The sequence below is a fragment of the Peromyscus maniculatus genome, chromosome 5 (assembly GCF_049852395.1).
Source record: "Peromyscus maniculatus bairdii isolate BWxNUB_F1_BW_parent chromosome 5, HU_Pman_BW_mat_3.1, whole genome shotgun sequence".
NCBI lineage: Eukaryota > Metazoa > Chordata > Mammalia > Rodentia > Cricetidae > Peromyscus > Peromyscus maniculatus.
Window position 1 is genome coordinate 125444422 of NC_134856.1, and position 72089 is coordinate 125516510.

General features: G+C 45.2%; 2 long non-coding RNA genes across 7 annotated transcripts; both read right to left on the reverse strand.

Annotated features, from left to right (window-relative positions):
- Positions 1 to 4847: 4847 nt before the first annotated feature.
- On the reverse strand, positions 4848 to 18036 carry LOC143273482 (uncharacterized). Of its 3 annotated transcripts, none has more exons than XR_013051609.1 (4): positions 15185 to 18036; positions 14036 to 14092; positions 9181 to 9335; positions 4848 to 5954 (listed from the first exon to the last, which is right to left on the reverse strand). It is a non-coding gene; the product is annotated as an uncharacterized LOC143273482 (long non-coding RNA). The 3 variants fall into 3 exon arrangements; XR_013051608.1 differs by lacking the exon at positions 4848 to 5954 and adding an exon at positions 13338 to 13514 and having other exon boundaries at positions 8823 to 9335; XR_013051607.1 differs by lacking the exon at positions 4848 to 5954 and having other exon boundaries at positions 8823 to 9335.
- An 807-nt stretch (positions 18037 to 18843) lies between these two features.
- LOC143273483 (uncharacterized) lies at positions 18844 to 32751 on the reverse strand. Of its 4 annotated transcripts, XR_013051613.1 has the most exons (6): positions 32400 to 32749; positions 31180 to 31433; positions 29286 to 30081; positions 25139 to 25573; positions 20447 to 20635; positions 18844 to 19354 (listed from the first exon to the last, which is right to left on the reverse strand). It is a non-coding gene; the product is annotated as an uncharacterized LOC143273483 (long non-coding RNA). The 4 variants fall into 4 exon arrangements; XR_013051612.1 differs by lacking the exon at positions 18844 to 19354 and having other exon boundaries at positions 19749 to 20635; XR_013051611.1 differs by lacking the exons at positions 18844 to 19354; positions 20447 to 20635 and having other exon boundaries at positions 24995 to 25573; positions 32634 to 32751.
- Between the last annotated feature and the right edge of the window lie 39338 nt (positions 32752 to 72089).

Below are 72089 nucleotides of genomic sequence, written 5' to 3' on the forward strand. Positions count from 1 at the left end.
AAAAAATGTCTTGGGGATTAGTGAGGACTCAACAGGATCCCCAAACTTAGCTGCAAATTCTGTTCCCAAGAAGTTGATTTTTACATCAAGTAAAGGAAAAAGCTGATCATGGTGGCACATGCCTCTAATCTCAGCAATCAGGAGGCTGAGGCAGGAGGATGGTGAGTTCAAAGCCAGCCTAGGCTACAAAGCAAGATCCTATAAAACAAAACAACAAAAATTAAACCTAAGTTTATTTCAGTTTATCTTACAAATGACTCAATAGACAATATTTATATAATATTTATGGATTTTTCTTGTTTCATACTGATATCATAACCAAAAATTTGGATCCAAGATATCTCACTGCCTAATACATCTGCAGACTTTGTTTTCAAATTCATCTGAAAGTCTCAAATCTTTGACCATCAATTTCTAACAGAAATGTGAGTGTATCAATTAGCTCTCTGGCTGAGACAGGATACATTGAACCCCAAAATTCAAAGTTTGCCATACGATCATATATTTTTATGCTGTAAGTGCAGATTCTAGAATTATATTTAACCTGTTTCTTTCCTGTATTCCAATTTAATCAACTGATATGCTGTTATTGATAATGGAAATTCTTCTGATCCAACAACATAAAATCAAGTTTTTGAGGATTTTCTCCTCTGAGGGAAAGGGAAATTTCTTTATTTCTATCACCATTTTCCCAAAATTTTCTCTGACCATATGAAGACAATGCTACCCTAAAGGAGCCCCTCTGTTAACTTGGAAAAGGGTTGAGGTAGAGTTACATTAGAGAACATGAAAGGAATTTAAATTCATGATTTTTATTCTTAACACCATAGTCAAATAAATTGAACTAACCATCTCAGATATTATAAGAATGTAATCATGCATTTATTTGAGAGTTATTACCTTAATCTTTATTAAAATAACATATTCTAGATTCTAACAAGCTTTTACTGTATTGGCAAACAGAAAAGAATTATAGGCTTGGTCACAAATGTTTTGGTCCTGCAAGTAATTATTTCACTTAAAACACTCGATACCCCATCCCCCTTCTACCATGCAAGCTCTTCAGTCCTTCAGATAAAAGGCTTAGATGACCTGTTGGCTGTAGCCAGAATGCCTGCATATGTTCAATAATATATCGGTTTCATCAAGCACCTTACAATACGCACAGATGACAGTAAGTCATCTTGGGAACTTCCTGAACCCCAGCCAAGTTGTAGACAATAAAAGATCCTGCTTGTAAAAGTCAGCTATAAAAGTTAATTTCATACAGGTTCCCCGGAACACATGCTATGGTTCAGTTCCAAACAGATGTGATCTTGGAAAAGCAATGGAAAATGGCATGAAGCATTTTTGCTGATTTTCCATATCAAGAGATGCAAACATTTAGTGTTTTGTATAACCTTTGGTCATGAACACATTGCAGCAGGTATGAAATGTGAATTCTTCAGGCTTCCCTACTACCCCAGATACAGTTCCTTCCCATCAATAGTATTCCTCCTCACTAGAAAGATTATCCGTCATCTGTCGATCCAGAAATGCAAAGACTCAGAAAATCTTCACAGGGCAAAATAAGAGCATATTCCAGGGGCTGCTTTGGTAAGTGAATTATGTGTTTAAAGACAGGATCTTATGTAGCCCAGGTTGTACTTGAACTCCCTACATAGCTGAGGATGCCCTTGAACTCCTGAGTCGTCTTCTCCCTCTACAGCAGTGAGAGGCTTACAGGAGTGGTGAGGTCTCCTGCAGTGCTGAAGGGGTGAACCTAAGACATTGTTCCTGTCATACAAGTACTCAAGCCATTAAGCGCATCCCCAGCCCAAGACATGCTTGGAATAAGGTTTGTCTACATCTCCTCATCTGGTTTTGGCTGTAGATGTGTTAGCAGGTAGCTGCAAAGACCCCCACCCCCCAGCCTCTTCACTCATCCATGGATTAGAAGACAAGAAATTTTAGAGGAAAGGAGCTGTTGAACCATTAGCCAGATGAGCCAAGTAAGACATGTTGACTGCATGCTTGCCTGTTTATCAAATAAGTGTTGTCCTTGGTCACAAAGGCCACATGAACTTCCCTGCCAAAGTCCACTGTTCACCCGTAGTCCTTCCTAAGATCACCCGTGATTCTGAGCTCAAAGCATGTTTCCCCTCATTTTAAGCAATACCTAGGTTCCTGGGATGTCACACAGTTATGGAGCTTTGTGGTTTTTAGCTGTTCTCTGTGCACTGGCAGAGCTCCCATTGAGGGATCCCTGGAACTGATTTGCAGTAATTATCATCAGTCTCTCTGGCTTCTCTTTTGTTGCAAAGGGGGTTTTGGAAATGTGATAGACAGACCATCTTCACAAGTGCCCCGCTGAGTTCCAGTTCAAAGCACAGTCAGCGGTCAAGACATTGTAGGACAGTGAGGTGCCCAGGGCTGATTGAGAGCATCATTAGCATATTAATCATATACCTGAAATTAATTAAGGCCAACCTAGGGACTAAAGAGTGCCAGGCCAAACAGAATGTAGTGTGATGATGGTATGTGGTCGCTGTTTACACCATTGCATCTTCCACTAGCAAAACACTTCACAATGGCAACTGATGTCCCCTCCGCTATTTTAAATGAGTATCAGGGCAACCTCACACATCTGTGTCTGATTCTTACTCTGAGGAAACAAGTGCTATAGTTTGTGTCTTAAATGTCTCTCAAAGGCTCATGGGGTAACAAGTTGGTCCCCAAAGCCGTGGTGCTATTGGGATTTGACAAAAACTGTTTAGAGTTAAACCCTAGTGGAAGAAAGTTGGGTCACTAGGAAGGTACCCTTAAAGGGGACATTGAGGTCATAGCCTCACTTTTCTCAATCACTCACTTCCTGGCTCCCATGACCACTGTCATCATATGCTACCATACCACAGGCCTAAATCGATGCAGACAGTGATGCGGAACTGAAACCTTTCCTTTCCGTTTGGGTGTTTTGTCTCCGCAGCAGAAAGCTGACTAACACACAGAGGCCCAGTGACATTAGGTAATTACCTTAGTCCAACCCTGCTGCAACAACAAAATACCTTCAATGAAGTGATAAGTAATCTCAATGTATTCCCCACGGTCCTGTAGTCTATGGGAAGTCGAAAGTGAAGGTATCAAATGACCAAGTGTGGAGGAAGGGCTTCACTCCCCTTCCTGGGTCCTCATGGGGGCGGGTGTGTGTGGAAGGATTAAAAGGGGTAAATGTGTTTCCTCGTAGCTTTTTATAAGGTCCCTGATACCATGGTTGAGAATGGGGCATCACAGCCTAATCGACCCCCAATGACCTCATCCAGTCACGCTAGCACTTTAGGGTTTAAATTCGATGCGTAAGCAATAAAACCACAGCAGTGATAATCCCTAAAAGGACAAAGGAGACAAAGGCCATGATCCCAGAGGCATAGCCTTGGGATGGCAGGGCTTGGAAGCAGAGCTGGTGGTAGCTCCTGAGTCACCACCCACATCACGTCCTAGGACTGCACGGTGGAGGTATTCACACTGGAGACGGGACAAAGAAAGTCTGTCATCTTCGTCAATGACCAGCTGTGATCTTGGCAAGTCACTCTGCAGTTACACGCCCCCCCAACCCCAACACTTGTCATTTCTAAGAGTGAAGACGACAAGCCAGGCATGGTAGCTCATGCCTATAATCCCAGCATGCAGAGGCTGAGGTAGGAAGGTTGCCAGTTCAAGGCTAGTCTGGGCTACTTATCAAAACTCTGTCAATACAAAATAAAATAAATTAACAAAAAGGGAGGGGGGTTCTTAGGTCCATTCTTAATTTTACCTACTACAGGTACAAATGATGGGTTAAAACTGTATTTGTCAGCAAAAGGTACCAAAGATGGATTTTTCTAAAATTTGTCACAAGTATATTGACTGTATTTTCCAGAAATGGGCATATGTAGGCTGGGGATGTAGGTTAATTGGTAGAGTACTTGTCCAGCGTTCAGGAAGCTCTGGGTCCAATTCCCAGTATGGCATGAAAGCAGGTATGGTGGTACGTGCCTGTAATCCTAGCACTTGGGAGGTGAAGGCAGGGTTAGAAATGCAAGGTCATCTTTATCTATCTAAGGATCTAGAGGCCAACCTGTGGCTGCTGGAAATTTTGTAGAAAGAAGGGCCAGAGACAGGCAGGGAGAAGAAGAAAGAAGGGAAGGAAGAAAGGAGGGAGGGAGGGAAGAAATTGAATACATGTTTATCAAGTGGATGGGGTGAGCTCAGCACCAGAGGGCATTTGTCTTTGTAACAGGATAAAAGGTGGACAGAGCCCAGTGCGAGCCAGTCAGAGGGCAGGGGGTGTGAGCCAGTCAGAGGGCAGGGAGCAGAGCAGTAAGAAGCTTGCTCAGACTTTCCAGCTTCTGTAAAACTGCCAGTTAGTCTTTCTCCTGCCTCTTATATTATTGGTTGGTTTTCTCAGAACCAAGCGCGTGTGGTTTGGCTTTACCGACAGAGTTACAACCCAAACACCTGGGCTGTGGCTAGCCTTAAGCTTGCCAGGGGCCCTAAGCCTGCCTCTCAGGGTATCTACTCGGCACCAGCAGGGAAAGTGCCAGAGCAGAGCAGAAGTTCACCCTGGACACATTAGTGCCCTCCCTTCTCACCTCATGTTGATATCCAGGGCTCAGCAGGTCGGCATCCGCACTCTGTCAGAGTGTTGAAGATCCCAACTGTTTAAACTATAGTCTTTGGCACTGAATCGTAGTAAGGTTGCTACCCAGACTCTACAAGGGAACGACTCCTTTGCCTCCCAGCCCCCTGAAAAACCACAGGCCCATTGCTACAGCTCAGAGCAATCCCCCTGCCAGCATTGTTCATCACCAGAACAGACTAATTTACAAGTGTTTCGAGCTAACTTGTTTTGTTTACTTCAGTGGGTCAAGTCTTCGGAGAGAAACCAGGTATTACATAAGATGTGAACATGGCTCTTTTGTGGCAGGAACAGTCCCCCCTCCGGTTCCTCAGGCACAGCTTTCTACCTAGCAAGGTATAAATCACTGGTCTCTAACCCATATTACTTTCTAGAAGGTGTAGACGGCAGAGTTCAGCTCTGAGCACCCACATTGGGAGGTTCCCATTAATCTGTAACTCAGCTGCAGAGCATCTGAAGCCTTTGGCCTGCTCAGGCTCCTGTACTCACATACTCACATGCAGACATGCACACCTACATACAATTACAAATAATATAAGGAAATCCTCTTTTAAATATGTACTTGTATATGGGCAAAGTGGTTCAGGGGACAAAGACGCTTGCTGGCATAGCAAACAACCCGAGTTTGCTCCTGAGAATCCACATGGTGGAAGGAGAGAATCGACTCCCACGCGTTGTTCTGTGACCTCCACACATGTAAAACATTTTCAAATATACCCTTTCACCCAAAATTACTGCCTGAATCTCAGGACTTGGAAAATAAACCTTGAAGACATGACTGAAGAAAAGGCCAAACACTTTAGAAAATTATTACATGAAAAACAACATGGAAACTCTTTACATTACTTCTCCTGGGGAAGAGATGAACGAATGTCCATCCCGACAGAACAGAGTAAGGATTCTATCCATGTCCACCTTGGTGAGCTGATGCATTTATGGGGCTTGCTTACAGGAAGGTGGATGAGGAGTTACTGGCAGAGCTTGGGTGACCCTAAAACAGCTCCGTCACCACCGAGTCCTGCCCACCGTGTGTGATGAGCTCACGGAAGCTGCCTCATAGGGTCCTTTTCAGTTAAGCCCCACTTCCAATGCTCTGCAGCATCTCCCACAATCCTGATGGGAGCAGGTGGGAGAACTGGCTGGAATCCCAGATCTTGTGCCCTGCCCTTCTTTTTACTGGGGAGTGTCAACAGCTCCATAATTGTTACGACGGACTTCGCTGTCACCCTATTGGTCTCCTTCTTTCATGGCCCTGATGACTGGCTAATGTTATCTCTACTCCATGATGGTCAAGGGTACGCTAGAAAGAAAGAAAAAAAAATTACAAACAGACACTAACTTTTATAGTTTTATACGATTAGCAATTGTTCTTCCAAGCACCCAAGTTTATGTCAGGCCATTGAAAGTGGCTTAAGAGCAAACCGCCACTGGAGTAATAACAAGTCATGACACAACCAGACATCTGTGTAGCACTTGAGAGTCGGCCAAGCCCTTTCACGCCTATCACGCTTGTACCTCCCCCCAGCAAGGTCACGCTCATCATGCTTGTGCGGCCATGACCTTCCTATGCTCATTTCATAGATTAGTCACCATAACCAAAACGGCCATAGGAGATTTGTATCCTATTCCTCCAAATAAAAATCTAAATCTCTGTTATTCTTCCCCAAAGAAGTCTCCCCAGTGTCTGGCCTTTTGAGAATATGTAGTGGAGAATTGTCAATTCAGAGCCAGCTAGTTATCTCAGTGGATTAGCGGGCTCGCCGTGGATCCTGACCACCTGAATTCTATCCCTGGATCACATGTAAAGGTGGAAAGAGAGAGGTGACTCAAAGAAAGTCCTCTGACCTCCACATGTACCATGGCACGAGTCCCTCAACCCCACATAATAATTTTTTCTTTGGCTGTTACCTTTTTTGTTTGTTTGTTTTTGCTTTTCTCAAGACAGGGTTTCTCTGTGTGGCCCTGGCTGTCCTGGAACTCTCTTTGTAGACCAGGCTAGCCTCGAACTCACAGAGATCCACCTGCCTCTGCCTCCCAAGTGCTGGGATTAAAGGTGTGCACCACTGTCACCTGACCCAAATATTATTTTTTTTTTAATTTAAGGAATCACTAATTTTCAGAAATATCATATTTCTGGAACTGTTCATGAACTAATTTTTAATGAGTGAAGCATCATTGTGAAGCTCAAAAGACTAATAGTTCTTCTTGGGCTTTGAAAGCACACAGTGTTGTGTCCTTCCAATAATGTGCTCAGTAGAGGCTGGAGAGATGGCTCAATGGTTAGCAGCACATGCTGTTCTTACAGTGGACCAAAGTATGGTTCCCAGCACCCAAGTCAGGCAGCTCAGAGCCATCTGTAACTTCAGGAGACTCCAAACCACTGGCATCCTCGGGCACCTACACTAATATGCACATAGCTACACACAGACAAACACATGGATACATAATTAAAAATAGTAAAAACAAATCTTTTAAAAAATACTAATGTATTCAACAACCAACCATATTCACTCCAGTTCTCTGGGGTGAAAATTCTTTGGCTCTCCTATAGTCTGCCTCCGTCCATCATCTCACGACATCTGTCTCCAATATGCCTCCAAGGGAAGCGACAACAAGTTCTGGGTGTATATATAGCTGTGTGCTGTGAGAGGCGGTGAGGTCACAAGTGGTTTTCTAATAAGAGTGTGCAGGAGTCACTGCCCTGTTCGCTTGGCACATTTTGGAACCCGTCATTTCATAAACCACCAAGGAGCCACTGAGGGTTTCCCTCTGCAGGCCCAGCAAGGGGAAGACAGGCATGACCTTGACCTCGAGAGAAGGAAGACAGAGATTTTCTGGCAGTTAATTGTCTCCCCAGTTAGGATTGTAATCTTTGGTCACCCCTTGTTTTCACTCCTAGGTTCCTACCTGGCAAGTAATCAATCAGTTAAGTCAATGTCTGTTAGAAGGGAAGGAGGGAAGGAGGGAGAAGATGGGGAGGAGGGAAGGAGAGGAGAGGGAGGAGGGGAAGGAGAGGAGAGGGAGGAGGGGAAGGAGAGGAGAGAGAGGGGAGGAGAGGAGAGGGAGGAGGGAGAAGACGGGAGGAGGGAAGGAGAGGAGAGGGAGGAGGAGGGGGAGGAGGGGAAGGAGAGGAGAGGGAGGAGGAAGGGGAGGAGAGGAGAGGGGGAGTAGGGGAAGGAGAGGAGAGGGAGGAGGGGGAGGAGGGGAAGGAGAGGAGGGGGAGGAGGGGAAGGAGAGGAGAGGGAGGAGGGGAAGGAGAGGAGAGGGAGGGGAGGAGAGGGAGGAGAGGAGAGGGAGGAGGGGGAGAGGAAGGAGAGGAGAGGGAGGAGGAAGGGGAGGAGAGGAGAGGGAGGAGGGGAAGGAGAGGAGAGGGAGGAGGAGGGTGAGAGGAAGGGGAGGAGAGGAGAGGGAGGAGGGGAAGGAGAGGAGAGGGAGGAGGAGGGGGAGAGGAAGGAGAGGAGAGGGAGGAGGAAGGGGAGGAGAGGGAGGAGGGGGAGAAGGGGAAGGAGAGGAGAGGGAAGAGGAGGGGAAGGAGGAAAGAGAAGGAGGGAGAAGAGGAGGGAGGAGGGGGAAAGGAGAGGAGAGGGAGGAGGTGGAGGAGGGGAGAAGAGGAGGAGGGGAAGGAGAGGAGAGGGAGGAGGGGGAGGAGGGGAGAAGAGGAGGAGGGAGCTGGAGAAAAGGAACTGCAGAAAGAACAACAGGACTTGCTCTTCTAAGGCTGCCTCCAGGGAGGAACGGGTCCCCAGTGACCAGCTGTCAAAGTCAGTCCCTTCATCCTTCTCTTCTGGAAGTCAACACATCAGTTCAGAAGCAAATGTCTCCTTCTGCGTCACAAACAAGGCTATCTACTACTGGCAGGGAGAGCCATCACCATGGAGGAGGAAATCTCCCATCTCCCTCTGTGTCTAAACCCCTCCAGGTTCCCTCACGTGATCCAGAAGCCTGTTCAGCCTAGAGACTGCCACCCTGTTGGGGGTAGGGGGCTGTCCAGCTTCCCTGGAGTCTGTTCCTTCTGTCCTTCCTCCTGACATGCTGCTCTGGAACATGAGTCAGGCTCAACTCTCCACTTTCTTCTTTGCTCCAGAAGCCAAGGGACAGATGAGAAACTAATCCTGCTGCCTCTAGGTACCACATCTTCCAACCCTTGCCAGGTGAGTTATTGTTTCCAGTTTCCACTACACACACACACACACACACACACACACACACACACACACACACACACCCCTTCCTGACATTCTTAGTCTCCTCACACAGCTTGCATGGGGCTTAGGATATTGTGTTCTCTAGCTCCTCAGCTCCCTGGTGATCGCCTTCACTTCTGCCCATCCAGTTCTGCAGGGCCAGGCCCCTGGGAGGTGTATTCAGAGATGTCATTCTCTGATGTGGTCAGAATTGCTTCCTTCAGTTACCTATGAAAGACTACATACCCAGGTTAGGAACATTCATGACAGGGAATGCCTTAATAGAGTCACTCCACTTACTTACAGAATGTACCGGTTGGTTTTTGTCAGCTTGACACAAACCTAGACATATCTGGGAAGAAGAACTCTGATTGAGAAAATGTTTCCTTATGACTGGCCGGTAGGCAAGGCTGTAGAGCATTTTCTTGATTGATGACTCTTGTGGGGAGGGCCCAGCTCACTGTTGGTGGTGCCATCCGTGGTCAGGTCAGGCAGTCCTGGATGGTACAAGAAAACAGGCAATGAATAGGATATTCACAAGCCACAGTGGGCAAGCCAGTAAGCAATCCTCCCTCATGGTTTTTGCTTCAGTTCCTGCCTTGAGTTCCTGCCCTGACTTTCTTAGACGATGGACTGTGCCGTGGAAGAGGGAGTGAAAGACACCCTTCTCTCCCCAAGTTGCTTCCAGTCATGGTGGTTATCACAGCAACAGAAACGTAACTAAGACACAGGATCAACACTGGTCCCCTGTTTTGCAAAGCAGAGAGAGAGGATGAGCGGCGTCACTAAGCAACTTCTACAAACTAGAGCCTGCACAAGATGTCCCGTCACTACAACCTCCTTATTCTCAGGAGCAAACCTATAAAGGCAAGTGTTGGCGTAAGATTACCCACCTTCTCCCAGAAGAGAAAACTGAGATACAAAAGAGGTAAATACTTTAGTGGTGACCACGCTGCTGACCTACAGTGCAGTGGACACTGGGGACATGGAGTCTGTTAGTTCAGTTCTTGTAGACTTCCCTCCACTTGCCCAACATCCCACTCAAGTTCTTCATCTTTGCATATTGTATCAGCCTTTCTGGAACATCTAAGAGTACACTTGACAGTGTACTTTTTCTATCACCATTGAATTTATGAAGAACAAATATCTTTCATATTTAAAAAAAGCAAAAATGGCTGACCTGTGAAAATAAAAGATCCTTGATATTCACAGAATCATGGAAATTACAAAAGCAAACTATTTTATCAAAGTAAGCAAAAGTCCACCCATGCATAGTAGAAGTCTGGCTCCTCTCAAGATCTGTTTTGCAACTGATTCAGATTAAGGGAAGGCTCACAGAGAAACTTTAGCTTATGGACTCTATTAGAGGTTACTTACAAGTATGTGTTCTCCACATTTTTAATAATGGAACTCCAGGCATGTGAGACTACATTTTCCAGCTTCCCTTTCAGCCTGGATGTGACCCAGTTGCAGCCAATGGGATGTGAATAAAAGGTTCAATACCACTTTCAAGTCACTGTCCCATGGGAAAAATACCCGGTCACCTTTTCACGCTCTTCCTTCTTCATGCTGGCTGCATCTGCAGTGACTGTGTTGGACCCAGCCCAGCCTGCCTCACTTCTGGACTGTCACATAGAAGAATGTGAAACTTCTATCCTCTCTCCATTCAGGTATTTGGGGATTCTTCTGTTTTAATACCTCAGCCTGTGCCCTACCAAATACACAGGCTCAAGCTTTCCAATTGGGAGGATTGATAGCAGGGCACACACCTCAGCCATGAATTATTTAAGGCTTTTGTTCAATTCAGAGTTAACTACACATCAGTTGACTTAATAAACAGTTGATATTTCTGAACATCTGCTCCATTCAAGGAGCTGTACCTGGTACTGAGACATCTTATCTAACCCTCAAACCATGAAGATCAAACACACACACACAAACACACACACACACACACACACACACACACACACACACACACACACACAAAATGCCACAAACCAGCAGGCACACTGTTAACCCCCACACTGGTGGTCTCCATGGTGATCACTCAGACACACTTCATTCTTGATCTTCATCCATAACAATGCCCTGGCTCCAGGAACCTTCCAATTTGAGCCACGATTTGATGTCATTCAAATATGTTCTCCCTTGGTCAACTCACTTCCCTTTCACTTTAAATTTTCCAGTTATGAAATGGCCCTGATGGACCCATTCACATCTTTGGCCTTTTAAGACTTAGGCTCCCTGACAATTCCAACAGACATCCCTGTCTCTAGTCATGGAATTTATGGAAGAGTTCATGAAACAAAGCTAAAAAGCCCAAACACACTAAGGAAGTGCATTGATAAATATAGATTGATTCTAATTATATGGCATTGGTAAGAGAGTCTAGAATTGGTTCTTCAAATTAGTCAATTGGTTCATTGTTTGCTAAAGTGAAGCATAAAAATCTGCCTACAATAGGGGCCAACATTAAGGAAAACACACCCATGAAAAGGAGTTCCACCTATCATTTTGGATTAATTACATCTCCAAGCTAGTTAAGTTTCAAGACAGGGGAAATCCCCAAACGTATGTAGATTGAAGTAGTCTCAATAGCAGGGACCACATATAAGAGAGAGAGAGAGAGAGAGAGAGAGAGAGAGAGAGAGAGAGAGAGAGAGAGAGAGAGAGAGAGAGACTCTATGTTTAAATATGTAGTGTTCACTACCAGTCTAACTTAGAAACTGACTGTTGTTTGTGTTTGATGAGGTAACTCAAGCTGGCTTCAGACTCTTTAGGTAGCTGGAGCTGGTCTTGAACTGCTGACCCTCTGGCCTCCTCCTCTCAAGTGTTGGGATTATAGGCATGTGCCCCTATGCTCGGCAAAGATTTGTAATATTTTCGTGTGTGAAACAGGAACAGGGTACAGGATGTTTCCAAGTCCTTGATAAAGGACAGTGCCTAGCACACTACTTACCCCAGAGTGACAAATTATTAACTGTTGACTCACACAGAAACAAAATGCTGCCATTTGTTCTAGAGCAAAAATAAGAACCTAGGGCTAGGAATGCAGCTCAGTTAACAGAGTGCTTCCCTAGCATGCAGGAAGCCCTGGGCTCCATCCCCATCCACACATAAAAACCTATGGCAGTAGTGTCCACCTGTAAGTACAGCATCTGGGGAGTAGATGCAGAGAACTGGAAGTCCAAGGTCATCCTTGGCTGCATCCACTGCCTACATGAGATATTGTGCCAAGAAAGAAATGGGGAGAGGAGAGGAGGAAAAGGGAGGGAGGTGGAGAAAGAAACAGGGCAGAGAGTGATATGGAGGATACATAAAGACAATGCTTCCAGCTCAGAACACCCCCCCCCCTTCCCTTCAGAACAGATTTCAGAAATCAGCAAAGACACAACATGAAGTGAAGGGCATGTGTGGGAATGTTCTGAAACCAGGGATCCACAAGGATGTCAAGTCAGGAAAGAAAAATAATAATTCACTATGCTTTCCTGTGAGCAGGACAATGGAGAGGGTGCATCTTCACAGAGTCTCAGTGGATACATAAAGATCAGTCTCAGTCTAAGATGGGGAGTGATCCTCTGTGGTCAGGGTCAAGGAGACCTGTGCGGAAAATCTGTGAAGGACAGATAACTAGAGAGTATTGCAGAACAGGGGTAAATTGCATTAAAATTAGTGCATGATTTATATATGCCTATAATCTGCCAAAGAGCTATAGGCTTGGCCAGGATATTTCCATATGTTGTGGTAAATCATTTGGGAGGCCAACTGAGCATTTGTGGCATTTCAGAGATGCCAGCTTTGGCTAGGAGGCTGGCGGCTGCTGGGGGCAGTAACCTGCCTTGTGTGAAGAGAGAAATGGTGTCTAGCTCCAAGGGAGCAGATGGAAAGACCATGGGGCCTCCACATCTCCTCCCGTCTGCAGAGATGATGTTCTGGTATACCTGCGCTGGCACACGGACCAGACTGTTCCCTCTGCCCACGCAGCCAGCCTGGGTTGTCCCTTGGCTTTTTTGCTAACACAGAGAGGGACTGGGGCATCTAATTTTCACCAGTTCCCCCCTCACTGTTACAAAGCAGCTTAGTCACAGAGGAAGCATCCACCTCATCCCACAGAAGAACAAAGAATCCAAAGAGCTCCTGAGAGACAGAAAAGAAGGAAAACATGCCTTCCCTGAGTCCCTAACCTCTAGGCCATGGCTGGGTGCATAATAAGACGGGTTCTGTGATGCTTTCTCTCGAAAATCTTGTCTGTGAGGAAACGAGAGCCTTTCCAGAACCTATCCCCAGAGGACAAGGCTGCGCAGGAAACTCAGAACAGAGAAGTACGGTAAACAGTTCTCCTCTGGGTGCCCACCATCCTCATGGCATTCTCCAAGAGTCCCCGTCTTTGCTCAGCCATCCCTAAGTCCTCCCCTGTGTGAGAGAAACGAAAAAGGGTGACAGCATTGTCCCAGCACCCCGAAAACAAACCCAAGGAGAGCTGCAATGGCACCCACCCTGGTGACCAGATGGCTCCTCCTCAGTCAGCACTTCCTTGGGTGTCTGGACAAGCTCAGAGGCACCGGCAGGGAAAACACCTCGTGGTTGGCAAGTCACCAGCCTGGGCCTGGGCCTGGCCATCTGACCGGACAACGATACTAGCAGTGTGTGTGAGTCCTGGTTTCCCTGGACACCTAAAAAAAAAGCTCAGCTCAAGGCTGGCCATTTTCCCTCTATCCCCGGCTTTCACCACCAGGACAGCGTGAAATCTGAAAACCTGCGGTCAGCACAAGACAAACCAGAAGGCGAGAAGCCAGCACAAGATGTTTCCCCAGCAAGCCGCCTGGGGAGCGGGGCCTCGCCTTGCCCATGTGCTCGAGGTGTGGTGTCCAAAGTAAACCTTTTGAACTGGTTTTTTTGGAACCTCCAAAAAGACCCTGCACATCAAAGGGGATCCGATCCCCCGCGCTGCGCATGGCAGGCATTGTTAAGCATTTTGCATGAATCAGCCACCTTCTGAAAAAGAAAGGAAACGCAAAGCACATGGCCAGCCGTGGCCACAGCCGCGGCCCCAAGCACATGCGCAACACATGGCCTTGCCCAGCTCCGTAGATTCAAAGGGCCGCAGCCTCGGGAGCCTTTCTCTCGACTCCCACAGGCCGGGATACAATGGGGCCAGTTGTTGGAGATATCACACACCCTCCGACAGACCCACCTCTTAGGAGTCTGGGCAAACTCCGATTCCAGTCACAAGGGGATCCTGCTGGGCCACCTAAAAAAAAGAAAGAAAGAAAGTCAGGTTGATGCAGTCTGTGTTGAACAGAGAGGCCTGTGTGAGCCGTTGGCTCTGGGCCCAGAAAGCTACACTCCTGAGCAAGCTTCTGCATTGATGGCTTCCGCAGAGGACTCCAGACCCTGAGAAGACTAGTGGGTAGATTCCATGCCCTCAGACTTTCATCATCTACCTTCCTGGGTTTGTTTGGTTCCCTACAGATGGCTGTAGTGAGGGACAGAGCATACCCTACCCCCTCAGAGGTCACTGATGTCCCCACAGAGCCTAGATATTAAGGAGATTGTCTCCCCGCGGCCAACCTGTGAAGGAAGGCATCTCCAGGCCCTGACTAAACATCCATGCACCTGGTGAGAACGGCAGGCAGCTATTGTTGGAGGGCAGAGTGGAAGGAACCTGAGCTACTTTTCCCTCTCACTAACAACCTCCCCACAGGAGAAAAAGACCCGGCCCTGAGATTTTACTGGAGACAAATGGAACTGTTTGAAAGGGAGATGCTTTTCAAAAAAGCCATCCTCTCTGATGAGCAAAGTTCTAGGTTCAGGGAAAGAAAACGGTTTAAAAGCTGTGAATACAACTCAATTGGTAAGTTTTAATTAGCCGTTCAAAACTGCCCACATTCTGGGTTTCTAATTAATAGGCACGATTTCCGTTGAGTTCTACTTCAGTGAGAGCTATATAAAACCACTGAGTGGGTGACATCATTCCATTCAAAAAAGAACAAGAAGAAAAGAGAGGAATGCCGAGTTAGGAACGGAGAAAGCAAATGAACCGTTTCTCTTCTACACTTGTATAAATAAACATTGCTACCCACACCTCTTCCTGGGGTTTGTCAGTCCAAGACCAATCAACACCCTGCGTCAATTTAACACCTCCACTCCCTGAACCATGGGCCAGATAGTGTTTGTCCCAGTCAGACCATCCACAAATACTGGGGGATCAAGAAAAGAAAGTATTGGGGTGGGGACAAAGCCCTGGGTTCCACCCCCAAGTACACACGTAAGAGGGACATTAGACAGACACACAAGAGACAAAATCCTGAAGAATATTGTGTGGTATACATGATTTATTTACCCCTAGTCCTGAAAATGACGAGAAGGCGTCAAAGGGTTTCTTAGTCAGTGTTCTATTGCTGTGAAGAGACACCATGTCCACAGCAACTCTTAGAGAGAAAACATTTAATTGAGGTGGCTCGCTTACTGTTTCAGAGGTTCTGTCCATTATCATCATGGCAGAGAGCATGGCGGTGTGCAGGCAGACCTGGTGCTGGCTACATCTTGAGAAAAGACAACAGGAAGTGGGCTGTGACACTGGAGTAGCTTGAGCATAGGAAACCTCAAAGCCCAGCCCCACGGTGACACACTTCCTCAAACAAGGTGATATCTACTCCAACAAAGCCACCGCTCCTGATAGTGCCGTTCCTCATGAGCTCATGGGGGCCAATTACCTTCAGTCTACCACAAAGGGCTTCAACCAAAAAGAGACCTGAAAAAGAGAGAGAGAGAGAGAGAGGGAGGGAGATCCAGATTTGGGGGAAGAAGACATTTCTGGAAGCTTTATGAGTAGAGGACACAAGAGTAGCATGGTAATGGCTTAGAGGGCACATGACTCCAGCCTACAGGAGGCAGGCTGTTCTCCCTGGATGTGGACGGTGAGCAAAGAAGGCCTAGGGGATGCTGATTCTTGAAAGAGTGACACATGGTTTTGCATTGTCAGATGGAGCCACACCCAGTATGTGTCCTAGTGTTCTAGACCTCAGGCAGAGCTGCCCAGAAAGGTAATCTACTGGTCTGGGGTTTGCCACGGTCTCATGTGTGTACATATGCATGCACAATCACATTGCATGCACACATTTATATCCCCCCCATCCCCATCCTGCAACATTAGGACCCTCTTAGCAGAACACTTCCATGCTGGACAAAAACCTGATGCTGAAGATGCCACAGAAAGCAGCTCATGATGAGGAGACGGTGGTGACATTGATGAGGTAAGCCTATGCTATAGCAGACGCTGAGAACACATCCAGAGAGGGAGAAACACTCAAGCCTCGTTTCTCATCTACGCCCCATGGAGCTTAGGAGGAAACTTCAGTTCCCTCAGGAACCTCCAGGGAGCCCCTTAAAGAAGAAAAGACATTGAAAAGGAAACCTTCTAGAACACACCATGAGAGCCTTAGCACTTGCCCAGTTGCCTGATCAAGACCATCAACCATCTTCCAACATCCAGTGGTGGTCCCACCAGATGTCTATCTGTGAATCATGAACAAGATGACATCCTGGATCATCAATAGAGACTTATCTTGTTCTCTCCTTCCTGACAGATAGTTTTCTTATGGCTCTGGCTCCCCAAGAAGCCAAGCCATCCTCACCTTACTAAGTCATCATTGCAGTCAATCTTGCCTGGATCCAGTGGATCCATTTCTATCTGGTATACACTGGAATTTCCAGGTTAATATTAAATCTCCCCAACCCAAGGTTCTATGGTTAACTTAAACAAAAGAACCTTCGTGATCAACTTGATTCCCTACCCAACCTGCCTGGGAATGAAGTCTATCGTGCAGTCTCATTTTACCACTTGGCAAGAGCCCAGGTTGAATAAACAATTTCCATGAAACAATATAGCAAATTGCCTGTAAGACCTCAACCTTAAGGTAAGTGTTTCCAGTCAGGATGGTGAGGAATTCCTGCCACTGAAAGAAATAAGTTCCAGCCATCCCCATGAAGAGGGTACCTTGCCAACTAATAAGCTTCTTCTAGTTTGAAACAGTATGGCTGCCAGGCCAGCCTAGGGTGGGAAAAAGTAAGGGATTCACAAACTCCTTATTCCGGTAAGAGCCTATACTTCAAGGACAGCCATGAGCTGCAGAATGATCTTGGTCAATGGAAAAAGGCATCTGAGTTGATAGTCCCATAGATTCTGTCACCCAGCAACATCTTAGTTTGTGTGAGTGTACTCTGTGATGCTAACACCATATAACCTGACAATGCATTTCTCAGAAAGTTCCCACCATCCCTCGGTGTATCACTGCATGGTTGATCCTTGTTACCTGAGGCACTTCTGCTTGGTAAAGCCACCAACGTCATGAAATTAGCAGGTACCAAATCATCCATCCTAGAGAGCATGCAGGGCTGGGTTTCAGGGAGCATCTAATTATAACATTTTTGTCAATCAATACAAAATCTTGGTTTATGTTTAAAGGTAGCTTTATTTAAGAAACAGTGTGTTCAACAACTTTGTACTCCCTGCTAATACCTCTGAAGCTCTTGCTTGAAGGAAGCATGAACACAGTGACTCCCTCTTCTAGACACACTGCAGCCTTCTTGTGCCCAGCAGCCCATGACAGCATGTCGGCCCTGTGACTGGAGTGTTTTAAAAAGCAAAACTGCCCAATAAAAGCGCGCGCGCGCGCGCGCGCGCGCACACACACACACACACACACACACACACACACACACACACACACACTAAAATAAAAGGACATGGCACTAAATAAATGACAAAGAGAACTCCTGTTTGCAGAAGGAGAGCTGAAAGTGTCACTTTGTTCCACTTTAGCTGAGAACATGCTCATCCGGTAGCTCACATTGTGCTGAGCTCTGTGCATGTCCACACATGAACGTGGAGGCACTAACAGTACTGATCCATGGGCTGTAAATAAAAATTAGGAAGCAGCAAATTCATAAACATACAGTCTGCAAATGATAGGTGTGGAGGTAGGCTGAGCTGTAATTCTCTCCTGTAACATAGCAATTCTGTAAAAGAATCGGGCCAAACTGAGTGTGGTGGTTCGTCCCTGTCACCCCAGCCCTCCAGAAGAGGCAGCAAGAGAATCAGCATTTGAAAGTCATCCTTAGCTACATGAGTTTGAGGCCAGCCTGGGCTATGTGAGAGCCTGTCAAAAGAGAAGGAAGGAAGGAAGGAAGGAAGGAAGGAAGGAGGGAGGGAGGGAGGGAGGGAGGGAGGGAGGGAGGGAAGGGAGAGGCTGAAGAGATGGATCAGTGGTTGAGTACTGACTACTCTTCTAGACCTGGGTTCAATTCCCAAGCACCCATATGGCAATTTACAACTGTCTGTAACTCCAGTGGCTGGGGATTGGACACCATTACATATGCATGCAGCAAAACACCAATGTACACAGAATAAAAATAAACAAATTGTTAAAAAGAAAAAAAGAAAGAAAGAAATGAAGCCAAACTAGAGGCTCAAATATTTTGTCACTTATTAAGTCAGAGTGTCTTTGATGTCCCTGCCACTGCTTTCATTTTTGAGATGTTAGTCGTGTGTGTGTGTGTGTGTGTGTGTGTGTGTGTGTGTGTGTGTGTGTGTGTGTGTGCATGCATATAGGCACACAGGTTGGGTTGGAGGACAGCTTAGTGGGCTCAGTCCTCCTCCTCCGCCTGCACATGGTTCTGGAGATCAAGCTCAGGTTGCCAGGTTGTGCAGTGGGCACCTTTGCCCAGTGAGCCTCCACCAGCCTGAGGTGTTAGCATACTTAAAGGCTAAAATTAAATAGGAAATTGCCCAGCAAGGTGGTTAAAACTGCAGAATACTCTGTTTATAGTTGACACCGTAAGGCTCTTAACTACGACATGAGTAAACACGGCACCGTGGGTGTCACCATAAGGCGATGACAGGCAGTGTTCCAGTGAAGGCACGGAGTCTTGAGTTCTATGATGACAAATCGTTTTCCAAGCTTTCCATGGAAATGGGCAGAGGTGATGGAGAGAGCCCTCTTTTCGTTTTATTTCATTTCTTTTAATTTACATTGAAATGCATATATGGGTGTGGGCAAGCGGAGCTCTAAAGCCACCCACTTCCTCAGGACCTACCCCGTGGTTCTCTAGGGTGTAGCCTGAAGGAGTTTCTGTCTTAGGAAATGACTCTGGGAACACTTGTGGACAGACTTGACATTTGCTTCTGCTGATTCTCTTTGGCAAGCCCGGACTTTCTCGTCTCTGGTTTTCTCCCATGTCCCTAATCTGCCTAACTCATTTCAATGCACAACTCGAAACTGTGCAGGGAGGCACTCCAGAGACCGACGACAAACCTGAAGTGCAGGGCTACTGGACGTTTCAAAGTTGAGGAAAACACATGAATCCCAGCACCATCGGATGGGCCTTAGTCTACAAGCAGCTCAGCAGCTGTCCCGCCGACGTGCGGTATCGCCAGTTCCCAGTTCTGTCCTCAGGTAGTTCTACATTCCTTTCCACAGCGTCACATCTCTGCAAAGCCAGATTTCAGCAGCTGGGTGGTAGGAAATAAAAACCACCTTAGAAACAAGCCGATCAGGGAGGGGTGTCCAAACCCGATTCCAGTTTTCTTAAAGAACGGTTCCTCACCTTTCCGTTTCGTCACCTCAGAAATGTGTCCTCCCATCTTTCTAACCCCAGGGACCAGCAACTTGTTTTATGAAAGTTCCAGTATTAGTGAACCTGACAAAAATGAGGTGAGCTACGCCTGGCCAAGCTAGGCTGAGCCAGGAATACGAGAACTAGTTATTGACTCACTTATCCAGTGTAAACAGGGCTTCCCTGACTTGCTATCAGGCAGACGGGGGTTCTTTGTTTTGTTTTTAAAACCTCAGAAGTTTGGGATTTACATGACTTCAGAAGTTTTGAGGTTTTCATGTGTGTGTGTGTGTGTGTGTGTGTGTGTGTGTGTGTGTGTGTGTGTGTGTATGTGTGTGTGTGTGTGTCCAAATGGTTAACTCCATGCATACCATCACCGTTTACCCCAGCTTTCTGAAGGAACTGGGAAGGCTGGCTATATTAGATCAGTGGTTTCCCTGCTAAGGAGGAAGAGTCCATCATCCATTCTACACACCATCATCTCCAATAGCCAGGCATTCTCCCTTTACCTGCAGGTCCCACAACTTCAAGGATTAACTTGCAACCTTTATGTTCTTATCAATTCCTGCTGTTCCCTGGCATCTGGTTAATGCCTGCATAAGGGCTAATGAAGCTGAACCATTTACATATTTTTCTATCTTAGTTATGGTGAATAACGAGGGACCATACAGCATGCCCAGAGAAAGTACCGCACATGTACACACAAACATACACACACATATATACATGCATGGAAGGTTAAGTGTTCAAGGGCTTTGTCCAGGCCAGTAGTGAAATACCTGCTTTGGGACCACTACTGCTTCCCATACCCACCCTACGATGATTAATCTCGATTAGCAGCTTGGCTAGACTGACAGGAATCTAGAAAATGGATGTGTCTGTGAATGTCTCCAGGACAAATGGATGTATATCAACAAATAAGAATCAGCACAATCCGAAGGTGGGGCCTGGGAGGGACAAACAAGGGAGGAAACAGAAACTCACACACATGGGCAAGTTCTGCTCTTCCTGAGCATGTGACTTCCTGCTTCCGACAGGACAACAGACTCCACGTTCTTCCTCAGTCCTTTGCACCAGTGGTTTTGCAGCCTCAGCCTCGCCTGGGACACACCATTGGTCCCTCCAGCCTCTGGAGCTCCTTAGACTGAGCAGCCACTGGTTTCTTCAGCTCTCCAAACTGCAGGAGACCAGAGTGCGACTGGCCGACCTCTGGTCACATGAGCCACCAGAAGTCCCCATTTACGACTATAAGTATATGGATGGCCTCCTGATTCTGTTCCTCTATCAACCCCTAACAGGTAGAGTGGGTGGCTTAGTTACAGCTTCTGTTCTGTGATGAAACACCATGACCAAAAAGCAAGTTGGGGAGGATCAGGTTTATTTAGCTTACATTCCCACATTGCTGTTCATCATCTAAGGAAGTCAGGACAGGAACTCAAAGAGGACAGGATCCTGGAGGCAGGAGCTGATGCAGAGGCCACGGGGTTGGAGGGAAACGGTGCTGCTTACTGGCTTGCTCCCCTTGGCTTGCTCAGCCTGCTCTCTTATAGAATCTAGGACCACCTGCCTAGGGATGGCACCACCCACCATGGGCTGGGCCCTCCCCCATTGATCACCAATTGAGAAAATGCTTTACAGCTGTGTCTCATGGAGGCATTTCCTTAACTGAGGTCTCTTCCTCTCTGATGACTCTAGCCTGTGTCAAGTTGACACACAAACCAGCCAGTACGACTGATCCCTTGTCAACTTGACACACAAAACATATCACTATTAAGCCACAAACCTTCCTTTCTTATTCATCCCCAAAATCTCACATTAAAATCATAAATAACCCTAAAAATCCCAGTCTTTAAAATTCCAGTCTCTTTAAAATATCCAATCTCTTTTAAAAGTTCAAGTCTTTCACCCGTGGGCTCCTTTAAAAATCAAAATTAAATAACTTCTTCAAGAGGCACCATCACCTTCTGAAGCCAGCAAAACCAAACCCAACAGTATAAATAACTCACTGTCCAATTGTCCGGGATTCACTCACAGTCTTCTTGACTCCTGCAAAGAGCTTGGGTCGCTTCTCCAGCTCTGGCTGGCTCCACTCCACTGCTGCTGCTGTTCTTGGTGGTCATCCCATGGTCCCGGCATCTCCAAAATGCTGGGGTTCTGTGGTAAACTGGACTGCACTTGTACCAATAGCCTCTCCTAGGCTCTCTTCATGGTGCCAAGTCTCAGCTTCTCTGCATGACCCCTTCAGTCCTGGGCCTTCAGTTGCTACTGAGGCTGAGGCTGTACCTTTACCAATGGCCTCTCCTGGCCTCTCACAGTGTCAAGCCTCAGCTGTTCTCCATGACCCCTTCATGCCTCCAAAACCAGTCCCACCTGGGTGACGCTTACACATTACCAAGTCTGGCTACCAGTGCAAGGTAAAACCTTGGCCACCTCTGGAAAACAGCTTCTCTGTGCTCTCGAGAAACAAATCCCAGATTTTCACCTCAGTAAAGCTGGTCTCTTTGTAATCATCACAAAATTTTTCAGCTCCAGCAACCAGCATCAAGTATCCCAGCAAAGCAAAATCTTGCTTTAGTAGTTCTGGTACCGTGTTAATTACAGTTGATTCTTCAGCCCCAGCTAACCAGAACTACAGAATTTTAATTCAAAATAACAAATGGCCCTGATAGAGTCTTTAAATTTCCCTCTGAAACTTTGCAAGCCAGGCCTCCATCCTCTGCACTTCTCTCAATGTTCTTATCTTCTAAGTTCTCATCCCACTGAGGTCTCAACACTCAATGGCTTTCCTAGCCCAAAGTTCCAAAGTCCTTCCATAATCCTCCCCCAGACATGGTCAGGTCTGTCACAGCAATACTCCACTCCTGGTACTAATTTGTCTTAGTTAGGGTTTCCATTTCTGCAATGAAACACCATGACCAAAAAGCAAGTTGGGGAGGTAAAGGTTCACTTGGCTTACACTTCCACATTGCTGTTCATCACTGAAGGAAGTCAGGACAGGATCCTGGAGGCAGGAGCTGATACAGAAGCCATGGAGGGTGCTGCTTACTGACTTACTTCCCCTGGCTTACTCATCCTGCTTTCTTACAGAACCCAGACCCTCAGTCCAGGGATGGCACCACCCACCATGGGCTGGGTTCCTTCTCCATTGATCACTAATTGAGGAAATGCCTTACGGCTGGGTCTCATGGAGGCATTTCCTCAACTGAGGCTCCTTCCCCTCTGATGACTCTAGGTTGTTGAAGCTGACACAAAATCAGCCAGTGCAGTGGGCCACAGACAAGCGCAGATTAGGACCTCCTGAGATTCTAGGATCAACCCATGATTTTTCTTGGTTGAGATTTAGGCCCCTCTTCTTAATTAGTCTCTTCAGTACCATCATGGGAGACATTCTCCACTAAGAAGAGGAGCCCACACCGTCCACTTTTCTAAGGTGGACTCTCGGCTCCTGTTAGAACCGGCTGTGAATTCTGGCAGCACCACAATCCTGGCTGATGGGGGCACAGAGAGGCGGGGCACAGAATAATGCCAACAGCTTCTTCCCACGCAGGAAAAAAAAAAAAAAAAGCACCTCATTTTTAAAATAATGATTAGCTGGTCTTCCCGAATATTTTATGATTCTATTGCTCTTGCTGGGGAGGGCAGTATGTCTTCCCCGTATGACTGTAGACAAATTCTACGAGTTCCTTACACTTCTCTCTTATTCTGTGTCATCTCAGAGACTCCCCTAGGTATATAAGCATAAGCTAGACCCAGTTCTGGTCCTCAAAGTCAGAGGTAAGAAATGGATGCACTAAAAAGTCACTCAAACGGGCCTCAGATAACACTAAAAAAAACCATGAAAGTCCAATAAGACAGTGCTACCTGGACGACCAACCACAGCCACCAGGAGTGTGGGACGCTGTGGAGTGGTGGTGGGGGGCATCTCAGGAGGAAGGAAGGAAAGAAAGCACAGGGCAGACACGGTGGTGCCCTCAAGAGTGAGCAAAAGGCAGTGTGTGCCGTCTCTACTCATCTCACCTGCGGGCCTCCTCCCTCCAACCCATCTCTGTACCGATCCAGAGCTGCCTCTCTAAAATGCAGTCCTCCTAAAGCCTTTGGGGCCGACTCAGCATGGTCTGAAAAACACTCAGCCATCTGGCCACCCTTACCTATCCAGTCTCAGCTTGACCATTCAACAGTTCTTGTTAGCCACACTTTGTTTGTTTGTTTGTTTGTTTGTTTTTTTCTTTCTTTCTTTCTTTCTTTTTTTTTTTGTTTTGTTTGTTTTTGAGACAAGGTTTCTCTGTGTAGTCCTGGCTGTCCTAGAACTCACTCTGTAGACCAGGCTGGCCTCAAACTCACAGAGATCCGCCGGCCTCTGCCTTCCGAGTGCTGGGATTAAAGGTGTGTGCCACCACCACTGGCTTTAGTTTATTTATGTTGTTGTTGTTTGTTTGTTTTTTGTTTGTTTGCTTGTTTCAGTTAGTCATAACAACTTCATTCCCATCACTAAGCCTAACTAACTCTACTTGGCCTTCTAAGACGTAACCAGGAGGTACCTCCATGGTAGGCTCTCGAAGCTAGGTTAACCATTTCCCTTCCATGCTTGTAAGTGTGCACCACAGCCGCACTGTAAGGACCTAGCCCTTGTCTCTCCCTTCTAAAGCACTGCAACCACTTCATAGCAGAGACTAATATGTGTGGAAGGATGGAGGAAGAATAGGATCATAAAAAAAACTTAAATGCAAGGAAGAATTGATAAAAGAGTCGGGGAGGAGAGATGGAAAACACTAGGGGAAGAGTCACATGGTGGGAACCAAGTAAAAACAGCTTTTTGGCAGTAGGCGCTTCTGAGAGATCGTCTAGAGAAACAGACACACCAGTTAGCCTTAACTGTCAGCTTGACACAATCCAGAGTCATCTGAGAGAAGAAGCCTAGACCGGGTTGGTCTATGGACATGGATATGAGGGAACCATCTTGGTGATTAATTGATACAGGCAGGCCCAGCCCACTGTGGGTAGAACCTCGAGAACCAAGTTTTCCTTGAGCAAGACTTGGGCTGTATAGAAAGCTGGCTAAACATGAGTGAAGGAGCTAGAAAGCCCAAGGCTCAGAGGGAGCCAGCTAGTAGCGTTCCCCGACAGTTTCTGCTTCAAGTTCCTGCCTTGATGTCCCTCAATGATGGACTGTCATCTGGCTTTATATCTGAGTTGTTTTAGGTCAAAGTATTTAATCACAGCAACAGAATAAAACTAGAACGCAAAGCAACTAATGGTTAAAGTGAGTTTCTCCACCACCACCTCCAACGCCCATGGATCTCTTTGGCACTCTATTGGAGGCTATGGGCCCTTCTCAAAATAAGAACATTAAATATATGAACTAAAATATAGAAAGTAATTACTAAAACTATTTAGAGCAAAATGATTGTGGTACAATATTTAAAACATTTTCCTATAGGCATGTGTGTGCATCTTCATTAATGTACTAACAAGATCTAGCAGTCACTCCAAAAACCACTACAATTTCTCAGGAGTGGTGAAAGAAAACACTTTAAGATACTTGCAATAACTGTCATGTTAGCACTACTGTGGTTTGTTACCACACCCTTGGCTAAGGGAAATGCTAAACTTCAGTTAGAGATCAGCAGTAGTATTTTTTTTCCCTTCCAAATCCAGGGCTCCCAGGTTAAGGAACACTAACCCAAATCACCACATTGGCAGTGAGGTCCTCGATCATTTTTTTTTTCCAGAGCAGTGTCAGGCCAATGAGGGAGGAAACATGAGTGGCAGTCTTTGCAGTCAAACACTGAAATGGCTTGTTTCATTGTAGAAACTGTGAAGGGTACAGGCATGGGAGATACCATCTCCTCATGACCCTGAAGGCGACGTCAGGAAGGCGGCTGAATCTCAGTTGAAGCGGTTCCTGAACGGTGAGCAACGGACAGGAGCTCAGGATGGGGAAGAGTTAGCATCGTTTAAGAGAGGCAGGGAGACTGCACAGGCCCTGGGGCCAGAACTTCAGGAAAAAGCCACAATCGATGCCTCAGGATTGGTTTTCTCCAAAAAATAACCATCAGTGCTTGGAATCAGACGTAGAGCGGAGTCTGTCTGTCTGACTCCATTTTTGCTTGTGAAGCTGTTTGGAGAAAAGAGCAAACACAGAATTTTTCTAGAGAGTGGGGAAGACAGAAACATCCAGAAACCTGCTCTAAAGGCAGCCTTTCTTGTTCAGATGAGAACTGACCTCAGGACCATGGAAGTCATCCAGTTTGCTATTTTCCTAAGTTGATATCGAGTATTGTCAACAGTAATTGATACCTAAGGTAGCCTCAAAAGTAAATAATCAAAAATACGAAGAAGAGACAATAGGTGCAAAACTGAAGAACACATTGGGTCAGACCCAACAGTTATTAAATGGAACATCAAAAAAAGGGAGGCCACCTGGGTCCCTAACAACTGCCCTTTTCTAGCCAAGGACAAAGAATCGGCTCTAGCTGGCTGGTAAGGTCAGCACCTCAAGAGCCTGGAGCGAAGGGAACCAGAGGAAAGCTGTGTAGACATGCAAAATTCCATTTAAATCCTGGCATCAGTCCCCCCCCCCACCGAAAGTGGGGATAATTAAGTCATTAGAGAACTTTATTCAAGCCCCCTCTCCTCTTAGAAATGGTCCAGATCTATTGATAGTTAATTTTATCCCCCAGAACCCAGACCAAGATAGGTGGAGTTGAGAGAAAGTCCACTGACGGCACATAGGTAAGAGAGACTGTGGGTTGGGAAGTCTGGAATTCTCAGGCAACACTTTATACTCTGAGAATGGAGCTCATAGGGGTCTCTGGGCTCTGGCAGAGCCTAACGGACGGATTTCTCCACCGCTGAAGTCACGCCACTGCCAAATGTTCACACTGCACTGTTTATCTTCCTTTCCACTGGAGGAGCTCAGAACTATCTTTCCAGAAGTGACCTCTGCCAGGCTCAGAGCAGCTCTGTGTTGTTATCAACCCACATTCCCAAAGAGTAAAGGGATTAACTCAAGGTCACCTAGCCCTTCTGAGGCTTGGGTAACACTAATGACTAACCTTGTGTCTTATCGTTCATGCTCCTATTTATCTCAACCTGTGGATTCCTGGGAAATTGCACACACAAAAAAAAATTGTTTCCAAGAGCATTCAAGGTTATCCCTGGTGGAGCTCACTCATCTGGAATTATCAAAAGATCTAGCACAGTGGTTAAGGAAAAAAATTTCCCCAAGCTTCACAGCTCAGGTTTCTAACAGCACACCCACCGGATTCTTGGAACAGTGTGGTTGGAACACTATATATAAACTCTGGGAGTTACTGCTCCACAGGAATGTGAAATCCCGTCAACCCTCAGCTTTTGGATAACCCCAGACCTCAGGGATCAAGTGCCCATGGAGGCACAGGTGTACTTTGCTCCAAAAAGTGCTCTTCAGAACCTCCCCGTGGTTCACAGCTCACTTTGGAAATTAACAACCCCTGGGTCCTCTCCGTTTAGCAACCAGTTTGTGCTGTGGAAATGCAAACAAGACAGACTCCTGCTCCTCTGAGGCCAGCTCCCGGCTAGAGAGCCACTGCCAGGCGCTCCCCAGAGGGGATTTCAAGAGGACTTTATTCAAGTTTGGCACACGTTCCCTACCCAGACCAGAACAGAGGGTTCCCATCCAGCAGCTGTGAACTCTGACTCACCTGCCTGTAGGAGAATTTCTAGCCCCTTGTGACAGAGTATTTAACAAGGGCCTGAGGAGCAGGCTTGCTCTGTCTGAGTCTCTGAGAGACAGCTGTTCAGGGGAGGAAAGGTGAAGAGGTGAGGGCAGGTGAAGAGGTGAGGACACACCTGGATGGTCCACCTTCTATTGTCTTCTTCCTCTTCACCCCACTCTCCCACCCCACCCCCACCCCACTCCACCCCAGGCTCACTTCTCCCCTGCATCCGCAACTCCGCCCCCCACTCCCGTCCCCCCTCCTCCACCCAGGCTCTGGTGCTCATTTTCTCTGGAGCCAGGGTCCCCAGAAGAGGTCATACCCACACTCATGCCTATGGACATTTGCATTTGTTGTCTTCTTGCTTTTAAAACCAGTTACTGTGTCTCTGGGCTTGGCTTCTGCCTACAGCCAGGGTCACCTTGATTGTACAAAAGCACCCATGAGGTAGATGAGCGCCTCATTCAACCCTCATCAGAGAAGCTGCTTCTTGCAGTAGGTGGGTGTTAGCACAGAGCCCCACGACCTGACCCTGTGCAGAGAGAAAGACTTGGAGCGCTCGGTCCTAAACAGGGTGCCTCCATCAAACCCCTCCCCTCAAGGCTCAGGGATCTATGTGGAAGAGGAGCAAGATTTTAAGAGCCAAACGTGGCGGATGACTCCAAGGGACAGTGTCTTCCAGACACAACCAGACTCATAGGAACTCACAGAGACTGGACATGAGTTCAGCCCACATGTGACAGGACACATGAAACCTGCCGATGCTCAAGCCAGACGAAACCCCAGCACTGAGAAGAGGAAGTGGACACCAAGTCCCACCCCTAACCAGGAAGCTACTTGTAATTGATAGCTACTGGGAAAGGGAAAATCTGCTTTCTACAATGGAGTGCCCTTGGGTTTATCAACCACACCCAGGCAGGCTCTACACCCAGGAAATTGTTGGCCAACACAGAACAGAATCCATGTTGTTTGGGGGAAGAGCGGGGCTTTGGTTTCATTTTGTTTTCTCTTATTGGGTTTTTTCTTTGTTTTTATTTTATTTTATTTTGTTTTTGATAGAAAGAAAGAACCAAGTAGAGTAGATAGGGAGGTGAAGAGGATCTGGGAGTCAGTTAGGGGAGGAGAAAGGCATGATTTTGTATGAAGAAACAATCTCTTTAAACGCCCATGAGACCTTGTGGGTGAAGATCTCAAGTGGAATTAAAAGAAAGAATCAAAGGAGGGGGGCCAGCTGCTGTGCAATCCACAGAATCTGAGCTGCTGAGTGACACCACCATCGCAGTCACGTAGTAACCCAGTCACACGCAGCACAGACTACGGAACTAAAGAGCCCAGTGGTCAAAGGGGACCAACCCCATTTCAACATCTGCCCTTGTGAAATAAGGAGTTGCTTGAAGACTCTTACAAAATGGTTGCTGAATATGCATATGGGCTTCTAAGAAAGGAGTAAGTACAGTTGGCGCCTCCCACTCAGCCACTGCCCTGCCAGAGGCATGTGTGGCCAAGAGGTTGCGTTGACTCCTTAAGGCCACGGCCACATCTGGTGTGCCAGTCACTCCCATGAGCGCCTCATTTATTTTCTTATTCCCATGAGGCAGAAGGCCTGGTGAAGACATTCATGGTCACAGCGTTTACACTGCAGTCCCTGGACCCCACCCACTCCATCTACTCTCACCCCACCTGAGTTTCAAAGCCCCCCACCCCAGCTCTCCTCGCTTCTGCAGCCCAGCTTCTCCCTCTGCTGACATCCCATTTGTCGTCTTGTACAGCTATTTTCAACCAGCTCAAAACATACCCTCTGGAGAGAGAAGGGAGGCACACACGACTCAGAAAGTTCGGAAACATAGAAAACTCATGAGGCCCTTCGCTGAGTTACAGACCCGGGAAACAATCTGGAGGAGAGGAGATCTTCCGATCTTGTGAGTTGTACAGAGAATTCCAAGGTTGCAGTTTTCCTGAACTGCCATCCCTGCTAGTGTGGGTTTTTCGATGTCACCCCCCTAAACCATGTCACCCTTGTTTGTAGCAGGAATCTTTAAAGTTCTTATTAATAAAATCAAACCCAGAGCCAAGTTATTGGGGTGAATACTGGAAAGTCAGAGAGACAGAACAAGCCACAGCTAAGCTCACCTGGCCAACTTCTCCGATGATCCTATGTCCTCAAACTGGAACCCAGATGGAGTCCCAGGTTGCCAAGCTGTTCCCAGTGCTTGCTTGCCTCTGGTTTATTCCTCCACGGACATTTCCCTATTCTGCCTTTACCAGTTTGTTTCTGAAAGTCAGTGTAAGGAAACGACCCCCCACCCCCAAGGCCATGTTATTCCTCACTTCTTCATGCTTTTATCATCATTGGTTCTCCTTGCTGATTGGACAAAGAACACCCATCCCTTAGCCTAGCCTTTGACCACATGACCAGAGGAGCCCACACTGGTGCTCCCTTCCCTGGCCAGGTCCTGCCTCCACACCGAGCCACAACTGTGAATGCTCTCATCAACCCTAGAAACTCCCTGCGCTGCATCCCCCTCCTTCCTCTTCATCCAAGTGCTACTCCTATTTCAAAGTCTAGCCCAACTCTCATCTTGTCCCTGCCTGTGTGATAAGCGCTCGGAAAACACTGACATCATCTCAGACTCTGGGATAAGTCCTCAAAGAGCTCACTCCTTCCAGACACACTCAGGAGGGGAGCAGGGCCACCCTACAGAGGGAATCATTTGAGCCATGTCATAAGCATCCACTTCCTCCATACGTCTACCTTCTGGACCATCCTAGCGAAAGGTGTCATGTGACTCACGGTTTGGCTTTTCTTCTTTTTGTCTGCCTCGAAGACCTTCATACCTATCATATGCAATGGCTTTTTTCTCACAGGTTGACATGGGCAGATCTGGTACTGGCCTGGCTTCTTGCTTCCCTCCTGGTTTGAGATAAACTGGGTGGGACAGGATGGTTTATGCTGATGGCATTTTTTAACTTTGATATCTTTATGAGCAGACTTTCCTTTTTTCATTTAAAAAAAAAAAGAGCATTTTCTTAAAACACCTGAATTTAAATACCCAAAAACATCACACCAGACACTATGGCTAAAATAAAATGCAGCTGTAATTTCCTGATGGAAAAACAAATATCAAGAGCAACTCTCTCTCTCTCTCTCTCTCTCTCTCTCTCTCTCTCTCTCTCTCTCTCTCTCTCTCTCTCTGTCTTTCCCCTCTTCCCCCAATATCTCATATAAGGCCAGGCTAGCCTTGACCTTGACCCCTTGACTCTCCTACATCTACCTCCAAGGTTCCATGATCACAGGCCTGTGCCATTGTTCTTATTTATTTACTTACTTGCTTATATAACCACTTAATTATTTTTTTTTTCTTCAAGACAGTCTAACTTACAGCCCAAGCTAGCCTCAAACTCACTATTTGGCTTCAAATTTAGGATTCCCCTGCCTCAGCCTCCATCTCCTCTGGGGTAATGGAGAGGGAACCTAGGTCCTTGTACATGCTAGGCAAACATTCTACCATTAAGCCAGCACCCCCCCCCCCCCCCCCCCCCGCCCTTACCCCTTCTCCTCCTTCTGTTTATTTGAAGCAGTATCTCACTAAGTTTCCCAGGCTGGCCTTGAACTTACTCTGTTGCCCAGAAAGACTTTGAACTTGGCCGGGCATTGGTGGCGCACACCTTTAATCCCAGCACTCGGGAGGCAAAGCCAGGCAGATCTCTGTGAGTTCAAGGCCAGCCTGGGCTACCAAGTGAGCTCCAGGAAAGGCAAAAAGCTACACAGAGAAAACCTGTCTCGAAAAACCAAAAAAAAAAAAAAAAAAAAAGAACTTGGAATCTACCTGCCTCTGCCTCCTAAGTAGCTGGGATTATGCACTTGCAAACATTCATTCTTATTTCATACATGATTAAAGTATCACTCTGAAAACCACCTAGGCTGCTGCCCCTCAGAATCCAGTCTCTTCCAGAGTAACAGGACCCTTTCCCATGGGGCCATCACCCACCCTCTTTCAGTTAGCTACAAGCCCAAGACTATTACCGTCCATCGGATACAAGCGGAACACTCATGTGCGACTTATGGGTGGAGTCTACAGTCAGTTGACATGCCATCCATCGTGCTCTGTCTTGATGGTTAACGTAAGTGGATATTCAGCCCCTACAAGCCTGCTGAAGTCCAGGGCGAAGCTCGTGAGAGGGTGGAAGGTGGATCAACAGCCAAGCAGAAAGAGAACGGTCCTTCGCTTCTATACAGTGTCTGCACTGGCCATGGAAGGCCTGCCCCCAGACTTCGTTCTATGAGACAGAAATAGGTATTTACTAACAGGATGGCTGGAGGGATGGCTCAGTGGTCAAGAGCCCTGGCTGCTCTTCCAGAGGTCCTGAGTTCAATTCCCAGCAACCACACTGTGGTTGGCAACCATTTGTAAAGGGATCTGACTCCCTCGCCTGATGTGCGTGAAGACAGAGCATTCATATACATGAATAAATACATCTTTAAAAAATATTTACTAGCAGCCGCTGTCATTCGTGGTTTTCCGCTAATCCACCAGACACTCTTCCAAGTACTGGGGATGCAGAAATCAGAAACACAGAGGCCCTGCTCTTATGAAGCCTGCATTCCAGGGTAGGCCAGAGACAGCCACCCCACAGTGTGTAGGCTGCTGAGAATCGTGAAGAAAGCAGAACAGGACCCGTAAGGATGGCGGGACACCTAGGCAGGTGTTCCTTCTGGGCATGGGGTTGGGGCCAGCACAATTCCCTGAGGCAGGAACATACTCATTATGTTCTGGGAATAACAAGAGACACAACACAGGCCCATCAGGGGCAGAGCATTTACAGGCAAGGTCAGGGAATTAAGAAGGAACAAAATTAAATAGGCACTTCAATTTTTTTAGTTTCACTTTTTGAGACAGGGACCCAGTGTAGCTGAAGTTGGCCTTGAATTCCTGATCATCGCCCCCCCCCCCCCCCCCCCCCCGCCCCGCCTCTACCTCCCAACTGGATTCTAGATATCAGCCACCACACAGGGTTTCCAATAGGGGTTTCTAAGGTATGGTGAGCACTTTGGTTTCGTGCTGAATGAGCAGAAGGAACATGCGTTTTCAGCTCACATCTTTAAAGAATCCCTCTGCCTGCTGTGGAATAGGGGTTCAGGGACTGGGTTCAGAGCTGATGTAATAATCCAGCAGAATCTATTGGTGGCCTGAACCAGGACGGCAGTAAAGAAAACAGGGAAGAAACCAAACGTGCCCCCCTCACCCTCCGCATCATCTGCAAGGCTGAGCTTCCCGGGTTTGTCCAAGTCAGGCATGTGGCCAAGGACAAAAAGCACGTCTCCTCGTTAGTCTCCTTGTGCCCATTTCACAGATGAAAATGAAAAAATAATTTGCCCAAGATGACACAGCAAAGAAAGCCAGAGCCAGAAATCAAATCAGGATGTGTTTGATTTGAGAGAATACCCTCTCTCTCCCCCGCTCCTGGCCTCCTGCTCACTTGGACAATCTCCAGCTGCATCACATGGAAATACCATAGGTCAAGATATCCAGATCCCACAAGCCTGGCCCCCACACAAAACAGAAACAGGACAGAGAGGAGACTGCTGAATTAGTACCACACACTTGTGGCTTAAATAACCCTTCCTTCCACGTGAAGCATGAGACCAGAGCCCAGCCCCAGGACACAGGTGAACACTTGACCCCAGCAGCTGGCTTTACTAATTGTGTTCTGGTAACAGCCCAGGATTGCTAAAACCTGACTAAATGGTTTTCTCTTGGGCAGAGGCTGCCAGGCAATTCGTCACCACAGATTACCCAAAGGGTCAGAGTACTAAAGTCAGAAGCCCACTATGGAGAAGACTCAAGAAATAGTATGTTTCAAGTGGTCAAATTATTTTTTATCATAGCCTGACCCAGAAATATTAAGTTTGATGTTGGGGGAAGATTTTCGATTAGCAGCGTCCATGAGTTCAATCCTTAGTCTACTTGGAATTTTCTGCCTGGGAAGCTTTCTCAACATGACGTAATAGTGCAAGTCTATTTGTGGGGGAGCTTTTCAGACTAGGCACACACACACACACACACACACACACACACACACACACACACTTTCACACACATGGACACGCATGCACGCATGTATACCACTGCAAGTAGTCAACCATGACCCTAATATAGTTTTTAAACTTTTCAAAAACATTAGAGTAATGCTTCACTAAAATTTTCTAACATAAGATATTTTAATAGGAACCAAGTTTCCTTTCCTCATTCTCAAATTTCCTATTACCAAAATTAAAAAAAAAAAAAAACACACATTATGTCAATCTGCTCCTCTCTCTCCCCTCCCCCCTCTTTCCTTTCCTCTCCCTTCCTCCCCTCCCTCCCTCTCTTCTGGGTAGATCTTCTGCTGCGCAGCCTCAGAGACCCCCGAGGTCTGGCTGTTAAGAACACCAGTTTCCAGCTGACGGCTCACTCTGGAAGAGAATGAAGGATAACTGACATCACAATTTATTGCCCCAAAAACAACCTTCTCAACTCAGAGCAAAACCATAATTCGGGGTGAGAAAGACACCCCCTGCTAACTGACTGTGAAAGAGTGTGGTTTACAATGCGTGCCCCTCCCAGCAGAGGCTCTTGGCAGTCACAAATACAGGTTGTTATGTATTCAGGGGGCAGGCTCAGAGGAGCAGGAGAGAGTTAAAAGGACATTCTGCATGGGAAGTGTACCTCTTTCCAGCACATTTACCCCATAAAGTCAGAGCACTAAGAGCTCCTGGAAAATTCCCCACTAGGGAACCAAACTTGTACCATGGTAATGACAGACTTAGTGTTTCTCTCTGTCTCTGTCTCTGTCTCTGTCTCTCTCTCTCTCTCTCTCTCTCTCTCTCTCTCTCTCTCTCTCTCACACACACACACACACACACACACACACACACACACACAGTCCCTTGCCCACTGAAACCTCCTCATCACTATTATAGCTTCCAGGAAGGTTTTTCCAAGGTTGGGGGAAAAAAAACTAAGACAGATTTAAGTCGCCAACCTGACCTGGCAGAGCTAAGTGCTTTTAAATAGTATTAGGTTCTTGTTTTCAGGAAACTGTCAAACCTTAAAGCTAAAACAACACTCTGAGATAAGCAGGCTACTGAGAGCATGCCTCCCTGACACTACCAGAAGAAAGGCCTAGTAGAGACCACAGGGGCCTTCAAGAAAGGAAAAGGAGGGTGTTCAGGCATCCACAGGACCAAGGAAGCCCAGGCAGAGAATCACCTAGAAAGGACCTCTGCCCTGAGGGATGTGATCAGGACCACTGACCCCACTCCCCAGGCCTGGAACACTACTGAGATGTTTATCTTAGTCCTTCCACCAAAGCCAGTGCCCCTGATGCAGAAACAACAGCTCTCGATTTCACCTAGGACAGATGTGGTTTCCAAACAGAATCAACCTTAAGCCTTTCCAGGAAATTGGGAATTGATTACTGGAGAATGGCCGCATCTCAGGGGAGAAATGAGTTGGTTCAGTTTTCTGCATAAAGGTGGGGTTTTTTTGTTTTGTTTTGTTTTTTGTTTTTTTGGAGACACAAATGTGTGTACCCAGAGTGCACTAGAATTCAAACAATCTGCCTCTTAGTAAGGAACTTAGACTCTGAGTCTCCTATGGTCAAGCAGTTGGAATAGTTACAATGACTTGCTGTGAACATGACCTGTAATGACTTACCAAAGTGCCTGGAATTAAGCTACATGGGTACTTAACACAGGGAGTCACCTCTTATGCTGCAAACTAAAGGTGAATTCCTCCAAACGCAGACACATGACTCTCTGGGAGCCAATAAAGCCAAGGGACGGTTGGCTTTGCAGAAACAAGTGTGAGAAGAAAATTCTACGAGCATGGACCATTCCTGTCAAGATGACCCAGTTAAGCCACGTGCCTATAATCCCAATAGCTGGAAGGCTGAGGCAGGAGGATTTTGAGCTCTAGGCCAGTGTGGACTATATTTTTAAAGGGGGGTGGGGGTGGGAAAGAGGAGAAAGAAGCAGCTGCTGCCAATCATACAGGGGAAAGCAGAAGGGATCACTAACAGACTGTTGGCCACGCCCATAGGTCTGGGGCCCCCGCGGAAGAGGCCCACCAGAAGCCTTGAGGTAAGAAAGACAGCAAGCAGTTGGAAAAGTCTGAAAATTAAGTCAAGGGGTACATCATCCACTTTGGCCACTGCATTAGTGGCTTTTCTCCTGGCTGTAAGCAAACACCTGGCAAGAAGCAACTCATGGCGGGTGGGGAGGGTGAGCTCAGTTTGAGGGAATACAGTCCATCATGGGCCTGAAGGCGTGGGAGCAGAGGCGTGAGGCAGCTGGCTGCATGGCTTCCACAGTTCGGGAATCCGAAAGAGGATGGGAAGCGGGCCAGGTTCTGTACCCTTAAGGCCAGTCACTAGTGACTCATTTCCTGTGGGGACATGTCACGTCAAATGACTAGAGTCTCTTGTTCCATCCTGGAGTAAATGGGACAGGTATAGAGTGCCGAAAGGAAGGCAAGTGTGGGGAGGAACCGAGACAGGTTTGGGATGAAGGTGGGAAGGGGAGGCTAAGAGAGAGCAGGGGTGTGGGGAGATGGGCTTGCTGGAAGGAATTCTGGCAACAGGCATGAAGGTTCCTTAAACTAATTGCAAAAAATAAGCCAAACATATTGTGCACTATGGACTCTTTCTTGTGATGCTCAATTTCTGTCCCAGATGCTGAGAGGAAGGGGTGCATGTGTCTACCATCACCCCTTTTCAGGATTCAGGGGGTCGGAGAAGCATGGTTTCCTCATCGTGCAGCTTTGCTGAGCCTCAGGCCAGGCTCTCCGCACCGCAGATTGCTTTCTCTAACCACCTCACTCACCACGATCGATCACTCGGATGGGGAAACAGGTACACTCCCGCGTCCACCGAATAGGGTCCTGGGCTGGTCACACATCCAAGTTGTCAGCAGTGATTTCCTGGTCTCTAGCCCAGCCCAGCAGGCTAAGCTGAGGATGGTGTGGAAAGTGAGGACAGGGGCAGTGGCGTGGTCCCTCCAGAGTTTAGGGGCACAGTCATGCTCGGAATGGGCAGGCCACCCTGCAGGCCTTCAGACCTTTGAAGAACAAAGCACACACAGATATGAGGTGACTAGGAAGGGGTACAGCCTTCGGTTCTTCTGAAAAACGGGGAATGCTCAGCCATTTGTGGCATTTTTAGACTTTCCCTAATGTAAAACAAAGGAAGCTAAACCTGGGTACTTGCCCCAGAGAGGGCCATTCCATGGCCCCAGAACCAAGCAAAACGGTGACTTGTTAGCCTCCAAGAAAATACCGACTCAATTTTCCTTCTTCCTGCTGCGGGACACACAGAGCTGATGAAGCCCTGGCCCCGTCACCTACGACCCACACACATCATCATGTCATGGAAAACACAAGTCTGGATGTCAGAGAGGAAGGTGGAAGAGGAAACTGCCAGGTCAAAGTGACTGCCTGAGAAGTCGGATTACTCGACATGTTTAAAGCGTTATTAGCCAGTCTGGAGGTGGTAGGTTCAGAGCGAGAGTGGGGGAGGGGTCCAAAGAGCTTTAGGAAGAGAAGGGGCTTTGAGCTTGAGAATCCCTCCTGGAGTTTTACTGAAATGCTTACAAAACTCCGGGTGCAAGTCAAGAGAGGCCCCGATTCAGCCAGGCAAACCTAGAAGGGGGCGTGGAGGAGAGGTTAATTGTGGCCGTCAGAGATGAGTGGTTACATGGGGAGATTCATTTAAAATTAACGAGGCATTGGTTGCATTTTATAAGTCTTCCTAGGTAGCAAGTTCATAAGGGAAAGGGGTAGAAACAGAATGGCTGGTTTAACACTTACTGGCCAACCCTCCAGCCAAACAGGCACCCACTGGCTCTTTCCGTCACAATAACACAAAAGCTCACAGGTGCCCTGAGCCCAGAACAGGAGAGGGATCCCACTAATGTGCATGCATCTGGGGCCAATTTACAACTACACAGTGTTCCCAGGGACAGGTGACCATAGGAAGCTCTCAGGACAGACCAGACTGCAACTTGAGATTGAACAATGTGCTCTGGCCTCCGTAGTTACATTTTGTAACTACAAACTACAAATGTACAACTACATTTTGTAGTTACATTTGGTAACTACAAAAATGTGATTGTTTTAGTCAGGGATGGGCTGTGTGTATGATAGTAGTCCCCTAAGATTATATTGCCTAGTAATGTCGTAGCCATCTTGATCTCAGCCAAAAGACTGGGGAAGGGCCAGTGAGAGGCACTTGTATGTGGTCCTGAAAACCTGAGTTCAATTCCCAGATCTCACAAGGTGGCATTGGCAGGAGAGAACTGATTCCCAAGAATTTTCCTCCAAAACACACACACACACACACACACACACACACACACACACACACACACACACACATTTTTAAGGCCAAGAAACAATATCACAGCCATCTTAATTCATGTAAGTACACACTGTGATGTGCACACAAGGGTGAAATGTAAAAAAATTGCCCCTATCCTTAAACAATCCATGATGGCTTCGGTCTATTATCACTGCCCTTGGAGTTAGAAACAGCATGAATGCCTCACTTCAGTAATGCCAGTAATTACTTGGCATGGATGCTTCTAGAAAAGCACAGATGGTTCTAGAATCTGACTTGGAAAAGGGCTGGGGTGGACCATCTCTGTCAAGGTCATCCTTGGCTACTTATTATAGAGTTCTAAGCCATTCTGAGATACACACGGGCCAGTTTCAAAATTAAAATTCAGTAAAAATACAATGTCATTCCACCTCTCTCTTTTAATATAAACGTTGGCCAGAGCCAGCAGACAGCAACTCAGAACCATCAGCAACGAGACATCAGACAAGCAGCCTTGGCCTCAATGCCACAGTGCGGGTAATGACACCTAGCTGTTCTCATGAAATCCACCCATGAAGAAATCTGAAGTCATGGAGGAAGAAAGCTGACAGGAATCAGCCAGCCCCTCCCTCTCTTCTCCAAAGGAAAGAACCTGCAGAGCTGAGGGAACACCCACCCTGCTGTGGGGAGAGGCAGAGATGAGCAATTTGGAGGAGACACCAGGCTCTTGGCAGTGAACCACAGACACAGAGAAACATACTCCCAAGCTGGGTTCTGGGACACACTGTCTTCCCCTGAAGAAGGTGCTACCAGGATGCTGCACAATAGACCCTGTGGCCAAAAAAACCTTCTCTATTATTACCTTTCCACCCCACATTTTTAGCCTCCAGGAAAAGAGGTGGGGCGAGTTCTCCTCTTCCTCTTTTCTTCTCCTCTTCCTCATCTCCCTTTTCCTCACCCCCCCCACCCCATTTCTTCTTTCCCCTGCCTCTTCACAAGGGTAGCTCAGAATAGGTCTTTGAGGCCACATGACTCAAGGCATGATGCATACTGGGGTTGTCATTCTAAGTGTAAATCTGGAAAGAACAAGAATTGAGTCAAGGAGGCCACATAAGAAAGAGGCTTTGTCTTAGCTGTCTAACACGGGGAGCTGTGTAGGAGCAGCAGGGAGTCATGAGGGGGGCTGTGTTTTCAGACGCATGAATGGACTCATCCAAGGGCAGAGCTGTAAGGGCTGCAAGACCAGAAACCATTATGAGAGGGCTGCCAAGGGCTGACAGCCTGGCTCGGCAGCCCTCCAGTGCACCAGGGGGCGAGGGGAGACAGGAGTGTGTGTGCACCTGGGGGTGTGCTGAGACTGTGGGGGCAAAGATGTCAGACACCCCCTTCCTTTGGGATCTGAGGAAGGGCCAGTCTGTGCTTTGCTTGTGGACTAAATGCCACCATTGAGATGGCTCTTCTCTTTAAGAAAATGAATGTTTCCATTGTCAACCATGTTGGGCCATAAAGAGTGGGTAGTCACAGACTGAGGGAGGGAAGGACCGTCTGCTTTGCAGGGCAGGGACCCAGGAAAGGTCCTGGAGAGTCTTCCATGAACACGTAGTAAAAGGAACCATCGAACTTGGGTAAAGCAAGACCCAGAGCCAAATTTAGGGCCTTGAGTAAATCCACTGCTGGGGTGAAAGAATTCCAAGTAAGGACATGACCTGGAAATTCCATGGAAAGAGAGAGAAGCAGAGCAGTAAGTGGAGCTGGTGCACATATCCAGTGTCAGTGACATGGCCCTCCCAGGATAAGCTTGTGGAAAAAGCCATTCATTGAGGACATCCTAAATATATAGGGAACCCTTCTAGGACCCTGACCTTCTTCCAGTCTGGATGGCAGGCACTCTCACGGTGACTACAGTCTGAATATTACAAGAGATGTGACTTACTAAACGGATGAAATGGAGCCTCGCACCCCTCAGGTTTTACTGTATAGTTGGTCTGTGTTCCCATGATCCACTCCACGAGTAGCCCTTAGGTTTTGGTTGGTGCTGCTGTCTGCTTGTAGGGCAGGGGGAGCAAAGTTAATCTGAACTCAGAGAGTTTCCAGTGGAAGGCCCAGCAGCTCTTGCTATCTTCTAGTCCACGGTGACAGTTCCAGCAGTCAAGCTGCTTGCTGGAACTTGGATCCAAAGGCCCATGTGTTAAAGGCATGGTCCCCAGGAGGGCAGCTACTGGGAAGTGGTAGAACCCTTGTGGCCAGACCAAGTGAAGGTTTTAGTCATTGGAGAGATGTGTCCTTGAGAGTGATTGTCCTGCCATGGTGTCTTCTCTTCTTCCCTGACCATCAGGTGACCAGTTTTGTTCTCCTACCCAACTCCAGCCATGCATGCGGTCCTGCCTCATCATAGACCCAAAAGCGACAGGGCCATGGACTGAAAGCTGTTAAACTGTGGAACCAATAAAACCCTTTCTCTTCTTGAGTTGATCAGCTCAGGTGTTTGTTATGGTGGTAGAAAGCTGGCTTAACACACTGCCAGAGAAAGCTGAACTCGCAAGCTAAGAGCTGGCTTGATTCAATTCAACATGTTAAAATCCCTGCCTCAACCCAGTTCTCTGGGTTTTATTATATATGATCAAGTGCATTTGAATGAAACTGTCTCCAAGTCCTCATTTTTATTTCATACTGACAATATTATTTTTATCAAGCTCATATTTCAAGAAGAGCTATTATTCTCCGGCTTTCCTGAACCAGGGGAAATTATCTTGTTCCTTCCCTTGAGCGTGAAAGAAATCCTTTCCATAACTAATGTTTATCGTCGGCACAATTTCTTTTGGGGGAAAAAGAGAGAGAGAGAGAAAGAAACCTTGACATAGAAGGAAAAAGAATATCTGTGTTGGGATGCTAGAAAGCCACCAAGAGAAGCTTGGGGGAGGGGCTCCGTTCACAGAAGTTCTGTCCTCTGCTCTCTCCTGGGGATGGACAACTGGCCCTGGATGGATGGCTGTGTGGCCAGCCTTTAACACTTTCACTTCTGAATCGTGAAAGGCTCTCTGACAAAGGGCAGGGATAGCTTGAAGAACAAGGGGTTGGGAGGTTAGTCAGGGCTTTCTGGAACAATTCAAGCAATAGGATGTGCACATATAATTAGGAAGAGGGACAGAGGCAGATGAGATTTCAAAGAAGCAGCTCACGTGATTACAGGGCTGGGTAGCCCCAAATCTAGAGGTCAGATCAGCAGGCTGGAAATTCCAGAATGACTTGGAGCACAGTTCCTCCTTTTCTGGGAAACTGTCCTTTTGCTCTTAATGCCCACATTGAATGTGTGGAGGCCACCCACATACTCAAGGACAAATCTGAAGCCAACTGATGGCTGATGCTAACATCTGTGAAATACCTTCCCAGCGTCTCCTAGATGAGTGTTTGACTACATAATGGAGTAACATCTGTTAAGAATTTAAATATAAAATGTCTCCAAGAGCCGGGCAGCAGTGGTAGACACCTTCAAGGTCAGCATGGTCTACAGAGAGAGATCTAGGACAGCCAGGGCTACACAAAGAAACACTGTCTCAAAAACCCAAATTAAAAAAACAAATCAAACAAACAAACAAAAATGTCTCCATGAACTCATGTGTTTGAATGCTTTGTTCCTACCTGGTAGTGCCATTTTAGAAGATTGTGGAACCATCAGGAGACGGAACCTCACTGAAGGAAAGGGATCACTAGGAGGGGTCCTTGAGATTTGTAGTCTGGCCCCACTTCCTTCTACTCTCTAATAATTGACTGCAAAGACAACATGACCTACTGCCTCATGCTCTTACCAACATGCCTCCTGACCATGATGAGTTGTATCCCTTAAAACTGCAAGCCACAACAATTCTCCCTCCCTTAAGTTTTCTTTTAAGTATTTAACCACATCAAGGAGAAAGGTAGAGACACCATACATGCTCAGCCAAGTGGACACAGAAAGCTAATCTACCAAGGGAGTAGGAAGGGAGGTGTTCAGGAGTAGTTTAATATTTTAAATGGTAATCCCAGTCTCATCCCTAAATAAAGTGTCTATAAAAATCTCACAGTCCCATGTGGGTGCCATTACGCTTTTCTTCTGGATTGAAATAAATTCTGGTGAGGATTCCTGGAAAGGGAAAGAAGAATGGAAATAAAGAGACACAAAAGGGGACTGGGGAGCAGTGCCTAAGAAACTTCTCTGCAGCATCTAATATGGAACTTCTGAGTCCCTGTGGGGGAAGCTGATCTTCACGCTGAGAAGACCAAGCCCACTGTGGTTGCATGGAAACAAGAACTTCCAGTCACCGAGGACCCACCAACTTCTTACAAAGCACCCTTAACAACATTGAGAAGGCGACCACCACTATGCTCCTCTACAGATGGGTAAACTGAGGCATCAGAAGGCCAAGCAGTTGCTTCAGCACCGCCCACACAACTAATGGGAGAGCTAGAATGCAAACCTAACTCAGCTCAACTCAAAATCCAGACTTTCTGCAGACATATATAGGAGCAAATAGATGTGCTGTACAGAGTAGACCTGGGGTCTTGAGTACCCTGCTTTAGGCTGTATGATAAAGGGGCCTGAGAAGCATCAGAAATGTTAGTAGAATGGAAGAGCAGGTTCCATTGCTAATAATTTGCTTCACAGCCAACCCCAAGTCACTGTAGATAGTTAATTTTCCAGAAGATAATGAATCCCTAGTTTTGTTTTTCTCCTGCCTAACTCTGAACTTCCATCCAGTTCCATAAGGCCAGTGCTGAAGTTTGTAAGGGAATGCAAGGTAATATTGGGTGTGCTAATGAACACAACTGTATTAATGATGTCACACAGAACTACAGAGGTTCTGTATGTGTTCTGCTACTGACTCATTTTGAATGACGTTCTCCTTTGCCCAAAGCAATAATACTTTGATTGCAAACTATTTCCCTCACCAATACACTCCTTCCCACAGAGAACAGCTACCATGGAAATCCATGCAATAGATTCATTTTTGTGGCACTGCGTAGCAAAGCTGACAACATAATTTTGATATTTGGTAAAAGTACGTCTTTGTCTACCTTCATGAGAAGACTTGCTTAGTAGCAGTTTTTTCTCAAATGCTGTGATAGCACATATTTTCTGCTGATATCAAAAATGGGGGTGAGGGATTTTTGTCTTGGTTTATTTGTTTGTTATTTATTCATTTTATTGTATGCAACTTGGACTCCTGAATGTGTTTTCACAAAGCTAAAAAGAAACCAGAAATAAGATTATAATTCTTTTTAATTTACACCTCAATACAGCATTCACAATTATTAATAAAGTAATGATGACCAGTCTGTCTTGAAAACCCCTAATCTTGCATGCTCAGCACTCTCTCTGATCCAAACTCTTTTGCAAAGATCACTCTGAATTGGATTCAGGAGAAACAAATTAGACTTATTTCACTCCAAGAAATTGGAACCATATTCAATAAAATAAGACCAAATTATGCTGGGAACTAGGATATGCTTGGTTCTGATTTCTTGTGGCAAAATAGTTCCAGATTACATCTAAAGTATACAATGTGGAGTACATCCTCTTTATTTTTAGATATTGCAAATATCTCCTGCATTGTGTTCTTTGCAAAAGGAAGGGGGGGAGAAGGGGTAGGAAATAGAGGGGATGAGAAAGCAGAGAGAGAGAGAGAGAGAGAGAGAGAGAACTCTCCTCTGGGACCTCAACATATTACTAGGCCCCCACAGAATACACTAGATGTAAAAAGTTTCCTTGGACATCATCCAAAGTTGTTTATCTAAGAGATCACAAAAAGAACTAATTGTAAAAGAGTTTCCAGGTATCAGTTCAGTGTGGAGCTCTAGTGAATTCCTTTTAGATATCTACTGAACAGAATGTTAATATTTTCAGACTGACAAAATAATTTATTTTACTCTCTCCCTATTCAAATGACAATTACTTCAAAGTTATCTACTTTAAAGTCATATACAGAGAAAAATGCATGGGGAGACCTGTTCTCTAGCATGTTAATAAAATATTAGCACCTCAAAAAGCATATTCATCCATTTTTTTAAACATCTATTCTTGAAGATATTGATGGGTTCAGTTTCTAGGTCCTGGTATTATTTTTGAGCTCAAGCCAAAGGCTAAATAAAAGTGATTGTCTCCACTTACTCATGCTGAGTGTCCACATTAGGGTTTTTATTGCTGTGATAAAATACAATCATAACCCAAAGTAACTTGGGAAGTAAAGGGTTTATTTCAGTTTATAGCTTGTAGTCCATCATCCAGAGAAGTCAGGACAGGAATTCAAGGCGAGAGCTTAGAGGCAGGAACAGATGCAGAGGCCATGGAGGAGTGCTGTTTAACCAGCCCTCCACCACATGACCCACTTCCTCCATCGAATTGGACCCTCTAAAACAGCAGCACCAGCCTAGACCAAGTGTTCGAATGCATAAGCCAAGGGGAGCTTGTTCTGCCCAACCATAACAACCCCCACACATGTGTAGACCCAAATCACATTCTACATCACAAAGGAAGTTGGGCTAGGACTGGCACTTGGGAGTGAGAAAGAGTGCACAGATATCAGTGAGGATGGTATGGATGAGAGACAGACAGGTGGCCACCATGAAGATCCAGAGAGATAATGAGGGTCGAGATCAGGGCAGGGGCTGAGTGGGATAAGGGGAGATAGCAGAACTGCATTTATGAAAAATGGGGAAGAGAAGGAAAGCATGAGCGGCACCCATAGTTCCTCCCACTTTCTACCTCGAGCAAAAGATAAAGAGTGGGACTGTATATGTATTTTGGAAATGACATTAAGATCATAAAACACAGCCAGGAGTGGTGGTGCACACCTTTAATCTCAGTACTCAGGATGCAGAGGCAGATGGATCTCTGAGTTCAAGGCCAGCCTGAGCTAATATTGAGTTCCAGGACAGCCAGGGCTACATAAAGAGACCCTGTCTCAAACAAAATAAAACAAAACCTTTAAAAAGACAGCGAAATGTATTGATGTAAGTTGAATTTTGAGTATAACTTTTGTAATATCTTCGAAACATCCAGATAAATTAGCTAGTAAACAAAATAGAGTCCCTGATTAGGGACACATGCCAAGAATCTGCACAAAGAATTCCTGTAGTGTTGAGAGCTTTGGTCTGGAGAGTGGAGAGCTGTGGCTTGGAATAAAACCAACTTGAAGCTCCATGGGGTTTAAAGGACAATTAGGGGAGATACACCCATAAAGAAATGAAGAAGGGGCAGTTGATGAGGGAAGAGAATCAGAAAAGGATGAGGTCTGCAAAGTAGGGAAGGAGACCGTATCAAGAAAAGGACCTGTCAACAGAATGAAATGCTCAGAAGTCAAAAGAGGTGACTCAGCTAAGAAGGGTCAATGGGATTTGACATCTCAGAGGTGATAATGACCTTGACAGAAAACACTTTTCTGGGAGGTGGAGAAGTGGAGCCCGAAGTTCAGTGGGCGGAGGGTGGAATGACAGAAGAACGGACATAGGATATGAAGACCAACTGTTTGGAAATCTGACCATGAGAGGAAGAAGAGAGGTTCTGCATACGTATTCTGAGGAGAACGTAAGGCCATGGAAGGATCTGCCTTAAGAGTGGAATACTTTGACCACATATAAAGGAATGCCTACATTATTAAACTGTCATAAAAATTCATGGTCTTTGTGGTGGTTTGACTAGGAATGGCCCCATACGCTCATATATTAGGATTAGGAGGAATAGGATGTGCGACCTTGTTGAAGAAAGTATCTCACCAGGGATAGATTTTGAGGTTGCAAATGCTCAATCCAGGCCCAGACTCTCTCTCTTCCTGCCCCTGTGGATCCAGATGTAGAACTCTCAGCTATTTTTCCAGTACCATGTCTGCCTGCCTGCCCCCATGCTTCCCACCATAATGACAGTGGACTAAACTGTAAGCAAGCTCCAATTAAGTGTTTTCCTTTATAAGAGTAGCCAGGGACAGGGTGTCTCTTCACAGCAATAGAACACTGATTAAGACAGCCTTCCATCCATAACTTTAACTGTATGAGTATGTGAGCTCACAGTGAAAGTCTGAAAAAGAATGGTCCACATAGGCTGGTATATTTGAAAACTCAGTCATCGGGGAGTGGCACTATTTGAAAAGGACCGATGGGTGTGGCCTTGTTGGAGGAAGTGTGTCACTGGGGGTGGGCTTTGAAGTTTGAAAAGCCCATGCCAAGCCCAGTTCTCTCTCTCCCTACAGTCTGGATCAGGATGTAGCTCTCAGCTACTGCTCCGGTGCCATGTGCACCACCGCATTCCATGCCATGATAATAATGGACTACCTCTGAAACCGTAAGCGAACCCCCAATTAAATGCTTTCCTTTTTAAGAGTTATCTTGGTCATGGAGTCTGTTCACAGCAATAGAACAATGACGAAGACACTCACTGATTATACATGACCTTCTATAAATAAGTGAACTGTGTACCGAACCCAGAGTCTTATGAGACATAAAAACCTGAACGTGACAGACTATGTAGCTCAAGGTCACGTTGAGAAGTAGAAAAGAACCACCTAGAGGAGATACAGCTTTTGCTTTGTAACACAGTTGTATGAAAACCGTACCCTAAAATGATCTCAAAGGGTTTCCTCCATGCCTCCTTGCAACGTGCTCATCTTTATCTGAATAAAATGGAACTGATTCCACTTTCACTCTCAAATTTGAACTGTTTCATAAGTGTAAGGCTTGAGGACAGTGTGGCTCATGGGACCCCACCACTCTCTAAGATTTATACACTGCTAATGACTGATGGAGGAGGGAGAAACATTTTGTTGTATGGCTACTGGTAAGGCACCCATGCTAATAAAATACTTTTTAAAAAATCTTCTCATTTCTGTCCTAGCTAATACAATATGGGATGTTTGTGTTCCACTAAGCTTTCTTATCATTCAGGCCTATCAGTAGCAAGGGATAGCAAAATCCCAACGAGAGCTTGGCATCAGGACCCCACGTAGTTACAGAAAGGGTGAGTTCTGTGGGTTCATTTGGATGCAGGTGATTCAGACATGAGCAACCCTCTAACCTTTTCCATTGCTCACTCTTTCTTCCTCAGCATCCATTCCAAGTGATTTCCACTAGCTGAGGTTCATCCATTTGAATCACATGATGCTAGGTGAATGTAGTTGTCCTCTGCAGAGAAAGAGAAGGATGGGGCTGGGGACACTGACTCAATATATACAGCAGAGAACCCTCTTCTTACGTTCCCAAACATCAGTTCTTCTCCCGTTACTCAGAAAACAGTGACCCCCTAGTTCTCTCCACTGTATGACATGTTTATCTGAAACATTAAAGAAGCTCCATTTTGCATTGGTGCTTCCTGTTTGGTTTTCTGGTTGTTTTGTTTGTTTGTTTGTTTGTGTTTTTCTGGTAAGCCACTACAATCGCTTGGCTGTGTGCACCTTCGTCAGGCGTGGCTACTGTACCATACCTTGCCTACTGCACTTGCAAAAATGTCCTTTTCTAGATGTTATGAGATGAAAACTCTCTACACACTGAACTAATGTCATCTGCCTCCAAAATGCCTTAACTGTATCGGCAAAAGGAGCATTTCTTATTTTTTTTAAAGCACCCCTAACTGGATTGTTAGAGCAGCATCATTAAAAGGAAAATGACAGTGTCGGCCTCAAACAGATTTCCTAAAATGATTGCTCTGCCCTGTGGGTACCGGCAAGGCAGTCGGGAAATCTGTTGGGGTCAGCAGGTCCTTGAATGCTGCTCACCACAAGACTATCTGTCTGATCCTCTCCCTTTTTCTTATCCACACACATGATATCCCGTTGAAGATAGCTGTCCTTGTTCTTATGCCCTATATCATGATCCTTTTTCATTTTAATGGTCAATGCTTAGTTTTCCTATTAGGCCAAGAGTCATGGCTTCATTTTTTTTTTTTTTTCATCTTGATGGGAATTTTCTTATTCTGAGATTCAAACACACATTGATTTTAAGACTATTACAATCCCAGAAGTTGACAGCCTGGCTATGAAGCCACAGGTCGGCATATTGCACCCATCTTACCTTAGGGAAAGCTAAGTTTGGCCAAGGCCTGCAAGCTGGGAGAAAGTGGAACCCAGCTGTTGAGGTTGCTCAGCTTGGCCGTCACTCCACCTGTCTGTCTGAGGAGTGGAGATCATCCTGGGTTCTTCATCGGCCTAAGGCTGTACATAGGAATCGATGTGGAACTGAAACTTGACTCTGAAAAGGGATGGTGCTTGAATTAAAGGGAATCTAACAGGAAGTTAAAGGTACTGATTTGACATAGAGCTACAGAGAAAAGGGCTCAAAAAGATCCCTGAATAATGGAAACTGCTGAGCAGGGGAACTTTAAACTTAAAAAAAAAAAAAAAAAAAAAAGACTATGTTTACTGGTGTCTGTATGTCTATAAGTGTGTGTGTGTGTGTGTGTGTGTGTGTGTGTGTGTGTGTGTGTGTGTGTGTATCTGTGTGCACGTTCATGCATGGGTATACATGAGGACTTTTGTGAACTTTCAAAAACCAATTTTTAAGACCAACTTTCAAGAACCAATTTTCTCCTTCTACCATGTGGATCCCAGGGATTGAACTCAGGTCATCAGGCTTGGTGACAGGCACCTTTACTAGCTGGGTCAAACTCTCTGGCCCTGGATAAGAAACTTTATAACCACCTTTCTCTCTTTGCTAGAAAAAGAGGATGCTGTTTTAAGAGTTGGGTTTATACAGGAGTAAAACCAGAGTCCATATTAATTGCTTTACTTATTTTCTAAGCAGTTCATGCCAAGAGCGCCCTTTAACTATGCTTGAGAACTAAATATGCTTAATTCCTGTGGCACTCAGTAGCTCAAGAGTGATGTGGGCACAGTGATTGGAAGGCCTTCAATGAATTTTGTTGATGGTGGGCTTCAGCTGATGTCATTGGATTGGCAGAGCGCCTTGTCAAACCCACCTGAAGTTATCGAACCAATGGTTTACATAGTGGAGCATAAAGCTGTTCCCTCCCTGTCTCTGTTTAGAAGGATGATCTATGTACCAGATCAAGTCTGTGAACACTTGGTTTCTCTCCTAAGTAGTGCAGAGAGGATGGATGGAGGCAAATTGAAACACTTCTCTGCTGTGTTACCTTTTCAACCCATTTGTTTACCATTTATCAACCACTTACACTTTACAAAGGAAAATCCCCCACGATTTATTGCTTGGGAAGATGATACAGAGAGTGTGAGAGAGAAGCACTAATAAATTGATGGAGAAGTACTTTGTTAATACAGAGTGCTATTGAAATGCATCATGAGGAGTAGCCTCTTCAAGGTCAGTGCCCAAGAAGATACTAGACATCTGGCTGCCTTGTTCTTCATCTTACAGACCCTGCATACAAAGTCTGAATAATGTGTCTTTAACCCCACTTAGAATCTTCAGAAAAGGTCCCTACTTATCGTTAGACAATGGACTAGCTCTGGTTAACAAAGGAAAACAAATTACAGAGCAGTGTTTCTCTAGTCTTAAGGAGCAAAGGAATCACCTGGAATCTTGTTTAAAAAAGAAAGTTGGAGTTCAGAGAGTCTAGGATGGAATCTGAGATGTTGTAGGCTTCCGGGTGATGCTGATGCTGCCGGTCTCAAATGGTACCAGTTAAAAGGATGGATGTGGTGAAATGTATGGAATTGTGTAGTCAACAGGACTTCAACAGCAGGAAAAGACAATCTCTGAAGAAAGACAGCATTTTTCATTTGTCTAGTGTAGCTGGAAGGTTTCTCCGGTCCCACTTGACCCCACAGTCCTGCAGTTGCTTATAAAATAATCACTCAGAGGTTTAATGCTATTTACAAACTGTATGGCCTATGGCAGACTTCTTGCTAGCTAGCTCTTTCATCTTAAATTAACCCATTTCTATTAATCTATGTTTTGCCACGTGGCTGTTGCATTACTGATCTGCTGGCATCTTGCTTCTCCTTGAGTGTCGGCTAGGCATCTCCCTCTCATCTCCTTTCTTCTCTCCATTTATCTGCTTGGATTTCCTGCCTGCCTCTAAGCTGTCTTGCCAAAGGTCAATGCACTTTATTTATCAACCAACTAGAGCAACACATATTCACAGCATAAAGAAAAACATTCCACAGTAGTCTCACATCCAAAATATAAAAATAAAAGCATCCACATATGGGTGCCTAGGAGGAGAAAGTGAATTGGACTTTCCTTTGGGCCACCAGCTCACAAATAATGACATGGAGACTTATTATTAATAATGAAAGCTCAGCCTTAGCTTAGGCTTGTCCCACTAGCTCTTATAATTTAAATAAACCTATTTATATCAATCCATGTTTTGCCTTGGGGCTTTTTATCTTTCTTTAATTTTGTATATTTTATTCCCTCCATGTCTCCTTGGTATCTCTCTGGCATAATTCACATGCCTAGATTCCTCCTCCCCTTCCTCTCTCCCCCCAGAAATCCTGCCTATCTCTCCTGCCTAGCTATTGGCCATTCTGCTCTTTGTAAACCAATCAGAAGGCACCTTAGGCCGAGACATATCTTTATAGTATACACAAATATTCCTCAACAAGAAAGGACATATAGAATTAGAGTTTAGGAAAAGAATAATATTTTAGAAAACATGACATATCATTTGATGTCATAATGTAGTTCATTAAACTCATAGTCAAATAGATGAAATATATACAGAGACCTCACACATCTCAGTTCTAGGTACATTATCATCCTTAATAAATGTAAAGTCCCATTTTCAGTTTGTAAATAAATTCATTTGTTCATCCATTCATTTGCTTCTATCTCCATATATCCTACTCCAAGGGGGGGAGCTTTCTGATTTTACATGAATGTGTTCACCTGTGTAACCAAATCAAGACACAGAGAATTTCTCTGCAGTTCTTAGCATGGCTTTGATTTACAGAAACGACACTACATACGCCAGAGAAATCTTTGTGTTTTGCCTCATTTCACAGCACAGTGTTTTCAATGTTGAGGTATTTACGCCAACTACTTCTTAGGATTAGGTTTGTGTAGCTGCCACATTTCATTTGATGTTTCCCAACAAAGGATGTCTAAATTGATTCCTACCTTTTCCCACGAATAATGTTGGAACAAACATCCTCAGTTCTTTCATGGATCCGTGTAAGACCTTTTTGGGCTGGTGTACACAATAAACCAGCGAGTGCTGGGTGGCATGGAGGGCACACGTGTTCACTTTAACTGGGACTTGCCAGTGCTCTTCATCCACCGGCACCTGCAAGTCTCTTTTGTCTTGAATCAAGTTTATAAACGCATAGTGTGTTAAACTGGACTGAGATAGCCAAGGCTCACTAAGGTTAAACGTGGAGTCTGCCTATAAATAGCAACGCATTCTTTGACTGAAGAACTCCTAACCATGAAGACTAACTACAACAATGGAGAAGATAAAATCTAAGCCCCCAGGGAATTTATTTTCTAGGTAATTAAAATCATTAAGTGGTTGAGGTCACTTAGGAAGAATAAGTGGGAAAGAAAATAAACAGAATTTAAAAAGAAGAAAACACTGTTCTGAGGGATATCTGTAGGGTTTTTGTTGTTGTTGTTGTTGTTCTTTGGGGGCCCACCACCCTCCTCCCAAATAAATACACAGAGATTATTCTTACTTATGAATACCTGGCCTTAGCTTGGCTTGTTTCTAGCAAGTTTTTCTAACTTAAATTATCCCATTTCTCTTTAACTATGTTTTACCTCTGGGCTTTTTACCTTTTTTTATTCTGTATATCTTTCTTTCCTTTTTACTCTGTGGCTGGTTGTAGGGCTGGGTGGCTGGCCCCTGGTGTCGTCCTCTCCTCCTTTTCTTGCTCCTCACTCTTCTCTTCTTCTTAGATTTCTCCTCCCATTTATTCTCTCTGCCTACCAGCCTCACCTATTTCTCTCTCCTGCCTAGCTATTGGCTATTCAGCTCTTTATTAAACCAATCAGGTGCTTTAGACAGGCAAAGTAACACAGCTTTACAGAGTTAAACAAAGGCAACATAAAAGAATGCAACACATCTTTGCATCATTAAACAAACATTCCACAGCATAAGCAAATGTAACACATCTTCAACTAATATTCCACAACAGATGTCAAGAACCAAGAAAACAAAACAACAACAAAAAAACAAAACAAAACAAAGGGGAGCTGGGCATGGTGGTGCAAGCCTGTAGTCCCAGCACTTGGGAAGTAGAGGCAGGAAGATCATGGGTTCAAGGCCATCTGCAGCTATATAGGGAATCTGAGGCCAGCCTGGGCTGTGTGAGTCTATATCTCAAGAAAACAAAAAATAAAGAGAACCAGAAGGAAGTAAGGACACAGGAGTGAAGAGAGGATGTCAAGGGCGGGCCAGGATCTCAGAGGGTAGAGAACTGGGTCAGCAGGAAGGCTCTGATGGAAAATCAAAGAGCACAGAATAACAAATACCTTGTAACACCAGTAACATCGCCTCTGCATGGTAATAATGTCCTTAGTCCAAGCCCATGCATCCCCACTTTCTATCAGTCCGTCTGAATTGTTTTTACATACATACATTTATTTATTTATTTCAGGGGGGAGTTTCACACGTGTACCATAGAGCAGATGTGGAGGTTAGAGGATACCTTATGGAAGTCAATTCTCTTCTTCTGCCATGTAGGGCCCAGGGCTCAAACTTGGATCCCATCAGGCTTGGTGACAAGTGCTTTAATCAGACCACCCCTCACCTCAACTCCTGCACATGGAGCATCTTACCAGCCTAGACAGCATCATCTGAGCAGCTTTTCTAACCCCTCAGCAGGACTCCTATGAGGCAGATACACAGCCCGGCTCTGCCTCCTATAGAACTTTGAGTTCCCATTATTTACAACAGTCATCATCTGGTCCTGCCATCGGGCTGTTCTGGTTTCCCGTCTGTTGCCACGATTAAACACTCTGACCAAAGGCAACTTACAGAAGGAAAAGGTTATGCGGCTAAATAAATAAAAGACCACATGCTCAGGGAATGGTGCTGCCCACAGTGGGCTGGGGCTTCCTATGTCAATTAATTACTATGACAATCCCCACAGACATGCCTGTTGCTTTAACTTTGGCACAGTGGCTGTGTCTTAATATATTCCTGTCTCAGCCAGCGGTTACCTGCTTGCTTCTATCCATGGTCTGGCCACTCAGGCCACAGCCTGGCAAGAATTGTGCTCTCACAGGAACTGGCCCTGTCATTGCCACTAAAGGTAGCTATAACTAAATCTCTAGTGTTCTAAATAGGAATAAGACTCGAGATTCAAAGGTTGGCATGAAAACCTGTGAACAACCCTCTCTCCTTGCTGGCATCCATGGAAGACCCATGCTTCTGTTTCGTCAAACCAGAGAAACTTGTGCCACTCCAAACCCCATCCTATGACTTCCTGTGTCTCTCTATCTCTCCTGGATGTCCTCTGAGATTCTATGATTACGTTCTGTCAACTAGTTGCTAATGCAACCTCCTGACCCAAAGTTAATTTTATTTAATTAACACAAATGCAAACTCGGGGTTCACAGTGAGATCGAATATCTTACCCCAACACGTGCCCACAAGCTAATCCGATTTGGGCTATACTTCAGTTAAGAGGTCCTTCTCAGTGACCCTAGACCGTATCAGGTTGACAGTTAAAGCTAACTGAAACATTGACCTAATTGAAGTTCTAATAAAACACAATCTTCTCTGCCCTCAATTCCTGTGCCTGCCACCTATGTATTTAAAAGCCACACTCCATCCAGAGTCCATCAGGTCCCAAGGCCTCAACCTCTCATTGCTCAATCTTATTCCTAGAACAACGCTTCTCAAACTTACTAGTTTTCAGACTCTTTTGCATACTCAAAACTATTAGGAACCCAAGGAGCTTTTGTCTGGTGGTTGATCAATTTTACCAATATAATTATACTTACCAATAAATTATCAGTAATTGAACTTTACAATATAAACTAATGAAGTTTCTCAATATTTATTTGCTCAGTAAAAATAAAGCATATTCCTTGTTATCATTAAAACACATTTTTATGAAAAATAACTATCTCCCCAAATGAAAAATAATAACAGTGGCAACATTTTAGATGTATGTAAATTTATTTACTATTTGGTTTAACAGAAGTATATGAATTCTCAGACTTGTTTCTACCTTTAATCTTTTATGATATCATTTCTGTCATTTTGTTTTGTTTCTGTCTTTGTCCTTTTTGATTGAGGCAGAGAAAAGAAGTTCAGCCACATGGATATTTAGTACATAAAGGGAGGAGAGTTTTAATGGGATTCTTCTTTTAATACTTATTTTTATTTTATATGCATTGGTATTTTGCCTGCATGTATGTCTGTGTGAGGGTGTCGAGCACTCTAGAACTGGAGTTATAGTTATAACCTGCCCTGTGGTGCTGGGAATTGAACTCAGGAAGAGCAGTCAGTGTTCTTAATCGCTGAGCCATCTCTCCAATTCCCAGGTTTTTTTTTTTTTTTTTTTAAGATAATTGTAGACATTCCCTTCCTTTTTTTTTTTTTTTTCTTGAGCTGAGGATCGAACCCAGGACCTTGTGCTTGCTAGGCAAGCGCTCTACCACTGAGCTAAATCCCCAACCCATGACATTTCCTTCTTGTACTTTTCATGCCACTAAGTGTGGTAGCTCTATTTAAAAAGATTTGTTCATTTTTATTTTAAGTCTAAGTGTGTTTTGTCTACATGAGTCTGCATGCCACATTTGTGCAATTCCCACAGAGACCAGAAGAGGGCATTGGACCCCTGGAATTGAAGTCAAGGACAGTTGTAAGATGCCCAGTGAGCGCTGGGAACTGAACCCCAGTCCTCTACAAGAGCAGCAAGTGAGCAACACCCCCAAAGTGATAGTTTCTTAAAATCTAAGCTAAAATACAGAATCTGAAATCTATTCAGTAAACTTTTCATACTTTATTACATTAAAATCCATTGATTTATCTTGTACTTTGAAAGAATTTTTACCTACTTATGATTTTATAGCATAAAGAACTAAACCATTTAGAAAATATTGATCCACTGAGTTATGCACTTCTAAATGTTGACTCATTGATTACAGAATATATATATATTTAAAAACCCCAAACATCTATTTCATCCACAATCCCATCAGGAGAGTCTTAAGGCATTGAGAAACTGTCAAGCTTATGGGGGTGAACACAACTTTTCCCAGAATTCATTGTATTTGAAAGCTAGAATTGTTCAAGGAGTAACTGAAATGTCAATTGTTTTCCTTGAACTGATAAGCTCTCTTTGTTCATTTCTAAGAAACTGCTTGGCAAATATCCAAGCCTGAATTACCATAGTTTATCTGTCAGTCATGTGATAAGTAGAAACAGCATACCACCACCACATCTCCACCCTAAAGACATATTCACTAAGAACCTATAAATATTTCTATTTATAAAAGGGGAAAAACTAACTTTCTTAAGGACTGTAATGGTGGGCTTATTCTGTACAGCCCAGGTAGTTCTATATACAGTGATAAGTCCTTTATAAAAGAGACACAGGAAGATCCAAAAGATAGACAAGAAGACACAGAGATACAAAGACAAGACAAGAAGGGCATATAAAAAGGGGGGCAAAGTCCAGAGCAATGTGAGATCACCAGTCAAAGGCCACAAAGCCTTCTCATCACCACAAGAAGCTAAGAGAAACAAGGAACATATTTCCCCCCAGAGCCTCAAAAGAGATAGCACAGTTCGCCAGCCCTTGAACTTTTGGCTTCCAGAGAAACTTCCAGAGAACCAGAGAAAATATACTTCTGTTTAGTGAATTTTCTACAGCAACCTTAGGAAATAAGATGTATTTCCTTTTGAGTGAAATCTTACTGCTCCACGACAAGGCTGCTAGTTTAGCTAGTAACCTAAACAACCACATAATTACTTACAGCTATCATATTTTAATGTGGAGCCGCAGTGTTTATTCATAGTTCTTATTTAATCATTCAGAATATTAAAAAAGATATGTACTCAAGAGTTGAGCCTGAACAGGGAGTGTAGCAGAGTGGGTAGAGCACTTGCCTAGCATGCATAAGGCCCTGAGCTCCAAACCCAGCACAACCATCCCCTCCCAAAACTGAGACTTAATAAATTAAGAATTAGGAATGTTTCATGAAGAACAATCTTGGTTGAAACTGGTATTTCTTAGCATCATTAAGAATACCAATAGTACAGTGAGTGCCACTGCTCTGGATTCTGCTCTGGTGCTATCCTTGGGGATCATTCCTCAGGAGCTATCCACTCTAATTTTTGAGACAAGATCTCTCACACTGGGACCTACAGTTTGCCGATTTGGTTATGCTGGCTGGCTAGAGGGCTCCAAGAATCTACTTCTTTCTGCCTGTTGAGCAGCCCAGCACCCTTCTCTTCCTCTCATGTTATTGCTGGAATAGATGTCTCCAAGCTTCTTACTCATCAGAGGCCATATGGAGCAACCATCCTCTTGCCATACCTATACTTGTTGTCATACTAGGAAATGAGTTTGACCAAGTAGTCATTGAGGGCAGTGCCAGCCTCAGTGTCGGAAGTAGAAGAGTGTGTGTTTCTATTAAGGTCACCAGAGACAACCTGCTCTTCATTATAGCCCAGAATGCCCATTAGGAGTCCCTCCAATGCCTACTCCACCACCTTCTCCATGTTATTATATTTGGCACCTTTCTCCAGTCAGAAAGTCAGTTCCATGACAGGTATATTGGGGTGGGAACACAGAAGGTCCTGACACTGGCCTTCAGCTCTGGAATTAACCTTGCCCACAGCCTTGGCAGCACCAGTGGGTGCCCCACAGCCACCATACCACAATTTCTCAGAGAGGCATCAGCAGTCTTCTGGGTGGTGCTGATGGCATGTACTGTGGTCATAAGTCCCTTGGTGATGCTTAAGTTGTCATGGATGACCTTGGCCAGGGAGATCAACAGTAGGTGGTACAGGAGACATTGCTGACAATCTTTAGTGAGTTGTACTTCTCATAGTTCATAACCATCACAAAACATGAGGACATCAGCAGAAGTGCAGAGATGTTGACCCTTTAAATTCCACTCTTCAAGAGGGCTCTGGTCTGCACCATGAGAGTGAAGACACCAGAGGAATCCACACCATACTCCAGACCAGCATCACTCCACTTGATATTGGCGGGATCTCAATTCTAGAAGATGGAAACAGTCTTCCCACTGATGACAAGCTTCTCGGTCTTGTACCATGGAAGTTGTGGTGGGTAGAGTCAAAATGGAACATATAGACCATGTAGTTGATATCAATTAAGTGGTCACTGATGGCAACAGTATCTACTTTGCCAGAGTTGAAGACAGCCCTGGCAACCAGATGCCCCAAATGGCCACACCCATTTACTCCAACCCTCGCCATCCTGTCTCAGATGCACAGAGAGGTGGGTGATATTATCATACAAATCTCAGCCATGTAATGTGTCTTCTCTCCCCACAAAATCAGCTGGTTTCAAGGATCCCAATAATACAAGATTAAGCTGTTGCTGTATATTGGTGTCTATCATTATGTTCTTTGTTTAGACAAGAAGAAAAGGTGGGAAGTTTTTCCTCAGTAGAGAATTCATTGTGTCTAAGTGGACTAGATACTGGCCATGTATTTCAGAAGTATCAGTTTGAAGACTGCTACGTGCTCACTCTGCCAAGGCTACTCCTCGGTTTCTGCCCCCGCACTGCTTCTTATTTCCCTCTTACTCAATCCTCCATCATGGCTGGATGCCATGGTAATTTAATTATATAGATCTCTCTCCCCGCATTTGACTACAAGCTCTGTGAAGACAGAAACTGCCTATCGTTGTATCCCAGGACTCAGGCCTGGTACCCGCAAATGCTCACTATTTGTTAATCGACATTTCACAGCAGCTGAGATACATGTGAAAATTCAGATCTGATGTACACATCCCACATATGGAACTCGTGCTGCTAACCCAAGCCGAGCTCCCAAGAAGAAGGCCCAGCTCCCAGGACGAGGTATTTGGTCTATCAAGTATTTATGGGCTAACAAACAGCAGCGACTCCCTAGCCTTGGAGCTGCATACCTGAGAACAGGAAACAAAGCCAAGTCCCTGCCCTTCTGCATCGAATAATGCAAATCCTACAACACTCATGAAACATTTGAGAAAGATGAAGCTGTGGAGTTCCATAAAACAAAAGCAGGCTCCCTCCAGGGAGCCCAGGCTTTGAATAAGGATGCTGAACACACCTGTTCCTCCCTTTATTACCCAGCAATTGAATGCAGACGGTGAAGTTGGGGAGCTTGAGGCCCAGATTTTTAAGCATAAAGCTCATAGGCCATGCAGTGTGTAATGAAAAATAGAAAGTTAACAAGAGTGGAAAGAATTCTAAAAAGCACCTACGCACAATGTATTCAAATACCGACTCACGGATGATAAACAAATTCTTAAATCCTTTTCTGGATTTAAGTGCATGGTCCAAATGGTTGTTTTCAGGTCTGAAGGTAAATTTACCAGTTCCTGCACCTAGAAGAGAGTCACAACAATTGCCTACATGTACCTAAGTAACTTTGCCATGTGATCTAATTAATGCACACACTGTCTCTAAACATCCAGCTCTTAGAGCGGGCAGCTAGAGTCCCACCCAGGCTCCTTCCCTCTGGAGACCTCCTCCAGCTCCCCTTCAGCTTTGTCTCTATGGTGCAGGAGCCCAAAGCTATGCGCCACCAGAGTCTGCCACACTTTCACTCACCACCACTCTAGCAACCAGATGTAAGAAACATAGGGTACCCAGTCAGCTTTGAATTTTAGTCCAACAGGGAGTCACTCTGTTTGCTTATGTTCTGACCTGATCACAGAAGGATCTCTGAGTGCCATCACACTAGATTTGTGGTTCTCCTTCATGTCTTCTTTCCTGTCTCATAATGCATAACAGTGACTCATGATCATTCCTCACTTCTCTCACTCCTCCAGAGACCTGTCCCATGAGAATGCCCTCGAATCACATGTGCCACTCAGATGTATCAAATTCTTGTTGAAACTGCTAGGGCTAAGAAAACAAAGGTCGAAATGTGGCACATTGAGCTCTTTGAATTTGAAGAACCTGGAGGAGTGAGAAACTGCCTCAGGGTCAAGGTCAGTCTTTCCGCATCACCCACTCACCACTCTCACCCAAATCCCAAATACAGAGGGATCTGTGTTCCCTTATCTCCTAAAGTTTCCATCTCTCAGTGGGGAGCTCAGTGGGATTCAGTCTTCCTACTGGGAGACTTCTTAGAAGGGAAGACCAACCTTTATCACAGAGGACACTGACAGCCAGTCATCACACCTCCTGGCCAAGCAACTTTGTTCCTGGCCACTGCCTGTTCTCCACGATTACTCAGCCCTCTAAAAAATGATTACCTTTACTCTAAAAGTCCTACAGGCCCTGCTCACTTCTCTTTTCCCTATGATGAGAATATGTAAGCCTCGGCTACCTGAACTTCACTTTAGTTCTGCATTCTGTGTTGTTCTGATGCACATATGCACACGTTAATGAATTTTTGTGCATTTTCCCTGTCAGTCTGCTTACCTTCCATTCCCCATTCCCCTTAGCTAACTCACTAACCAGGCCTGTTGAGGGAGAGTCTGAACTTCCCCTACGGAAGCTAGACTTTGCCCTGTTCTGGAATATACCTCAAGCCAGGGCCTGGCTCGATGCATGGGAAAATTGTGACTCTCTTACTGCACTAGCATGGGAAGAGAAGATGAGAGACATTGCCAAGCAATAAGGGAGTAAGGGAGGATTACCCAGGGAGCGTATGGGAAACACAGATTTACACAGGAAAACATTTCTGAGCATGCTCAGTCAAGGAGTACATCCTTGAGCATGCTCAGTTTAAAGTCATAGTTCAACAAGGAAAGACTATGAACACACTTTTCAGCATGCTTAGTTCAAGGCTATGGGAAACATTCTTGAAAATTTGAAATAGAACCTGGCGGCGGCGGCGCACGCCTTTAATCCCAGCACTCGGGATCTCTGTGAGTTTGAGGCCAGCCTGGTCTACAAAGCGAGTTCCAGGAAAGGTGCCAAGCTACACAGAGAAACCCTGTCTCAAAAACCAAAAAAGAGAGAGAGAGAGAGAGAGAGAGAGAGAAAGGAAGGAAAGAATGGAAGAAAGGAGAGAAAAAAGAAAGAGAAAAAGAAAAAGAAAGAAAATTTGAAATAGAAGGCAGGTTCACTTCTGGGCACACTACCTCATATGGCATCTAGGAATACCAAAATACCTCTGAAAATACTCAGCTTGAATCACAAAGATGGTGGATAAGACACCACTGGGCATGCCCATGAAATGTATCATAAAGATTTAGCTTCCAAGAAAGGGAAAGGACATTTTGAAAATGTGTTAATATAGTTTACCTCTAAACTTAGAGGCTAACATTCTGAAAGATAAAATTGACTGTCATCTGTTTCATACAAATGCATTCTACTTTTCTCTCTAAAACTTTACCAAAAAGCAAATGTCTTCTGGGAATATAATTCAATGGTAGAGCACCAGCTATGAAATATAGGTTTCTCTCCCCGCAACACACACACACACATGCACACGCACACGCACACGCACACACACCAAAATATTTCAACAAGAATCCTAAGAGTACTTACAAATCAATAGCAAAATGAAAAAAATGACCTAGCTAGTCAGGTCATGACCTATACATTCACAAGACGCAAAATAGACCAAAGGACACCTAAAGAAATTCATCTTTATCATTGTTCAGATCAATGGCATGCCCCTCCCATAAATCAGAAGATAGAGATACCTATTGAAACACAGAAGCCCTGGCTTTGACAGCAGCACGCCCAAGTGTACACTCATGTCACGTGGCCTCGGGAACATGTCACGTGGCCTTGGGAAGCACACACTTGGAGGTGTCTCTGCAAGAAGTTTGTCAATTCATACCCACAGCCTTGAATACAACCCTGTTTTCCAACTTAGCAATTTTGTTTCTTTAAAAAGTTCTTCATGAGAACATGTCAGACAAGCGAGATTTTCCACTACTTTACTATTTTTAGACAAAAAAAGAATGTGTGAAAGAAATAAATGTCTACTGATACCAAAATGACTAAGTAAAACATATAACAAGTTTTAGCTAGCTTTCCATGACTACAGCAAATGCAATATAATTAGCTTCTAAGGAGGAATGGCCTGTTTTGGCTCGCAGTTTGGGAGCGTTCGGTCCATGGTTACTTGGTCCCATTGCTTTTGAGCCTGGAGCAACACAGTAGTACGTCATGATGTGAGGGTATGGTGGAAAAGGCTACTCACCTCATGGCAGCTGAAAAACAAAAAGCATGAGGAAGAAGGGGCTGGAATGCCAGTATTGCCCCTCAAAGGCATGCCCCTAATGACTTAAGTTCCTCCACAAAGCCCTGCCTCTTACAGGTACTATCACCTCCCAGTAGCACCACAGACTGATGACCAAGCCTTTGACACATGGGCCTTTGGGGAACATTTACCCAGATCATAGCTAAGTCCATGGCAGGAATGATTATTATGTAATAAGAGGTCAGGTTCTCAAAAGAGTACTGTGCATTCTTGACCAGAAAACACTTGTACTGATTGGACAGGCTAGTTTATGGTGTGAGAATAAATTCAACATCTCAGCAGCTTAGCATGTGCTACACACACGTTTTCCCCTTTCATATTACATATCCAAATAAGATTAGGCAGATTGGAAATAGGGAGACTTCCTTCTTAAAGATCACTCAGTGAAATAACTCTCAGAGAAACACAAGTGGCATCTTCTCATTCATGGGTATGAATGCAGAAGACCCTTAAACAGTTTAGGGGCATGGTCTGTGAAATTAGGGACGGCTCTTAATTTCTTTAAACATATTCAGACTTTCTAAATGTTCTACAAGGAACACATTAATTTCTATAACCAAAGAAAACAGGATTTTATGTTTCAACACTAATCTTGCTATGTTGTATTCTCTTGACTTTAGGAAACAAATATTTCTTCTGCTTTGTTTAGCAAATTGCTTATAAGATTGTCTGAACTTGCCGGGTAGTGGTGGTGCACATCTTTAATCCCACTTGGGAGGCAGATCTCAGTGAGTTTGAGGCCAGCCTGGTATACAAGGAGCATTCCAGGACAGCCAAGACTGTTACACAGAGAAACCATGTCTCGAAAAACAAAACAAACAAACAAAAAAGATTGTCTGAACTTGACAACAATAAGGAGAAGTTTGGGGGCTGGGACAGTGTAGGATCTGAGTTTGAATCCTCAACACACATAAAAAGCTGGATAGGCAGAATACCCCTGTAACTCCAGCACTGTAAAAGGAAGAGACCAGAGATTTGCTAGGACTTGCTGGATACTCACCTAGCTGCAGGTTCAATGGGAGACCCTACCTTAAAGAAACAATGTGGAGACTGATAGGGCAGGATATGTGCTGTCCTTGTCTGGCTTCTGTGTGCATGGACACACACACTCACTGTGATGGAGTATTTTAATGACCAAGTCAACACAATATAGAGTCAGCTGAGTAGAAAGTCTCAATAAGGGATGGTGTAGATCAGGTGGGCCTGTGGGCATGTCTGTAGAGAGTTGTCTTGATTTTGTTGACTGATGTTAGAAGATACAGTATAAAGGCGGACAGGACCATTCCCTGGGCTTGGTCCTGGGCTGTGTAAAGGAGGAGAAGGTGAGCTGAGGAGCAGGCATGGATAGATTCTCCCTTTGCTCTTGACTGTGGGTGTGACTGGTGCTTCAAGTCCCTGTCACCTTGGTTTCTCCACAACAATGGAGTGTAACCCAGAATTGTGAGTGAAAGCAAACCATTTCTCCCCTAAGTTGCCTGTGTATGAGTATTCTTATCACAAACAAGAACTGCAAAGGAAACTAGGCCATCAGCACACAGGAAGAAGAGGAAGAAGAGGAGAAGGAAGAGAGGAGGAGGAGGAAGAGGAAGTTATTGTTTAGAAGCATTGGGACACCTCATATGAACATACCTCTATCCATAAAATGAGAACAGCGTGATTTTCTTTCACATCTGAGAGAGCTAAAGGAGAACAAATTACTAATTGTTCAGCTAAAAACATTTGTGTTTGAGGGAAAATGTGCTCATCAGACACAAAGCATTGGGGTGGTTTCTTCTGCTCTGGTAATTCCCTGTGTCCCTCTGTCAATCTGTGTCACCGCTTAGATAATATCCAGCTACCACTTCACCAAAAGATATGCCTCATTCACATGATTAATCGCTAAAGAAACAGAGACCTTTCCAAGTAGTTCAGAGTAAGAGAGAAAAGATTAGCTCAAAATATTTATCTTCCAGTGAACAGGTTTATTCTTGGTTATCAAGCCCATTCTTGATATCACTATGTCTTCCCTGGCTAACTCAATTCCTGGGAATTACCTCTCTCTGAAGCCTTGTTGCTCACATAGTCTGTATCACATGACAACCTTGAATTATTGAACACCTTGCTTCAAGTGACAATTTCCAGAGTCCAGTTTATTCCCAAGACAGGCAGGAGTGCTCTCAACTTCTCTTCGGTGCCCTTCTCACCGTCTAGCTCAGCACAGCCGGATAAATACTGCTGACTTGACCTGAACCCTTCGGGAGGCAAAGTAAGCTCTGGGTGTGAGCGTGGCTCCGCAAACACACCTAATACAAAGGGGTTTACACCCACACAGGCCAGTCAAACGCTATCAGTTGACAGATGAAATCCAAGCAAAGAGACACAGAGGATTAGAAACGGCAGCCGACTCGAGCTGGACCCTTGGGAGCAAAATTGAGATTCCATTATTAAAAGGAAAAGAAAAGAAGGAAAACCACGGGAAATATGTATTCAAAGGGGAAACACTGCCTTATAAGGCTGTCAGTCTATCCAACCGTTGCTTTTTTTTTTTTCTTGGTAGACAGGTAACAGAAAACACCACTGATGGAACCCCTAGTCACTGGGGACAGATGGAATGCTGCATTTAGAGTCTTTTTAAAGAATTTTTAAAATGTACCTCACTAGCCAAAGGTCACCGTTGATGTGAGGAGAAATTAATTTGTGGGAGCATCTCCATCACAGCAGCATTTAACTAATTGTTGGCCTGCTGGGGATGGGGAAGGAAAATGAGAAAGGATGAGGGAGGATTATCATAAAACAGATATTTGGGGTTTTGTTTTGGTTTGGTTTTTTGGTTGCTTTTTTGTTTGTTTTGTCTTATTGTTGATGTTTGCTTGGGGTTTTTTTGCGTTTGGTTTTTTGAGACAAGATTTCTTTGTGTAACAGCTCTGGCTGTCCTGGAACTAGTTCTGTAGACCAGCCTGGCCTCGAACTCACAGAGATCCACCTGCCTCTGACTCCCAAGTGCTGGGATTAAAGGTGTGTGCCACCATCATGCCTGACTGGATGAAGTTTTAATTAATCAAGTCTTGAGATGACATTTTCTCTGGACACACAAAGTCAGAATGACCTCTTGGCTGGTAACTGCTCCAATGCCACACTGTACAGCCACAATGGTGGCTTCATCCAGATGGTCCTACCTTGAAAATGAAGTGAAGAAAAAATCCTAAGGGTACAGGAACATCCCCTGAGCTCTATAAAGGACCATCATCACCAGAAGCCCAAGAAGTCACAATCCAGTAGTGCTTTTTGGGGTGATATATGGACAAAGATATGACTTTAATAATGTATCCAACTAGCCTCAGATAGTGAGAAATAACACACACACTGAGTGTGTGTGTGTGTGTGTGTGTGTGTGTGTGTGTGTGTGTGTGTGTGTACTGTATTGGGAGGGTTGCATGTGTAGCTGTGTATAAATGTATATGGAAGGCAGGCGGTGGTGGCCCACGCCTTTAATCCCAACACTCAGGAGGCAGAGGCAGGTGGATCTCTGTGAGCTCAAGGCCAGCCTGGACTACAAAGGGAGTTCCAGGAAAGGCACAGAGCTACACAGAGAAACCCTTTCTCGAATAAGCAAAAAAAAAAAAAAAAAAAAAAAAAAAAAAAAAAAAATGCATGTGGAGGTTGGAGGTTGGTGTCAAGTATTCCCCTCAATCACTCTTTACCTTTAGTTTTGGAGACAGGGTCCCCTGATGAATCTGGAGCTCCCTGACTAGCTAGCTAGCAATCTTCAGAGATCCTCCTGTTCCCACTCCCCAGTGCAGAGATCACACACATACATCCCACCGTTGCTTTTTCTGTGGCTGCTTGGGATCAGGCCCTCATGCTTGTGTGCATACCAATGCTGTATCAACAGAGTCACCCTCCCGACTCTAGGAAAATCACACATTTTGTACACAAAACCCACTATCATCTTACATTTAAAATGATCACCACCACCACCCGCCTTTGGCTTCTTAGCTGTGAGTATAAGATCTAACCACACTGTTAGGCTCTGTGACTTATGGAGATCATCAATCACAATGCATTTTTAGTCAAGAAGTCTCTGTCACAGTGTTAACGACCAGAGCCACTGGCGTCTAAAGGAGGAGAAATAAAAAAAGACTGTTTATAAAAGTACTGTGGAGTGCAGCTTTCTGGAGGAACAAGCTGCCCCTCTCTCTGTGCTTGCTTTCTCACCAGAGTGGAGGTGGAAGCGTTGTCCTCTGCCTCCACCATCATGTCTTCTGCTCTCCTGGATGAGCAGCAGCACATCTTCACCTTTAGCCTCTTTTTAGCAACACAGATAGCAACCACTTACGTTAGAGTCAATGTCACTCTTGTCTTACCCAACATGAATGACGACTCTGAAGAAGAATGAGGTGCGTGGTGAAGGTGTGATGATTGATCTTGATCATTGGCTTGATGGTATTTAGAATCACAAAGCTGTGTGTGTGTCTGTGAGGAAGTTTATGGTTTCCATGAGTTGACATGGGAAGACCCACTTTAAGTATGAGTGACACCATCCCATGGGCTGGGGTCCCAGACTGAGTGAAGATGAGACAGCAAGTTGAGTGCCAGCATTCACCTCTCTTTGCTTCTGGGCTGTGGATACAATGTAGTGTGATCCGATGTCTTGGGTCAGTCTTTCTCAGGTTGCTGTGCCTCCTCCAGATATCAGCCTTGCTCCTCACTTTTGAGACTGCTAAAGTGACAAGACCAATGTGACTCGGATTCTGTTCCCTTGCACAGAATCCTTGGCCATTGCTCTAAGGGTTTTCGTTTTACCCTCCTGACAGCATCTCCCTCAGCTTTCCCAGCACTGAGGGTACCTCAGGGGTTGGCTGTAGCCCCCCCTACTGGTCTCCAAGGCTAACAATTGCCTTCAGCTGATCTCTTCCAGAGGACAAACTGTGGTGGTATTGTGTTCCCCAAAATATTGTGCACCCTAGTAAATTTATCTGGGGTCAAAGACAGAACAGCCACTAGATGCAAAGGCTAGAAAATGGTGGCACTCACACCTTTAATCCTAGCATTCCAGAGACAGAAATCCCTCTGGATCTCTGTGAGTTCAAGGCTACATTGGAAAAAGCCAGGCATGGTGACACACACCTTTAATCCCAGGAAGTGAGCCTTTAATCCCAGGGAGTGGTGGTAGAAAGCAGAAAGGTATATAAGGCGTGAGGACCAGAAACTAGAAGCATTTGGCCTGGTTAAGCATTTGGTTGGTTAAGCTTTTAGGTTTTGAGCAGCAATTCAGCTGAGACCCATTCAGGTGAGGACTCAGAGGCCTCCAGTCTGAGGAAACAAGACCAGCTGAGGATCCAGAGAGGTGAGGTAGTTGTGACTTGTTCTGGTTCTCTGATCTTCCAGTTCACCCCAATACCTGGCTCAGGTTTGATTTTATTAATAAGAACTGTTAAGATTCCTGCTACAACAAACTGAGCACCAGCCCAGCGCTCATGTCTCCCTGCTTCCTGACTGTGTAGATTCCCAGCTGCCTCAGGCTCCTGCCTCCATGAATTCTCCAACATAATGGACTGTGCCCTCAAGTTGTGAGCCAAAATAAATGCATCTTTCTTTCAATTGCTTTTTTGTCAAATATGTTGCCATAACGCAAAGGAATAAATGACTAACTAATATAGGTGCTCTGGTTCATATTACATTGGCACTGTACATTATGGTTTGTGTAGGTCATGGGGAAAATTCCAAGTTTACTAATAAGTCAGTCAAGTGGTGTATAGTTTCAGCTGGCTCATTGCCACACATGTAGTATTATTTAATAATCCTGGCCTCTTCACCGTATCGTGTAGCTTCATTTGTTTTTAATATACGATTACAACTCCATACTAATAATCCATATTGCACCAATACCTCCTTCCTAAATCTCTGTGATTGTTGGCTTCATCCTAAGTTTAATTATCGAAATAACTTTTTTCTTGCTATATCCATTTGTGTAGGACATCTATAACAAAATGCCACAAGCTGGGTGGTCCAACCAGCAGAAATTTATGCTCTCACAGCTCTGGAAACTTCAAGTCTAAGCTGAAGATGTTGACAGGGTTGATTTCTCCTGAGATCTTTCTGTTTGGTTTGTGGATAACTGTCTCTCTCCCTGTGTCCTCACGTGGCTTCTCTCTGTGTGTGGAAGCCTCTCTCGACAGCAGCTGGGCCCTAATCTCCTCTTCTTTCAAGGACACCAGTCAGATCAGACTAGAGTCCATGCCAGTGACCTCACTGTACCTTCCTTTCCTCTGTAAAGGTGCCATCCTCAAATACAGAGCTTCATGAGTTCAGAGGATGCAGTTCATCCTATAACACTCTCTCCACCAGCACCACCAAAGCCAACATTTACATAGACCAGCATGCACAGTTGGGCATATACACTTTGTTGAGAGCTTGGGGCCTGGCGAGACGTTTCACACAGCTCAAAACTGCGACTCTGAAGTAAACCCAGGGTCTTTCTGCATGCTTTGTAGAATGTCTGGCCCTGCCACCATTTTCCTAAGAGGAGGGGACCTAGCTTTCCTCAAAGCAGTAGAAAGGAGGCCCTGGGTCATACTCTCTAGTCACTGTGTCTCCTGCCTGAGCCCAGACATCAGCCTTTGCCCTCACTGCTGAGACTGTTGAAGTACGAAGACCAGAGTGACTCGGCGTTTGCTTCCTAGCGTGGAACTACCCCTCGGCCATTGCTGGAGGGACTTTGATCTCCCTCCCCAAATGGCATTTTCCCTCAACTTTCCTTGACCCTTCAGGTACCCCAAGGGCTGTCCGTACCTCCCTACCGGTTCCAAGTCCAACAATGGTTTTCTAATTGTCCCCTTCAGGAGGACTCCGCCTTTCTCTTGGTGACCAGTCTAGCAAGTTCTCCAAGGCCACTCCTAAGCTTTTGTCCATATCTTCTACTAAATAATATTTTAGTGACCTTTCTGTGCTCTCACAAAGTAAATGAGGCAAGTAATTATAAAAAGTGGAGGTTTATTTGGACCATGATTCTGGTGTCCAGGAAACCCAAAAGCTTGGTACCAGCATCTGGTGAGGGCCTTCCTGCTGCATCCTGACATGGCAGAGCATCACATGGTGCGATGGACCAAGCGTGCTACCTCAGGGCTCTCTTCCTCCTCTTATAAAAGTCACTAACATCATCACAGGGGCCCCACGTTCATATTCTCATTTAATCTGAATTTTTCTCTCAAGGGTCCCATCTCTAAGTATCATCAGTATTTGAATTTGGGGATTAAGTCTCCAACACCTAAACTTTGGGAACATATTCAAGCTAAAGAAAGTTCCATGTGGCAATGATATGACATTACAGCACAAAACTCCCTTGACTGTCACATCTCGTCCCTGTCTCTTCTCTGCCATGCTCCCACTTCAGCTTGGAATGCCATCGTGAGGTGTTCTCTCCAGTTTGCACGTAGAATGAGAGTCCAGCCCCCATGGGGTGAGCTCCTCTGAGCTTCTGGGGGATGTGTTCCCTGGTTCTCACCACTTTACCTCACCATCTATGACGATATGTGAACTTACAAAGAGGAATGAGAATTCACCTATCCACTCCACCCCCACCACTCAATCTTTTCAGCCCTTCTTTCCCAAACCGTAAAGGTTTTCTATTTCTAGCAGTTAGAAAAATTCCCGTAAGTTGGATTCATTCTCTATGCTAAGACTTCTACAGTCTATTCCTCTCATTCCTCTTGGAACTGGGAGCACGCCTCTCCTTCTCATCAGAGCATGTTTCTGAGGACGCACTTTGCGCATAGCCATTCCAATATCAAGCTCAAACCTATATTCTGGGTGGTGGTTTCTATGCAATCCCTGAGCTGGATTCAGATCCAGGACAACGTGACATATCTTGGCATTGATATGTTTAAAAAAAAAAAAAAAAAAGTTCCTGATGCACTACTGACTGGGAAACAAATATTCCAGACCTCCAGACCATCCATGGGCATTCCATTTATCTGGTTAGTATGATTTCCCATGATAAATAGGCAAGTGGAGAGAACCAGGCAAGGCATTAACTAAGATCTTATTAGAAGAGGCCTTCCTCTGGTTCCTAGCCGAGAATCTCTGGCCTTCCAGAAGCCCAGCCAACAATAACAGCAATTTTCTTCCCAGAAGCTTAACAGTGCCTGATATCCTTGTTGTTTTCTTACATCCCTCACTAAGGACCACTAAGGGTTATGGTAACCAGCAGAAGAAAAACCTTTAAAAGCCTCCAGCACAGGGGAGTTAATTGGCCAAATCCTTAGAAATCACATTGACACTGAGGCCTGAATGAAGCCAGGCTGCTTGGCTCCATAGCCTGACTCTCCCTATCCCCATGTTGGGATCTCCAACAATGACTATGTCTCCCTTTGTCTGTCCCTTGTCTGTAAAATGAGGGAGACGAACAGATGTGCTGCATTGCTGGGAAGTTCCAGGGTTAATTCACTGCAAGTACTAGACCTGTAGTTGACATATAGTAGCCTCTCAGTAAATGTCAGCTGTCGTGACTACCATCAGGTTATGAGCAAGGGTTAATTAGGAGCACTAATGGCTATGATTTATTGGGTGCTTCTTATGTGCCAGGCAATGTTGTACATGCCTTACATGTGTAACAGGTGCTGAAACTTATTAATAAAGTATTTTATACCCTTTTTCCATCCCTTCCTATGTCTGTCTACCCTCATTGCCACCTGTAAAATTCTGACTTGGCTCACTGGGCATTTCCCCACAGCCTCAGCTCAGGGGCCTTAATCCACTTACGAGGTGGGGCTACTGTAAGTCTGGGCAGCGAGGTGATATATAATTGCAATGGAAAATATACTTGCAGAAAATAATGTTTAGCCCCCAGAAGGCACAGCAGGTGAACACAAGTTTTTGTTGAGAGGTAGGAATGGATGCAGGAGAGATTTTCAATGATAGGTATCCGCTGTTCAAAATGAAGGATGGAGAAGCTGAAGGCCAACAAACCTTTTTGCTTTGTCTTTGCAGTGCTGGGATTCAAACCCAGAACTTCACGAACATTAAACAAACACACAACCACTAAACTACACCTCAGCCCCAGAGCCAAGACAGCTAAAAAAGTTCAGCTATCTCCCATATAGGCAACCCCACGGGTTTTCTTTTTTTGAAATTTTTTAAGACAGGGTTTCTCTGTGTTAACTCTGGCCGTCCTGAAACTCGATTTGTAGAACAGGCTGGTCTTGAACTCACAAAGATCCACCTACCTCTGACTCTTGAGTGCTGGGATTAAAGGCGTGTGCCTCCACCATCTGGCTGGAGTCTTCTTAAGAAACTACAGTAAATATTTAAATTGCTTTTTACTAGGTTCTTTGTGAACTTTCTTTGATGAGACTGGAAACTAATGCTGGCTTTATCAGGCTATTTGAGTTTTAATAATAGTAATATAATACTAATAATATTCTTTCTCATACGATCAACATCTGAACAGTGTGGCAGAGCCTGCAGACTGAGCACTGTGCTATGCCCACTGTCCCATAAGTTTCTCTCTTCTGACAATGCCCACCTCCTGGACTGTATTCTGAGACTTGGTTGTGAAAACTCTTGCCAAGTTTCCACCTAATAAATGAAAAAATTTTCCATAAAAATGTAAGTTAGTGTGTTTGCATATATACCTTTTAATTGAATCGAACATGGACTTTTTAAAAATTCAGTATAAATAGTATGTCTCCAGAGACCTCCCTAGTCTTGTCCCCCCAAGTACCTGGCTCTCCCTCCCAAATGCATACACCATCAGCTTCCATTGTATATTTTTAGACAAAAGCATTCCAAGGAAACACTTTTTATTTTCCTTGCTAGCTTTTTTTTTCTTCTTTTGTTTTTGTTTGTTTGTTTGAGCCGAGATCTCACTCTGGGGCCCACACTGAGCTGGAGTTGGCTGTACTGCTTAGGCTAGCCCTAAATTCACCGTGAGTAATTAGCATGAGGATGAGACAATAGGCATGGGCCATAATACTCAGTGTTCTCTCTCTCTCTCTCTCTCTCTCTCTCTCTCTCTCTCTCTCTCTCTCTCTCTCTCTCAACACAACATACTCAATGTTGTCCACTTTGGTTGCCCACTTTGTCATTCCACTTACTGTATATCTGGAAAATTGTTCTTTATAGGCGTCGAAGAAACATTCTCTTTTTTCCTTACAGTGAGAAATTAATGAAAGCAGTGCCTCCATTTATCTAATAAGTTCCCCAGCTGTGGGACAATTAGAGTGCTTCTAATAACATGGTAATGAACGCACTGCACATAATATCATTTTTCACGTACTAGTATATCCATACTATAAATTCCTAAACACAAAATTGCTGGGTCAAAGGCTAAGTTCAGATGTGTTTAAATAAATCCTGATCAATCGCCAGCATACATTATCTCCAACAACGTCATATCCAGCCCAGCGTATGAGGTCACTTGTTTCCCATATCCTTTTCAACAGAGAGCTACTAAACTTCTGGCCTTCGCCTGTGTGATAGATGAAGATGGAAAACTCATTTCTTCTCAGGGCCCTTCTCAGACTCCATTACTTTAAACTAGACCTTGCTCCCTCACCTTCCTCATTCCCTTAAATAGTATGGGATATTTAACATGCATGGGGCTCAGTCCCACGCACCCCTTTGCCTTATAAAGCTAGAGCTTTTCTCCCTAGTTATGTGTGGCTGATGATTCTCTCAGACAGCTGAGACTTGGATAACTCCCACTATCTCAGTGGTAGACTCATAGATTAGTATTAGTTTTTGGAAAAACAAATAATTGTCCTGGCCCAATATTCTCTCCCCAACCTCTGCCCATCCAGCTTCACGATGGGACCAGTTAAAAGAATCAGAGTCGGATAGACAGGGGTGAAATTCCACTTTATCTCCATGTAAAGCCGATTGCAGTCTGAAGCTAAGACCTGGAAGCAGATGGTGTTCTAATACCTGCCCCCACCACAGACAGAAGCCCGATTAAACCCACACCCGCAGCCACAGGCTTGCAGTTGTGGGTAGAGGCTCCTTTGACTAGTGGTGGCCATGATCACGGGGCCTGAGAGGAGAGTACCTGAGGTCATATCACCTGACCCAGAGGAAACAGTAGCAGGGCTTGACTCCATGGTCCACCCAGCATGAGCACCTTACTGAGGGCGGACAAAGGAGCCAGGGAGTGAGGCCAGAGACTTCCATTCTGTTCCCCTGTATCTCTCCCTCTTGAAAGAAGGAAGTTGTCACCCTCCCTGTAGAGGAAAGAAAGGGAATACTCTACTAATTGTTTGACCTTATGGGGCAAAGTTATTACGAAAAGGGGGTCTTTGGGGAGAGAA